Here is a 72,089-nt window from a genome sequence, read left to right as displayed (position 1 = left end):
ACAATAAAAGGCCACTCTATCGCTTGGGACCTGTATTTCGACTGAGATCACAGCCTCTACACCATGAGAGAGGGCGAATGGTGTTTCTCCTGTGGCCGTCCTATGAGTGGTGCGATAAGCCCATAAAACGCTCGTCAGCTGATCCGCCCACTTCTTATCATGCTCTCCCAATCTCTTCTTTATCCCTTTTACGATCGTCCGGTTCGTGATTTCGGTCATTCCGTTGGACTGGGGATAATAAACGGAGGCAAATCTGTCCAGAATGCCCAACTCTTCACAGAAAGTTTTGAACTCGCTACAGTTGAACTGTGTTCCATTATCAGTGATGATGGTATGCGGAACACCGTATCTTCCCACGATGTTGTCTTTGACGAATTCCACCATTCGTTCTGCAGTGATGGAGGAGACAGCTTCAGCTTCTACCCACTTGGTGAAATGATCCACTGCCACTACCACGTACTTCCTCTGTCGGCGAGTTGGAGGGAATGGCCCGACGATGTCTATTCCCCAGAGGGCGAATGGCCGTCCTTCTATGATGGGCCTTTGGAGATGTTTGGCAGTATGTGATTCATTCGCATGAATCTGGCAATTATGACAAGATTCTACCAATTTTTGTGCATCCAGTTCGGCCGTGGGCCAGTAGAAACCTGCTAACCTGGATTTCTTCAAAATGGTGGCGGATGCTTCATGGGCCCCACATGACCCCTCATGTAGCTCCTTGAGGACTTGTTGTCCCTCCTCCGGCAGAATACACTTTAACCAAGGGTGGCTAAAAGATTTTCTATAAAGGCCATCGTTGATCATGGAGAAATAAGTCGCTCTTCTAACTATCCGCCGTGCCTCTTCCTTATCCTCAGGTAAAGTTCCACATAGCAGATATTGGCGAATGGCCGATCTCCAGTCATCTTCTACTGCTGTGAGTAGGGATACTTCCTCTGAGGCGAAGGCTGGAGCTATTTTAACTTCGAAGGGACATTGTGGATCTGTCCAGTTCTCCTCACTGGAGGCCGTTTTGGCTAAATGATCCGCCTCAGTGTTGGACCCCCGGGGTACATGAATCAGTTCCCATTTGGTTTCTTTTGCCTCAAGGTGATCTAGCAATTTTTTGACTTCTGCTACGTATTTGGCCAAAACATCATCTTTCACCTCGTAATTCTTGATTACTTGATTGACCATTAGTTTGGAGTCACTATAGATCACAATCCGCTCGGGAGTGATTTCTTTGAGTAGGCGTAATCCCAATATCAGAGCTTCATATTCAGCAGCATTATTAGTTGCATGAAAATTCAATTTTGCTGCGTACCGTAACTTTATGTATTGGGGACCCTTGATCATAACGCCTATGCCCGCTCCATTCGCCGAGGAGGCACCGTCGGTGTACATTGTCCACTCTTCCATTGGAGGCTTGGGATGATCTATCCCTTCCTCAGTGAATTCTTTCACAAAGTCTGCCAAGACCTGGCTTTTCAAAGCTGACCTGCTTTCATATCTCACATCGAATTCACCAAGGCGGATTGCCCATTCCATCAATCTTCCAGAAGTGTCCGGCTTCTGCAACACCTTTCTCATCGGTATATTCGTTCAAACCACCACAGTATGAGCCTAAAAATATGGCCTAAGGCGGATTGGTGTGGTGACAACAGCCAGCGCCATTTTATCAAGCTTAGAATATCTGGTTTCGGCATCTTTCAGAACCTTGCTCACATAATAAATCAGAAACTACTGGTCGTCTTCCTCTCGTATCATGACCGTGCACACGGCTTTATCCATAACCGATACGTACATGTAGAGGTCCTCTCCTTTCATCGACCGACTCATCATGGGCGGCTCCGTGAGAAACCGTTTGATCCCTTCAAAGTCCTTTTTACAATCCTCGTCCCATTCGAACGCCTTTTGCTTCTTGATAACCTCGTAAAAGGGCTGACATCTGCGCGCTGAACAGGAGATAAACCTGCCCAGGGCTATGATCCGCCCGTTAAGGCGTTGCACTTCTCTGATGTTCCGTGGTGCCTGCATTTCTAGGACAGCCTTAAGCTTGTCAGGATTTGGGCTAACTCCTTTTTCGCTGATCATGAACCCTAAGAATTTTCCATACGTCGCACCAAAAGTACACTTCTCTGGGTTCAGCTTAATATTGTGGCGTCGGAGTACGTCCAGTACCTCCTTTACATCATCCGCATTCCTTTCTATGGTTGTGCTTTTAATGATCATGTCATCCACATAGACTGAGTAGTTATCACCTTTGCTTTCTGCGAATATTTTGTTCATCATCCGCTGATAAGTGGCTCCTGCGTTCTTAAGCCCAAAGGGCATGACTTTGAAGCAATAAGTGGCTTGGTGAGTCACGAACGAGGTTTTGATTCTATCTGAAGGCTCCATGGGAATTTGATGATAACTCGACTTCACGTCTGTAAAGGAGTACATCGCATGTCCGGCAGTTCCATCCACGAGTATGTCAATACATGGCAAAGGGTAGTTGTCTTTGGGACAAGCCTTGTTAAGATCTGTAAAGTCGATACACATGCGGTAAGATCCGCCTGCTTTCTTCACCAGAAGGACGTTCGCCAACCATTGAGTGTAAAGTACCTCCTCAATTGTTGGGGTTTAGTGTCCTATAGTCAATTGTTACGGGATACAAACTTATTGTAAATGAATTGTTCTTTATATCATTTGTTTTAATGAGATATATGTTTTATAACTATATAAAGGAAATCCCTTTTTAGCACTGAATAAAGTCTAATAAAAGGAAATCCGTAAGTTTGTTTAAAGTGATTATAAAGTGTTCATACAAGCATGAACTGAGACAAAACTTTATAATAAATTAATAAACTTAAAACCACCCCAAGTCAAGTGATATATTTAGGATTGATATATCACGGTTGAGACTTGTATGTAACAATGTCTTCTGTCCGACAGAAAGCTGATCTCACAAGCTTCATATATATAGATATCTGGACAGTTACATAGATCCGGTGAAACGTTGTTCATTAGGATTGGGGATCCGATTTGAGATAACAGGATGGGTAGATTCATCCTTGTCAACTGTTCATCTTATTGGTATTACTAGGTATAACTAATCCTCAGACTCAAAAGAATGTTAATTGGTCATCCTGAATTACTGAATGTGAGACTTTGATCCTGCGGCCCCACGATCCTTAACAGAGATGACTCTGGGGTGTGAACTGCAAAGGTTGGGTGTCACAGGAAGTAATGTCAGGGTAGTTATACATTGGGTTGAGCATTTATCACTCCCGATTAATGGGAGATACATCCAAGGATCGCTTGTGGAAGACTCGACTCTAAACCCTTGCAAGGTGATAGCTTAAGAGTAGAAATACAGATTTCACTTAACCTATCTTTTTGAGTTGACTCGGCCAAGAACAAGTAAAACGAACGTCTCGCTATATGTGACTTGACATTACCCATAGTCATAAGATTCAGTTCAAGGATGTAGTTGATAAAGGATCGTATTATACCGTAACTAATACGGAAGGGTTAACGACAGAATCAACCTGTCTTCTTAACGGACTCTAGGGGAATGATTACAGACTTGCCAATAACATACTCAGTACATCATTCCGTTATGCAAGGATTAAATATAATTCTTGAAGAAATTGATTTAATAGTTGCATACGGCCAGAAGTAGTAAGAACCTAATGGATCACACATAAGACTTGGAACCAAAAGAGAGATGGATATGATTAATAGATGGAAGCCCAATTGAGCCCAGTGAGGCCCAAATATATGGAGGGGGGCGAAATTTGTATATAGAGATAAGGAATTGATTTTATTCCATTAATCCTAATTTGATTAGGATTATGAATTAAATTAATTAAGAGATAATTAAATTAGGAGTTTTAATTGGATTAATATACTCCTATTATTATCCAATTAGGTTATTTATTATTATCCTAAATATATTAGATATATAGTGAGATAATAATTAGGAATCCTTTTCCGAATTGGATTCCTATTAAGTAACTTATTCCTATCTAACTAGGGTTTAGATTCAAGCAACTATATATACCCCCTCCCATGTGAATTTCGACTAAGCCTAATCCCTCCCCCTTTAGTGATTTTCGAAATTGCTATTCAGTGAGAGAAAAAGAATTCCCATCCCCTAGTTCGTGGATAAGAATTCATACGGCATTCCATCGATTGATTAATCTTATTCATCCCTCTTTCTCTTTGATCTTGTGTTGGTTAATTAGAGGCAATCTATTTTGGTTGCATCTCATAAGGGTTGATTTCATCTTAACCTCTCCGTGTTAAACTTTGTGGTTGGAATCTCGGAGAAGAATTGTGGGCGCTTCTTTAACAACGGTAGATTGTTCATCGAAAGGTATTCCTTCTTATCCCTCTTTATATGAAATAACGATTAACGGATCCTATGGTTAAAAGGAAATAGGCTAAAATTTTTATATTTCCGCTGCTATACCTTAGCCCTAATTTCCTTCAGTGGTATCAGAGCCATCGTTAAATCCGTTATTTCATATATGAAAATATAGAAGTTTTCAATAGGATTGAATAAATATTTATGGTTAGGATTAATTGACAAATAGTTTTGATTAATTAATTCTAAAGATAAATAGAGTTTTGATTAATTGTTAATTAAAACTGATTATGCTTATGTTCCTAATTATTTCGGTTGATAATCATTATAACAAAATCTATTAGTTTTATAGTTAGGTTGATAAAATTAGTTTTATTAATTCTAAATGATAAAACGGAAATCTATTGTAGTTTTCCCTATTTCTGAAAATCGTAATAAAAAAAAGAAAAAAAAATATATAACGACAGCAGCCTGAGTCGCGCCTCACGGCGCGACTGGCCGCTGTCGCGCGGCTGCTGCCTCGCGGCAGCAACCGCGTGCGGCGCAGGGGCGCCGCTGCTGTAAGGCAGCGGCGTCCCGCGTGCCCTAAGGGCTGCTGCCAATCGGCAGCAGCCCGCTCTCGGGTCCGGCCCGATACCCACTTGATTTTAAATGGTTTAAAATCGTTTTTTTTTTAAATGTATATATATATGTTTCAGAAATTAATAGTTTTCTGTTTTGATTATCGAATAAAAATTCGTTTAAATGTTTGTTTTTACCAATATGTAAATCAAAGTGTTAAATGAATTGAAATCAAAATAATTGGGGCGTGCATAATCAACGTTTTATATGGTTATATTAATCTAAGGATTAATATAAAGATACAAAACGATTAGAAGTAAAATTGGATGAAAGTTAATTTGACGAGTTAATGTGATTAACCTAAATATTACGTAAGCCGGTTATGTAATCAACCAATTAAATTTATTTAATTGAGTCTATGCATGTTTGGAGTTATGGACATATTTGGACCCTCTTTTAGTCTTTTGGTATTTTTGAAATAGGGCCTGCGCGTCCTGCCTTTCTACTATCTATTGTAATTTCTCCTCTCATCTGATTCCCTTCAATTCAATTGAAGTTTTCTTATAGTAGTATAGAAATTAATATGTAATTTCAAGGCGCCATGGAGAAGACGGAGGACCTAAAGAGAAATATATAATAGTTAGTATTTCCTTAGGTTTGGCCTTTTATTTCGTCTCTGGCTCGACGGAATAATTTAGATGATATGTCCATAACGCCAATGTATGTGAATGTATGTATGTCTGATGTATGCTAAAGCAAATCAAGACTAAGTTAGATTATGAGACTTAAATAAAATCCCTCGTTAAAAAGTTAAGTAAATAAGCAAGTTATTAAAATCGGTTGCCCCTCCCTAATATTATAATTCAGCCGGCAGTACTGGGGGCCTTTGGGTTGTTGAGCAAACTCAAGCTCGGGGTCTTATGGTAACACCTGAATTATCGAAAGTTATTCTTTCATGAATATGGGGTAATACTTAAATTAGATTATGATAATTGGATGAGCAAACTCATGTTGTCATAAACTAATGGGCAATATGGTTGGGATTAATGTGAATAACATATTAGTTACTAATGTGGTTAGGAACCCAATAACCTAGGAATCACATTCAAGATGTGATTGATTACATGAATCTACCTAACATATGGGACTAGCTTGTTGAGCAAACTCAAGGCGAAATCTCAGGAGTTAGGATCCTAGCTCACTAAAGGATTTGTGAAATTCTTCGAATTAATATGGAGGGCTATTAATTTGACAAAATAGTGGGAGCAATCTGAAATAAATTAAAAGGCCTATAATTTTAGATTGTTATACTTTAAAGCAAATGAATGACATACGTTTACTCTTTCTCACTCTCAGGTTTTGTTTAAACACACACTCTTAAAATCATGACTAAAACCAATCTGCAAAACATTCTTACCGATAACAAATTGAATGGTTCAAACTTCACCGACTGGTTTCGTAACCTCAAAATTGTTTTGAAGTTCGAAAGGAAAGGGTATGTACTTGATACACCGATACCCCCTTACCCAATGGATGATGCTCCCTACCAAGAGGTTTATGCTTACTTGAAGCGTAAAGCTGATGATGATCAAGTAGGGGACATCATACTTGCATCATTGACACCGGAAGTTAAAAGGCAAATGCATTCAGATATGGATGCCTCTTCCATGGTCAAGCACCTTAAAGAGCTATTTGTGATAGAAACTCTGTAACATCCCCAAAACCCTAACATATGAGTCTTCCCACATTCATATATATTTTCATGATTGAATACATACATTTTAGATTCATCTCATTGTCAGTAGAAGTTTTGTATGCATAATGCGATTATCGTGCGATTAGTAGGCGATTAGTGTGTCGTTAAGATGTAACGATTGGTTAATTGAGTTAGGACTTAAATGAATGAATTAATGAATTCATATGTCCTAAATTGATTAACTTACATTTGTGGAGGGCTGGATTGGAGGTTTGTGAGCAAGCACGAGGTGTCACTCAAGTAAGATAAAGTATGCCTCTTTGTTTTAACAATGATTGATACAACTCATTTCTCCTCATTTCCAGCCACAATTTCGACCAAAACTTCAGCAAACCTTCCTTTGATATACCCTAACATCCTCCAAACAAAACTCTTCCAATTTCTTCCATTTTCAAGCCAAACAAGTCAAGTTAGGAAGCATACTAGGTGATAGACACAAGTTGAAGGTTAGTATGCTGTTTTAGCTTGTTTTCTATGAGTTGGAGATTCTGAAAAAACCTAGGTATGATCATAGGATTTGTTGTGGATGAGTTGTGATTGAGCTTGTTGAGTTTTGGTGTTGTTTTCATTGGTTTTAGGTTGTCCAAATGAAAGATATGTATCAAGTGCCCTAAACAGAAATCTAGGGTACTGCTTTCAGTCATTTTGGAGCCTGTTTTTCATATTGATATTGTTCGAATTTGAAGATACATAAAGAATAACATATGTTCCTATATGTGTTATGAAACCCTCTGTAAAATATGGGTCTTTAATTCCATATATAGAGGAAGAAAACCTAGATGGATCATGACTGCCTCGAAATTGAATGTCATGTGAGGCAGCCATGTTGATGTAGCATTTTGAGGATCTTAGAGTCCGAATTGGAGAAAGTTTCTTTATACAAAAGTGTTCCTAACTACTTGAATTATATGTCTGTAAAAGTATTTGGCAATACATTGTGTTTATTATTAGCTAGGTTGAGTGAATTATGGTAGATGCAAATCTGAATAGTCTGTTTCTTGGCTGGAAACAGGACCGAATCATTTTGCATGCCATATATTGTGTAGAAGTGATATTAAAGTGAATATTGGATATGTTCTACCCATATATGTCTAGTTTCAGTAGGTTCAAGAATCAGGGCATTTGGATTCATATAGAGAAAGTTATGACAGAATGTGTGCAAGTAGGTCATGTGATGATCTAAGACAAAAGGATTAGATTGCATGAACTTTGTGGCATTAGTGTCTTGTAAATCATATAGCATTCCTTAGTTTCTATTTTCATTAAGTTTATGTTAAGTCTAATTGTATCAATGTTATGTGACATTAGGAGGGCAAGGTGCAATTGAACGCACACCCGATCGTGTTGAATAGATCGAACCAAGTGCGACGGTAAGCATATTGCTTATATATGTGTATGAATGCATTGTGCCTTGTGACTTGTTGAGTGTGAGATGTGGTTGAATCTTATGTGAATGATGTGAATCATGTTTGAGTGTTTGTGATACGCTATGATTGATAAGAAAGTGATATGATTGAGTATGTTGCAGTGTTATGAGTAAATACGGCATGTTGAGCTATTGATGAATGGGAACCGCCAAAGAACGTTACAGAGCTTAGGAGTTTTCTTGGGTTAGCTGGTTATTACAGGAGATTTGTAGAGGGTTTTTCTCTGATTGCATGTCCATTAACTAAATTGTTGAGAAAGGGAGTTGTATTCCAGTGGAATGATAAATGTCACCAAAGCTTTGAGGAACTAAAGAAGAGATTGACTTCCGCACCAGTGTTAGTGTTACCTTCTGAAGGTGGTGGCTTTGTTGTTTATACAGATGCCTCGGGACAAGGTTTGGGATGTGTTCTAATGCAAAATGGGAAAGTCATTGCATATGCTTCTAGGCAACTGAGACCTCATGAGATGAATTACCCCACACACGACTTAGAGTTGGCAGCAGTCATCCATGCATTGAAGGTATGGAGACATTACCTATATGGGGAGACATTTCAGATTCTCACTGATCACAAGAGTTTGAAGTACATCTTTACACAGAAGGAGTTGAACCTAAGACAAAGGAGATGGATTGAGCTATTAAAAGATTATGATTGTACAATAGATTACCATCCAGGAAAAGCTAATGTGGTTGCAGATGCTTTGAGTAGAAAGAGTGTTGATATTGTGGCTAGTATGAAGAATTATAGTTTGAATTCACTAGTGGAGATGCGAGCCATGGATGTGCAGTTAGAAGTAAATGAAGTAACAGGTTTGATGGCTACACTACGAGTAAAACCAGATTTGAAAGAAAGGATCCAAGAAGCACAATGGCATGATCCTTATTTACAGAAAATGCGAGATCATGTACAACAAGGTAAAAGACCTGATATTTCTGTGGAAGATGATGGAACTATGATGATAGGTAGTCGATTATGTGTTCCAGATGTAGCAAATTTAAGATCAGAAATTCTACAGGAAGCACATAATTCTCCTTATGCTATGCACCCAGAAATGACAAAGATGTACAGAAATTTGAGACCTTTTTACTGGTGGCCTACAATGAAGAAAGATGTATCTGATTTTTTTTCCAAATGTTTGACATGTCAACAGGTTAAAGCTGAGCATCAAGCTCCCGTGGGAAAACTAAAACCTTTAACCATACCAGAGTGGAAATGGGAGAGGATCACTATGGATTTTGTGATGGGATTACCAAGAACAAGGCGTAGACACGATAGTATATGGGTGATAGTGGATAGACTTACGAAATCTGCTCACTTTCTACCGGTTCAACAGACAGACTCGATGGATAAATTGGCTAGACTTTATGTGGAACAAATAGTGAGGTTGCATGGAGTACCTATATCTATTGTTTCAGATCGTGATCCTAGATTTACATCTAGATTTTGGGGCAGTTTACAGCACTCATTGGGAACAAAATTGCATTTCAGTACAGCCTTTCATCCACAGACAGATGGACAATCGGAAAGAACTATTCAGACCTTAGAGGATATGATGAGAGCTTGTGTTCTTAATTTCCAAGGTGAGTGGGATATACATTTACCTCTTATGGAGTTTGCTTATAATAATGGTTATCATTCAAGTATAGGCATGGCACCTTATGAGGCACTATATGGAAGACCGTGTAGAAGCCCTATATGTTGGGATGTTGAAGGAATGAGACAATTGGAAGGACCTGAGTTAGTCCAGGAAACTGTTGAGAAGATCAATGTCATAAAGAAGTATTTAAAAGCTGCACAGGAACGTCAGAAAGCCTATGTGGATCAGCACCGAAGGGAGATGGAATATAAAGTTGGAGATAAAGTGTTTTTAAAAATATCTCCATGGAAAGGAATAGTTCGTTTTGGCAGAAGAGGGAAGTTGAATCCAAGATACATCGGGCCTTATGAGATCATTGAGAGAGTTGGACCATTGGCTTATAGGTTAGCTCTACCACCAGAATTGTCTTTAATACATGATGTATTTCATGTGTCAGTATTGAGAAGATATAGATCAGACCCAAGTCATATGATTCCTGAACCTGAGATTTCAATAGTGAATACAGACTTAACTATTCGTGAGCAACCTTTAGAGATTTTGGGACGAGAAATGAAACGACTCAGAAACCGTGAAATTCCAATGGTTAAGGTGAGACGGAGTCATAATCAAACACTTGATGAGGCAACTTGGGAGGTAGAAGAAAATATGAGGACACAATATCCTTACCTATTTGAAGCTTCTGGTAAGTGAATTTCGGGGACGAAATTCTTTAAGGGGGGAAGAACTGTAACATCCCCAAAACCCTAACATATGAGTCTTCCCACATTCATATATATTTTCATGATTGAATACATACATTTTAGATTCATCTCATTGTTAGTAGAAGTTTTGTATGCATAATGCGATTATCGTGCGATTAGTAGGCGATTAGTGTGTCGTTAAGATGTAACGATTGGTTAATTGAGTTAGGACTTAAATGAATGAATTAATGAATTCATATGTCCTAAATTGATTAACTTACATTTGTGGAGGGCTGGATTGGAGGTTTGTGAGCAAGCACGAGGTGTCACTCAAGTAAGACAAAGTATGCCTCTTTGTTTTAACAATGATTGATACAACTCATTTCTCCTCATTTCCAGTCACAATTTCGACCAAAACTTCAGCAAACCTTCCTTTGATATACCCTAACATCCTCCAAACAAAACTCTTTCAATTTCTTCCATTTTCAAGCCAAACAAGTCAAGTTAGGAAGCATACTAGGTGATAGACACAAGTTGAAGGTTAGTATGCTGTTTTAGCTTGTTTTCTATGAGTTGGAGATTCTGAAAAAACCTAGGTATGATCATAGGATTTGTTGTGGATGAGTTGTGATTGAGCTTGTTGAGTTTTGGTGTTGTTTTCATTGGTTTTAGGCTGTCCAAATGAAAGATATGTATCAAGTGCCCTAAACAGAAATCTAGGGTACTGCTTTCAGTCATTTTGGAGCCTATTTTTCATATTGATATTGTTCGAATTTGAAGATACATAAAGAATAACATATGTTCCTATATGTGTTATGAAACCCTCTGTAAAATATGGGGCTTTAATTCCATATATAGAGGAAGAAAACCTAGATGGATCATGACTGCCTCGAAATTGAATGTCATGTGAGGCAGCCATATTGATGTAGCATTTTGAGGATCTTAGAGTCCGAATTGGAGAAAGTTTCTTTATACAAAAGTAGTGTTCCTAACTACTTGAAGTATATGTCTGTAAAAGGATTTGGCAATCCATTGTGTTTATTGTGAGCTAGGTTGAGTGAATTATGGTAGATGCAAATCTGAATAGTCTGTTTCTTGGCTGGAAACAGGACCGAATCATTTTGCATGCCATATATTGTGTAGAAGTGATATTAAAGTGAATTTTGGATATGTTCTACCCATATATGTCTAGTTTTAGTAGGTTCAAGAATCAGGGCATTTTGATTCATATAGAGAAAGTTATGACAGAATGTGTGCAAGTAGGTCATGTGATGATCTAAGACAAAAGGATTAGATTGCATGAACTTTGTGGCATTAGTGTCTTGTAAATCATATAGCATTCCTTAGTTTCTATTTTCATTACGTTTATGTTAAGTCTAATTGTATCAATGTTATGTGACATTAGGAGGGCAATGTGCAATTGAACGCACACCCGATCGTGTTGAATAGATCGAACCAAGTGCGACGGTAAGCATATTGCTTATATATGTGTATGAATGCATTGTGCCTTGTGACTTGTTGAGTGTGAGATGTGGTTGAATCTTATGTGAATGATGTGAATCATGTTTGAGTGTTTGTGATACGCTATGATTGATAAGAAAGTGATATGATTGAGTATGTTGCAGTGTTATGAGTAAATACGGCATGTTGAGCCTTGTGCACATACTGGAACTGGATAATGGTTGGATTATAAATGAATATGAGCTTGCTTAGATGGATATGTGAAATGGTCCAAGTTGAGAGTGCTATCCGAATATTGTGAGCCGGAAGCACATGTGTTGAGATATATGAGTACGTGAGTTGAGTGTAACTCCTCCGTAGCACAGATGATTGTATTCCGAATTTAGTGAGCCGGAATACAGATTGGGCCCAAGGACCATTTTATATATATTGTCTAAGTATAGCAAGGCCTTTCTAAAATCAGTATTACTATTCTAAATGAATAAATTCTAACTTGGTACTGATGACCTATTTTGGTTTGTGCTCTTTACATTACTTGTATATACATATATGTGTAATATGTTTATTGAGTAGGCAGCTCACCCCTAGCCAACAGATTTTACAGGTTAGGTGGAGTTCTTCTTGCTTAAGGTCGCACCAGCAGTGTCAGTCCATTCTCATCTAGGCATTTTGGAGTCTTGTGAATGTACTTTTGTTTTGTAAATCCTCTGTGTAGGATAATGACTTAAACGTGTATTGTAAATTATAAATGCTTTCTCTTATGTATAATATGTAAAATTTATATGAGATTGAAGTTTATATGATTGAGAATTGAAAACATGTCTATGACTGATATTGTGTGAGATATCATGTGATCCAAATGAGGGGGTTACAAACTCGGTGCGAGCGCTTCGAAATAACCAAAGAGTTATCTAAAAGCAAGATGCAGGAGGGCACATCTGTGATGGTACATTGTGCCAAGATGATCAGCCTCATAACCAAGTTTTCTAGTATTGGAGATGTGATGGACTATGAACTAAGTGAAAACTTACTTCTACAGTCCCTCCCTGAGAGCTACTCACAGTTCCTCATGAACTATCAGATGAGTGGCTTGCAAACCACTCTTGTAGAGCTTGCATATATGCTCGAGTCAGTCGAGCCCATTATAAAAGAAAACGAGGAAATGTTGGCCCTTGCTATTGAAGGATCGAGAAAAAGGAAAGGGGTCGCTCCCGATCCAAACCAACTTGATAAATGCATGGGGGCTGTGCTCACCGAAACAAAGGGAAAGGAACCAAAGAAGCCCAAAGGAAAGTGTCACTATTGTGGTGATTTCGTGCATTGGAGGAGGAACTGTCTGGAGTACCTAACCTTCCACAAGAAGGCAAATAATGGTGCTTCATCGTCTGGTATGTTCTATATTGAAATAAATACGGTTTCATTGTCTGAATCTTGGGTACTTGATACCGGATGTGGATCTCATATTTGTACAAATATGCAGGAGCTAAAACAGACTAAGGAACTAAAGAAAGGAAGCATAAACTTGCGAGTGGGAAATGGAGCATGAGTTGCCGCCCTCGCAATTGGAGATTATGTTTTACTTTTGCCCTCTGGGCTTGTAATAGAATTAAGGAATTGTTTATATGTTCCTGAGATGTCTCGTAACATTATTTCTATTAGCCGTCTCGTTGACGACAGTTTTCATATTTCAATAAAGAACAATAGTTGCAATTTTTATAAAGATTCGATCTTTTATTTTTCAGGAATATCACAAAATGGGATTTATGTGTTAGATGATAAAACTCCTGTTTTTGCAATTGATACCAAAAGACATAAGATAGATAATTCAACTTACTTGTGGCATTGTCGTTTAGGCCATATAAACAAGAGACGCATGCTAAAGCTACATTCAGATGGGCTTATAGATCCAATCGATTCTGAATCATTGGAAACATGCGAATCATGTTTAAAAGGTAAAATGACAAAGACACCCTTTAGCAATAAAGGTGAGCGTGTATCAGACACTCTAGGACTCATTCATTCAGATGTATGTGGTCCTATGTCAGTCCAAGCAAGAGGAGGATTCAGATACTTCATTAGCTTCATAGATGATCATACTCGCTATGGTTATATCTACTTGATGAGACACAAATCAGAAGCCTTTGACAAGTTCAAATGCTTCAAGAATGAAGTGGAAAATCAATTAGGAAAGAAAATAAAAACACTTCGATCTGATCGAGGTGGCGAATATCTTTCTGATGATTTTCTGAATTATCTAACTGAATGTGGGATATGCTCACAATGGACACCTCCCTATACGCCACAACACAATGGTGTATCCGAGAGGAGAAACCGTACCCTATTAGATATGGTACGATCTATGATGAGCATGGCCTTACTTCTAAAGACGTTCTGGGGCTATGCCTTAGAAACTGCCCTCTTCACCCTGAACCGAGTACCAACTAAATCCGCTGTTTCCACACCATATGAATTGTTCGTTGGTAAGAAACTCGTGTTCTCGTTCATGAGAGTATGGGGTTGTTCAACATATGTCAAACGCGTTGCGTCCGACAAATTAGATTCTAAATCTGATAAATGTTTCTTCATTGGATATCCCAGGGAAACCATAGGGTATTACTTCTATCATCCAGATGATCAGAAAGTAATAGTATCCAAACACGCAACCTTCTTAGAGAAAGAGTTTCTCGAAGAAACACAAAAGGGAAGCGTGATTGAACTCGACGAAGTTCAAGAGGAAGAAACAACGACTGAAACAACAGAAGCGGTTGAGGTACCTGAAGAAGTCCCATTAGATGAGACTCCAGTGGCACCTATTCGTAGATCACGAAGAGTTCGTGAACTCCCAGTTAGATATGGGTTTCTAGTGGGAGATGATGACGAGGTTCCCGTGTTAGACGACGAACCCAAAAACTACGAAGAGGCTCTTACTAGTCCAGATTCTAAAGCATGGCTTGAGGCCATGGATTCTGAAATGGATTCCATGTATACTAACCAAGTTTGGACTTTGGTTGATCCACCCGAAGGGATAAAACCCATTGGGTGCAGGTGGATCTTCAAAAAGAAGACTACATGGATGGAAAGGTTAGCACCTACAAGGCTAGGTTGGTAGCGAAGGGATATCGTCAGAAACAAGGTGTTGATTATGACGAAACCTTCTCTCCTGTTGCTATGTCCAAATCAATCAGAATCATGCTTGCAATTGCCGCTCATTTTGATTATGAGATTTGGCAAATGGATGTGAAAACAGCTTTCCTAAATGGAAATCTGCTTGAGGATGTATACATGATGCAGCCTGAAGGTTTCATATCAAAGGATGCAAATAAAGTTTGCAAACTTCAGAGATCCATTTATGGACTCAAGCAAGCATCTAGAAGCTGGAACAAGCATTTTGACGAAACCATAAAACAATTTGGTTTCGAACAAAATTGCGAAGAAGCTTGCATTTACAAGAAAGCAAGTGGGAGCTCTATAGCATTTCTCATACTATATGTGGATGATATACTGTTAATGGGAAATGACATTGCTCTATTACAATCGGTGAAAGTTTGGTTATCTGGTAACTTCTCAATGAAAGACCTTGGTGAAGCAGCCTATATACTTGGTATAAAGATCTACAAAGATAGATCGTGTAGACTGCTTGGTCTTTCACAAGCTACATACATTGAAAAGGTGCTAAATCGGTTTAGCATGCTTGAATCGAAACGAGGTAACTTACCCATGGTACATGGAGTAAAGTTAAACAATCATCAATGTCCTAAAACTGATGATGACAAACGACGCATGGCTGTAGTCCCGTATGCCAGCGCGATCGGTTCGATTATGTATGCTATGCTATGCACTAGACCTGACGTAGCGTTCGCGTAATCTGTAACGAGTCGTTACCAAGGGAATCCGGGAGACGAGCATTGGATTGCCGTCAAGAACATTCTTAAGTACTTGAGAAGGACTAAAGATATGTTCCTAGTGTACGGAGAAGGAGATCTGAAAATACAAGGATTTTCAGACGCTAGTCATCTCACAGATGAGAATGATTTTAAATCCTAATCAGGATAGCTGTTTATCCTAAATAGGGGCGCGGTCAGTTGGAAAAGTTCCAAGCAGGGAAGCGTAGCTTTCTCTACGACCGAGTCAGAGTACATCACTGCTGCGGAAGCGGCAAAGGAAGCAGTTTGGATTAGAAAGTTCATTACAGAACTAGGTGTGGTGCCTGACATTGTCAATCCCATTACTCTGTACTGTGATAACAATGGAGCCATTGCGCAAGCAAAGGAACCACGGTCTCATAATGCATCCAAGCACTACCTAAAGCGATACCACATCATAAGAGAGATTGTGGCTAGAGGAGATGTGAGAATAGAAAGAGTACCTATAGAGGACAACGTTGCAGATCCGTTGACAAAGCCTTTAACCCAGAAAGTACATGATCGTCATTTAACTTCTACTGGGATAAGTTTTAGAAACAATTGGCTTTAGTCCAAGTGGGAGTATGTTGGGGTTTAGTGTCCTATAGTCAATTGTTGCGGGATACAAACTTATTGTAAATGAATTGTTCTTTATATCATTTGTTTTAATGAGATATATGTTTTACAACTATATAAAGGAAATCCCTTTTTAGCACTGAATAAAGTCTAATAAAAGGAAATCCGTAAGTTTGTTTAAAGTGATTATAAAGTGTTCATACAAGCATGAAGTGAGACAAAACTTTATAATAAACTAATAAACTTAAAACCACCCCAAGTCAAGTGATATGTTTAGGATTGATATATCACGGTTGAGACTTGTATGTAACAATGTCTTCTGTCCGACAGAAAGCTGATCTCACAAGCTTCATATATATAGATATCTGGACAGTTACATAGATCCGGTGAAACGTTGTTCATTAGGATTGGGGATCCGATTTGAGATAACAGGATGGGTAGATTCATCCTTGTCAACTGTTCATCTCATTGGTATTACTAGGTATAACTAATCCTCAGACTCAAAAGAATGTTAATTGGTCATCCTGAATTACTGAATGTGAGACTTTGATCCTGCGGCCCCACGATCCTTAACAGAGATGACTCTGGGGTGTGAACTGCAAAGGTTGGGTGTCACAGGAAGTAATGTCAGGGTAGTTATACATTGGGTTGAGCATTTATCACTCCCGATTAATGGGAGATACATCCAAGGATCGCTTGTGGAAGACTCGACTCTAAACCCTTGCAAGGTGATAGCTTAAGAGTAGAAATACAGATTTCACTTAACCTATCTTTTTGAGTTGACTCGGCCAAGAACAAGTAAAACGAACGTCTCACTATATGTGACTTGACATTACCCATAGTCATAAGATTCAGTTCAAGGATGTAGTTGATAAAGGATCGTATTATACCGTAACTAATACGGAAGGGTTAACGACAGAATCAACCTGTCTTCTTAACGGACTCTAGGGGAATGATTACAGACTTGCCAATAACATACTCAGTACATCATTCCGTTATGCAAGGATTAAATATAATTCTTGAAGAAATTGATTTAATAGTTGCATACGGCCAGAAGTAGTAAGAACCTAATGGATCACACATAAGACTTGGAACCAAAAGAGAGATGGATATGATTAATAGATGGAAGCCCAATTGAGCCCAGTGAGGCCCAAATATATGGAGGGGGGCGAAATTTGTATATAGAGATAAGGAATTGATTTTATTCCATTAATCCTAATTTGATTAGGATTATGAATTAAATTAATTAAGAGATAATTAAATTAGGAGTTTTAATTGGATTAATATACTCCTATTATTATCCAATTAGGTTATTTATTATTATCCTAAATATATTAGATATATAGTGAGATAATAATTAGGAATCCTTTTCCGAATTGGATTCCTATTAAGTAACCTATTCCTATCTAACTAGGGTTTAGATTCAAGCAACTATATATACCCCCTCCCATGTGAATTTCGACTAAGCCTAATCCCTCCCCCTTTAGTGATTTTCGAAATTGCTATTCAGTGAGAGAAAAAGAATTCCCATCCCCTAGTTCGTGGATAAGAATTCATACGGCATTCCATCGATTGATTAATCTTATTCATCCCTCTTTCTCTTTGATCTTGTGTTGGTTAATTAGAGGCAATCTATTTTGGTTGCATCTCATAAGGGTTGATTTCATCTTAACCTCTCCGTGTTAAACTTTGTGGTTGGAATCTCGGAGAAGAATTGTGGGCGCTTCTTTAACAACGGTAGATTGTTCATCGAAAGGTATTCCTTCTTATCCCTCTTTATATGAAATAACGATTAACGGATCCTATGGTTAAAAGGAAATAGGCTAAAATTTTTATATTTCCGCTGCTATACCTTAGCCCTAATTTCCTTCATCAATGGCGTCCGCCCGTTGAAGCTTGGTGATCTCCTCCTCTATCACCTTTTGTCTTTCAAGCCCATGGTTCCTTCGCTTCTGAGCTACGGGAATTGCATCTTTGTCAATGTTGAGCTTGTGAGTGATCACGTCTGGACTGATCCCGGGGAGAATCTCATCCTTCCATGCGAAGACATCCTCCGCTTCACGGAGTACCTTGGTGATTGCGTCTTTAATTTCGCCTTTGAGCCCTTTAGCCATTCGCACCTGCTTTTCATCCGCCATAAGGTACATTTCTGTCCCGCCCAAGGCCATTGTGACGAGCTCCTCCTCCTCCTCTTCTTTAGATTGGGGGCGAATCATTAGTGATGCCGAATATGTCTCTTGGGCCACCTTTTGGCTACCTCTGACCATTACACCTCCCTTGGCCGTGGGGATGTAAAGCGTTAAGTAGCGTATGGAGATAAGGGCTGCTACTTCGGAGATAAAGGGCCGTTCGAGGATGATATTGTAAGCTAACTGACCATCCAAGATAGAAAATTCCAAATCACCTTTCCAGACCTGATCATCGTCTGTAAGCTCGCAATCCAAAGTGACTTGGCCTTTTGTTTGGATAGTGTGTCCCGTCACTCCTAGGATATCAACCACAGTTGGCTCTACTTGGACTGGATCAATCATGAGTTTGGCGAAAGCTCCTCTGGTGATGACATTGCACGAACTCCCAGTATCAATCATCACTCTTTTTATCTCCCAGCCTTCCACCATCATAGTGACGACCAATGCATCCGCATGGGGAGAGATTTCAGGACCTACATCGGCAAAGGGGTGATTTAACGATGTTCTGTCAAGAGCGGTGGTCTTTGCCTTTTTCAGCATTGGTTGGTATCCAGGTCCGCCTGCTATGACATTAATGGTACCCTTTCCTTTCTTCTTTGGGTCCTCTTTGGATCTATCACCATCTCCTTTCTTGCCATCACTTTGGATGAACCGATCCAATTTGCCTCTCTCAATGAGACGCTCGATTTCCCGAGCTAACTCCCAACATGCATCGGTGTCATGGCCATTTTTCCTATGATATTTACAATAATTTTTAGGATTTTTACCAGTATTGGTGTACTCCCCCCCTTTTGGTTCGGGGTATGAAATGCTCCGTTTGTGTTGACTGTTCTCGATCCACATAAGGACTTCACTTTTAGAAGCGTTGAGAGGTGTGAAAGAGGTGACAAATGTTGATTTGTTCTTAGAACCTCTTTGCCTGCTTCTAGAGGAAGAATCCTGATGCTTGTCTTTGTCTCTATCTCGATGGCGAGATTCGCCCTTGTCCCTTTTAGGCGATGACAGTGATCCTCGGCGAATGTCATCCACCTCGATAAAGTCTTTACAACGCTCCATCAATTCTGCCATGCTGGTGGGTTTCTTTCGAATTAGATCTTCTTGCAAGCTCTTACAAGTGGTGTTTCTCACAAAACATTCCACTGCTACGAAGATATCCACATCAACAATTTGTATGCACAATTGGTTAAAAGTGTCCACGTACTCCCGAAGGGATTCGTTCGCCTTCTGCTTTAACTCAAAAAGCTTCCCTGATTTAACCACTGGAGGAATACAGTCGACGAATTTAGCGTAAAATTCCCTGCTCAATTGATCAAAACTGTTTATCGAGCCCGTAGGTAGAGACTAAAAACACCCATAGGCTGGACCCCCTAGCGTGGTGACAAACATTTTGTAGAGCACCGGCTTGGTGGCACGATTGAGTTTAAGCAGTATTCGGTATTTTCTGACGTAAGCTTCCGGATTGTCAACACCTGTGTATATAGCGAGATTAGGTATTTTAAAAGCTCTATCTGTTTCCTCCGCCTCAATCCAAGCTGCGAAAGGCGAATCTCTATTGGCGAACGGATTATGCCTGGCATTTTCCTCATTCATACGGAGTACCAGAGCTCTAACTCTATCATCAAAATTCTCCGGATCCGCCATTGGGCGACCCCTTCGTGGAGATCTGCTTGGAGAGGAAGAAGAGCTTGACCCAGATGATGGATCTGATGGCGAACGCCCTCCTCCGCTTCCGCGTCCGCCTCCTCCTCCGCTACTACCTCCTCCGCCCCCCCCCCCCCCACCACCTAGGGGAGCTTGCCCACTACCCCCTCCATGGCTTCCCGACGGGATGTGACCAACAGTTCCTGAGGGTGGCGGCGGTGGTGGTCCACTCAAATGGGGTGTCTCCCTTGGCCTTTTACTCCGTCTACGACCAGTAGATGGGGGCGATCGGCCACGACGGGAGGATTTCGGTCGTCGAGGCGAAGGTGATTTAGATCGCCTACCTTTCTCCTTTCTATGTTTTTTATGTGTTCGCCCTTCGGATCCGCCAAGGGAGAGATTTGTCCGTGGGCGCCTCGGGATTTTGGACCCACCCAGATTTAACCCAGGATCCGTAGATCCGCCCAGAAGGGTTGAATCGTTTCTTTGACTTCCTTCTGCGCCATTAGGGAATAACTCCTGATTGATTTGACGTTCTCCACCTGCTGCCGTGGTAGTTACCATAGAATCCGTGTTGTGAGCTTGGAGAAATGAAGAACTTTGGGCGCCCGGCCCAAAGTTTAATAAGGGCCAAGATGATACAGCCGATGTGGACGCCATGCTCCAATACAGAGGAAGGGTCATAAATGACCGCAGGCGATTCCCCGTCTCGGGCCCAAACCGTTCTCCGATTGCTTGTGCACACATGTTGATGAAAGCATCTGGGTTCATACTACTTTCGACGTGCGTTGCAGGAGTAGTTGAATCTGTGCGGCCAGCACTAGATGGTGTAACTAATGGTGTTTCAATCCCTGAAGAGGGATTCTGATCTCCAGTTGTCATAGTTTTTTAATGTGAACGAAAAACCCTTTGTTCGATTAAGGATTCCACCTTCACCGCACCAATTGATAACAAGCAGAGAAATTCTGATCAACTTCCGTCCCTGTGGGGGCGTCGTTGGGTTCGACAGGGGGAAGCTCCGATGCCAAAGTCAATAAGGTGAATCAAGGGAACAAACTGAATTGACAAAGGATGTGAGAATGTGTACCTTGATAGCCTAGGGATGTAGGCTATATATAGCTAGGAAGTCGTAACCTTCAGCAACTAGAAAGTCTCCATTAATGCTCCATAAATGGCGGTTACAGGTTATCTTTAACCTGGCGGTTAGCTAATTGATAGCTCATTAATGGTCTTTATGGCCGAGTCGGCGGTTAGCCGTTACTGTGGTGAATCAGGTGAAGGAGGAGATTCGCCTCATAGGTTCTCCAGCGGATCCCTTCAAGCTGGATCAAGGAGATCCGCCCGCCGGATCTTCTTTGGGGATCTGTACACGGCGTTTCTCCAGGTGAATATCCCTTTCGGTCCTTGGGATAATATCTCAATGTTATCAGGGTAATACTAAGAAAAAACCTACAAATAATGAGCCTAATAAGGAGGAAGATCCCAGTAATCCTCAAAGTCCCTCAGACGAGAAGCCCGCTCCGCAGATAAGGTCTCATCGGCAACTCGAAGTCTCTCCTCGGCGGCAAGACGCCCCGCAGTCTCCACTCGCACCCTCTCCTCTGCAGCAAGACGCCCCTCAGTCTCCGCTCGTATCACCCCAGACCAATGATCATTCCTCTCCCGATAGACCTGGCCGACCCTGGCATCGGCCTCCCACAGCGACTCGCTCCGTCTCAGCTCGTGTGCATGGAGATCGCTCTGTAAAAAGAAAAAAAAAACAGATATAAAAAAAAGAAGAAATACAGACAAAAATAGAAGTCATACATACATATGTGCATACATTCCACTACACTAAAATAAAATAAGGATACTTACCAGATGGCTGGCGCAACGCAAGCTGAGTCGATCTCTGAGGTAACCAGATAGCCCCACATAGTCGGTGCACGTATCCCTCGAAGTCTGGAGGGTGTCTGAGGGATCAAACGGTATCCTCGATGTGAAAGCAGGAGGAGCCATCTCAACACCGGCATAGGCCACTCCAGACTCGTCATAGCAAACTGTCAAGAAGTCCCTCCCGAAGTCGGGGATAGGTATGCCTAAAGGGGGCCACTCCGGTCGAGCAGCGCTAGAGGACTCGCCGGCACAATGTGATGGCTCGCTCGCAGACGTCTGAGCCCGGGCCCCATCAAAAAAATCTGACGTGTGGGCAATCCTCTAAGAACCCTCCTGCAAGCAAAGGCACAATAAATACCACTAACTATCTCGTAAATAAAAATAAATAGGTCAAACCACTCACCGGAACCTCCTTTCGACCAAAGACTGCAGCGACAGCCTCTGCTGAAAACACGTCTGCCACGGGGTCCACCTCCATCGCAACCTCAGGGGCATCTATCGGGGTCAATAGTGTCGATAAATAGAGAGTGCGGCTCCCTGCATGGTCCCATACATCTCTAGGGGCAAAGCAGCGGGTCAAATCACGGCAAATGTCTGATAAGGGCATGGTCCGCACCGCAAACATGGAGGCGGGGATCTCGCCCGGTGTCCAATGTGAGGCACTAACCCCGGTGATGCCCCGGTCACCCAAGTACCATGCCCGCACGCAGGGGCCGGTAAGTACGCACTGCTGCCCCTGGATGCGGGTGACGTATGCGTAATCGGGACCGAAGTCGAGGTCATCCCACCTAAACCGAATCTGAAAACAAAAGAGAAAAGTCAGGTCTGATCAAACGAAAATCTAGCATAGTTAGATGTTCACCTCCCCCAAAGTCCGTGAGTCGATCCACGCTAAGAATCGCGTCACCGTCCGCCTCTTCTCGGTGCCTAGACTGAAATCACTCCACCGAGCCATAAGTGGAGGCCTAACCACCCGCGGTCTACGCCGACGCTCGCATGGGAGAATCTACCTCTCATAGGCCCAAACCTGCTCGCAGAAACAAAGGTTACTAACAGAAATCGCGAAAAGAGTGAGGAAACAAGTTGAGGATGAACGACGTACCATGAGAGCTAAGGTATAGCCACCGAAGTCCTTGCACTTCCGGCAAGTCAGGTCCAAGAACTTGTACAGAAAAGCCAAGCTGGCTCCTGCCCAATCATAAGATGACACTGCATCCAAATCACGAAAGGCCTGGATGAGACCCGCGTGTATCGTCCCTCTCTTGGTGCGGAAGACCGTCTCGCCCAAAGCATACAGAAGAAAGTTGCGAACAGCCTGATCGGTGTCGTCCAGCCCGCAGGAGTCCCTGCGACTCAATAGTCCTGATGTGGTGATAAACTTCACCGGGGTGGACCCGACCCCTGTATAGACTCTTGGTCCGATCAAAGCAGCTAGCTCATCGCGGTCGACCCGGGGACGCACCATATCAAAGAAGAGGGGAACCGAGGTACCACTCCCCCGCAACCCGATCAACAGGGAGAAGTCACGAGGCGAGATCGTCATCTCCCCAAACGAAAAGTGGAAGGTGTGGGTCGAGTCTACCCATCTCTCACACAAGGCGCGCAGGCCGAAACGATCACATACTCCGTTGACGCGTGGTAGCGCCAGGATAAAGGGCTCGAAGCCCAACTCTCAGACCCGGGCTTTGGCCGTCGGGCTAAGCATGGCATGCCAGAGGTGGACACCCTCGGTGGTCCCAGAAATCTCAAGGACCTGGAAGAAACAAGACGGGTAAGGAAAGGGGCCTAGCTAAAATCATTACTCCTCGAGAACCTCGCTTCGACACATAAAAGTTTGTTAACCTAGTTGTTCTTTCGGTCATGCTTAGGTCTAACTTAGAACTACCAGTCTGTTAGGGTCGTTACCCCGTGAGGTGTCATTCATAGGATCATTTGTATAGAATTTAATTAATTCGTTATTCTTTGGTGTTCCACTCTCCCGCGTGTTCGGAAGGAGCATAATCTAATTCTAACTTAGGTTAAGAGTGTTTAACTTAGTCATTTTTGCATGATTCATGTTTTTACTATTCACGTGCATATTTTGCGTTTTTTACTATTCACGTGCATATTTTGCGTTTTTTACTATTCACGTTTTTACTATTCACGTTTTTTACTATTCACGTGTGCTATTCACGTTTTTACTGTTGGCATGCATTGTTCGTATTTTTACTATTCACATGCATATAATTCACATTCTTTCAAAAGATAAATAAAGTGTTGCTTGCGGGCGAAGAAATTCGTGTTGTCTAGCTAAAGTCTTCTAAAGCAACTTAGAGGTTAGCATGCAAATCATGTTCAACGTAGGGTTACTAAAGCCTAGGAGTCTAGTCAAAAGACGAAAGGGTAGGAGAGTACTTACCTTGTTAGAGTGAGTCCGACTCAGATGTGAAGCATGATCCTGGAAAGGGGCCACTGTAGTCAGGTTCTCAAAACCCGCATCCATGCCCTTCGTGCCGTCGTATTTATCCAAATCCATCACGAGAATAATCCAAATCAGAAGTTAGAGAGAGAGAGAGAAGAGAGAGAAGGTGTGGGGTTGAAATGAAACCCCACCACCTTATATAAGAAAAGGGAATGACATTCCCGTAAATAGTGAAAAAGGTACGATGTGACATAAAGGTAAAAAATAAATAATTAATTACCAGGTGCACAAACCTCCGATTTGCAGTCCGTTTCAGCCTGCATTTCTGCCAGGCGGTGACCGATAACATCAAGATATGACTCCAGACGACAGCCAAATTTTACAGAATAGTGGCGCCAGTCAAAAATACAGACAACAGTCAACAGAAAAACAATTGTTAGTCTAAAGCATTCCAGACAAAAAGATAAGGACGCTCCTATCAAATAACTCAAATACCCGAGATGATAGCTCCAGTAAAAATACGAACGACAGCGCTTTAGAATTCAGAATTGTTACAGAGAACCTTTTGCTATTGAGCCATTTTACCCGCGGTCGTGGACCAGGGTTGCTTTTGAGCCATTTTACCCGCAGTCGTGGACTAGGGTTGCTTCTGAGCCATTTTACCCGCGGTCGTGGACCAGGGTTTTTTTGAGCCATCTTACCCGCGGTCGTGGACCAGGGTTGCTTTTGAGCCATTTTACCTGCGGTCGTGGACCAGGGTTGCTTTTGAGCCATTTTACCCGTGGTCGTGGACCAGGGTTGCTTTTGAGCCATTTTACCCACGGTCGTGGACCAGGGTTGCTTTTGAGCCATTTTACCCATGGTCGTGGACCAGGGTTGCTTTTGAGTCATTTTACCCGCGGTCGTAGACCGGGGTCGCTTTTGAGCCATTTTACCCGCGGTCGTGGACCAGGGTTGCTTTTGAGCCATTTTTACCCGCAGTCAATTTAGGCTAGGGTCCTTAAGAAGAACATCCGCCAACAGCCGATTCAAAGGCAATGACGGAGAGGATCGAAGACGATGCTGGAGCGCGCCGCGTAGAGGTCAGGTATTCTTCCTCCTACTCTTTACGTGTCTTTTACTTTAATATATTTACATTGCATGTGTTGCGTTAGCAAAAAACGTTTTCAAAACACACACATCACTGTCAAAATAGGAAAGTAGGGGCAACTGTAGACACCGAGTCGGAGGACCTGTGACGAAAACCTGTAACAAGACGGTCGAAGCGGTTGATTCCGGAAGTTTTAAAACAAAAATTTATAATAAAAAAAGGAAGAAGTTAGTGGGAGTCGCGATTGTCGAGTGGACGGCTCGCGAGTGCTCAGCGACATGGTGTGAACGCCTAGCGGCAGCCGACGCGCGTCCGACGACAGTTGGACGCGTGCCCGGCAGCACGGGGCGCACGCGCCCGATGGCCGTTGGGCGAGCGCCCAACGACGTGGGGCAAACGCTCAACGTAGGTGGGGCACGCTCGACGTCCGCTGGACGTGCACGCCCGGCAGCGCGGGGTGCACGCTCGACGTCCGATGGGCGCGCACGCTCGGCAGCGCGGACCGCACACGCGACGTCCGCTGGGCGGGCACGCCCAGCAGCATGGAGCGCACGCTGTCACGGGGCCCGTCCGAAGGCCTAGCCAATGCCCCGTGTGGCGCCGAGGTTTCCCCGACACTCGGCCAGCCAACACCATCCGAAGGGGTCTATCCCCTTTTAACCGAAGGCATCCCGTCAATTCATATATCCGTAATCCGTCCCGGGGGGGTTTATCGTGGGTAAGCCTCCACGTATAAAGAACTCGTACTATGGGCCCACCCAAAGTGTCCGCCGGGATTCCACCCGAACGGAGACATCCGCCTCCCTTCCCGAAGGCCGGATGCCCGACTCTCCTAGTCCCTAGTGGACTAGGGTGGATCACTTAAACCAGTCCCGACAACTGGCCCAGGGGTTGGTGGAGATCCGACGCCTGATACCCTGTCCCCCCCTATAGTGTGTCTTATACCAACTCGGGTCATACTGTCGCAGGACATACATAAGCCCCATACACCACAAATATTCCAAAGGTACGTCTAGAGGTTCCCGTTTGTTCTAATCTTTTAGGGAGATTCCTTATAGGATATAATAAGCCTATAGCCTTTGGATCATGCGGGGAAAGTTGCCCCATTTGGGAGAATTGGCGTGGACATACTCCACGGGCCCGATCTTCCTGCCGCTGCCGCAATTCCCCGCCGATGGCCAGATTTTCCACAATTCTGCCGCAAACCTTCTGCGATGCCTTTGTTGTGCCCATATTAACACCTTGGTCCAAGCCACGGGCTGAGATTTGCCTACGGCCAAATCTCCGCCCGTGATACTCTCCCCCACTTGGATTATCAACGACCTCGTTGATGGATTCGAAAGGTAAACTTCACTTTGCCCAGAACAACAACCAAGCTTCTGCAATAATCGACCGCTGCTTCATTATCCACATTAAACTCTGCTTGCTTCGAGTTCTCCGACCTTCACCTTTTGAAAACTTGACCCAATTCCAACCACCATTCCGCGACTTGCCAAATCATCGACTGACGAAATACTCTAGCCACTGCACTTGGAAGATTACACTTCCACAATAACAGAAACAAAAAAGAAGAAAAATGTGAAAAATTTCTTCTAGTGTTTCTAATATCATTTATCCGAGTATTCCATATCTTATACGATTATATATTTATATTCACGGTCCATATAGGGATTATGCTTATATTATACTTATATCCATGGCCCTTACGAGTCCATTCCCCCTCCCCCACTTGAGGTATCGCTGCCCTCAGCAATAGGGGAGAAAAGGGTTTGGAACACCGATGACAAACCTGAATACCAACTTGGTCCAACAACAAATTCTCATGCGAATATCAATTAGCCACGATTGAACTGAATGCCCAACCATTGAATCAATTTCCAACTGACATCACAATTCCCAACTGCCGATCCACTTCTCCATAGCCATCAGACTTAAGACATGCTCCTGATTGTTACTTTATCGCATTCTCGATGATTGTCGACGAATACAGCTTCACGATCGCTTTGCTAACAGCATCTTGCAAAACAAACACTAGCGCGCCATATTATTTTGAAAAAGTTTTGTGAATGTTGGTATTTCCATACACGATTAACGTGGGAACTACCCGAATGAAAGTATGATCACCAACATCCACAAAACTTCCATAATTAAGGAAATAATTAATATCAAATTAATATCAAAATTACCACCCTTGGTTCTGCCTCCAATTGTCATCATTTTGGGCTACCGATTCGAGGTCGAACTTGAAACCCAACATTAAATCCCCCAGCATTGATAGCCAAAATTAAAACCCTGCATTAAAAACCCTGGGGTTTTTCCATCGATGGTCTTACACTCTGCCTCCGTCAAATCTTTGATTAAGCTCGTTCTCACGATCATTGCCTTCATAGGATCTGATAGGATTGCCTGGTCGTCTCACGTTTCCGCTCATTAGTAGACTGCCTCTTATCTGGTTGGGGATGTTCCCAGTTTGCTAAAACTTTTGCTTGTTAACTTCTTAATAATCGGACTCATTGGCTCAATGTGCTCGCCCGTCTCAAGCTTCATAGAGTTCAAAGTACCTGCATAAAACACGTTTTGGTACAACAATATGTCTTGCATTCAATATATTCTTACACTAAAACCATTTTCTGCACGGAACTACGTCCTACACGAAACACATTCCGTCAGCATATCTTGATTATTGTTGAGACTCCTCGCATTTGTCAAGCTCGTTGGGGCTTCCAATACACAAAACCACGTTCATTTTGTTGTTGAGGCTCCACCATTTCTATCCGACGCGATGATTCGTCACCCCATTCCGCTTCCTTCCATTTGTTGAGTCTGAATGAACGCACGATCCTGGGTTAGACTTTGCTTTGGCTCCGCCCACCAAAAGGCTTCCTCTTGTGGTTTCCTCAAAGCTCAAATCATTACTTTAATACTTGCACCAAAACACACGTCCGGTTCGTACATGAGATGTTTTGGGCGTCCCCTCCACAGAGCTCACTACAAACTCGGACAAGATCTACGAATTATCTCGGGCGTCCCCTCGATACATTCATAGTCGCACAACAAGGGTACCCCCGACCCTGATTCCAAAAAGGCCTCTGCCTATATATATTCACCAGTTGGCCCCCGCCAACAATTTACTCGAGTGATCACGGCCAATTTCATAATATTTCCACATTTCCAACTGGGCCCCGATGCATAGAAATCCACATATTCCTTTATAGGACCACCTTGGGTCAACCGAGTTTACGCAACATGATTTCACGACCTTCTTAGGTCAAATAAGGCCCTACGAGGCCACTGAATATCCCACTCGAATATTCTACCCGATTCCCACGGTCACTTTCGAAGTCTATCTTTCGTAATGATAGACGAGGCAATAATGCCCATTTGACATACATATATTCCGTATTAGCGTCAATTTTCACCGTATGGATAGTTTCCGATTTATCCGTAACTCATTAACGAGTTTTTCCGATTACCCGAGAAGGCACAAGCAATTTTCCATTGAATCCTGGTAGGCCGGAATTCGGACTATCCAACATCCTACTTCGTCAAACCAGGACCCAACAGTCCATTCTTGCGACACTTCGTCTCAACCCGATTTCCAAAATTTCACATTCCGACAATCCGCTTACGGACTCTCCCCCACTTAAAGGGGTGGTATCTCGTATCATTTTCCAATTCCCGTTGGTCATTTCCGCATTCCGACAAATTGGGTAAAAGTTTCACAAGATAGCCCTGTCAATCCACGGGCTTTACATTAATCCGAAAAGCATCTCAAAATAATTTCGTTTAAAAGCATCGTAAAAATATTGTCCGTCAACTCATTGGGGAAGTTCAATATCGCTCGACTACTTCGCAAATAAATCGCTTAGTTAGTTCGATCGCCTATCCGACAAAGGGCTTCCTTAGTTAAGGCCTTATTGCCCACTTTGTAAAGCCTTTGCTAGGTTTAGGCTCTAATACCACTTGTCACGGGGCCCGTCCGAAGGCCTAGCCAATGTCCCGTGTGGCGCCGAGGTTTCCCCGACACTCGGCCAGCCAACACCATCCGAATAGGTCTATCCCCTTTTAACCGAAGGCATCCCGTCAATTCATATATCCGTAATCCGTCCCAGGGGGTTTATCGTGGGTAAGCCTCTATGTATAAAGAACTCGCACTATGGGCCCACCCAAAGTGTCCGCCGGGATTCCACCCGAACGGAGACATCCGCCTCCCTTCCCGAAGGCCGGATGCCCGACTCTCCTAGTCCCTAGTGGACTAGGGTGGATCACTTAAACCAGTCCCGACAACTAGCCCAGGGGTTGGCGGAGATCCGACGCCTGAGACCCTATCCCCCCTATAGTGTGCCTTATACCAACTCGGGTCATACTGTCGCAGGACATACATAAGCCCCATACACCACAAATATTCCAAAGGTACGTCTAGAGGTTCCCGTTTGTTCTAATCTTTTAGGGAGATTCCTTATAGGATATAAGCCTATAGCCTTTGGATCATGCGGGGAAAGTTGCCCCATTTGGGAGAATTGGCGTGGACATACTCCACGGGTCCGATCTTCCTGCCGCTGCCGCAATTCCCTACCGATGGCCAGATTTTCCACAATTCTGCCGCAAACCTTCTGCGATGCCTTTGTTGTGCCCATATTAACACCTTGGTGCAAGCCACGGGCTGAGATTTGCCTACGGCCAAATCTCCGCCCGTGACATGCGCTCGACGACCGTTGGGCGCGCGCGCCTGACAGCGCGGGGCTCACGCCCGACGGCCGCTGGGCGAGCGCGTCCGGCAGCCGCTGGGCGAGCGCCCAGCGACGTTGGGCGGACGCCCAACATCAGTTGGGCGCGCGCCCAACTGAGGTTGGGCGTACGCCCAATGATAGTTGGGCGTTCGCCCAACCATGTTGGCCGTTCGCCCAACCATGTTGGGCGTCCGCCCAACGAAAGTTGGGCGTCCGCCCAGCGAAAGTTGGGCGTTCGCCCAAAGCTTCCGGGATCCGTTGCCTATTTAAGGCACGGATCCCCATGCATCTGGAGGAAGAATTTTTGGAGCTTTCTCACTCTAGACATTTTTAGAGAGAGAAAGTCAATTTTTTGGAGAAAATATTTTTTTCCCAAAAAAATCCAAATTTTCAAAAGTTGAATATTTTATCGAAAACACAAAAATACCGGAAAATCACAACTCGTGGAATCAACCGACTTCGACTATCAGATACCGAACTTGAGGTATTATCCGAGGACTAGACTCATTTTATTTTATTTAATTCCTTTTCTTCATTTATTTTTATGTTATAGTTTTTATTTAGTCATTTGTTTATCACGTTTTTTATTGTTATCCCGTATTTATTTAAATTTCGTCACGCGTTAAATAAATGTTCGGTTTTGTTTTGAAATAAACCTCGTTTTAATATCCCAATACGAATCGTGATCCGATTCAAAGGTAGTTCGGGTATTAAAAACGTTGTAATTATAAGTTTTAAAAATATTTCAAAATAACGTTTTAAAATAAAAACGTCGGTTTAGGAGTCTCCGTTATAGGCTATGATCCAATTTGGGTAGCTCGGAGATCCAAAACGATAGAGTAGATCTAATTTAAGGTATTTGAATAAATCTGGAAAGTTTTGGACTGCTGCTGTAATTCTGTCTTTTCTGTCACTAACAGCAGATTGGCGACGGATTTTCCGTCGGTAATCTGCTGAAAACCGAAAATCACCCCTTAAATCCATTTTTTTCTCATTTTTTATGCTTAATCTCTTATATACATGTATGTAATTATGCAATATATTGGTCAAAATCATTTTCAAGTTCTATAACTATTAATTATTTATTATGTAGCTATTTATTCCATGTTAGAATTTAATTGGTTTGGATTTAATGTTTTAAAGTAGTATATATGTATATATATGTAGTTTGGGCTCATTTGAGCTATATTAGCTATTATTTAGGATGGAAGTTATTTTCTTTGTATATTCATTATGTAAAACTAATTTGAGATGGATATTATTTTCCATCTATGGGTTTTGCCCATTATTTTCATGTGTTTTTGGTGGGATAAAAAAAATGTGTTATACAGTAAAACCTCTATAAATTAATAATGTTGGGACCATGGAATTTTATTAATTTAGAAAGATATTAATTAATCGATAAATTAATAATTATTAATTTATAGAGTGATTTTAAATTTTTGAAAAATAAATTTTAAATTATTAATTGTTTCAAACATTGCAAAATTCGTACAGGGGATGAATGTGTCACAACGAATTTAGAGTAAGCAATCACAGAAGAAGACATTCATGAACTTGAGGGAATGATTGGTCAGCTTGGTTACCGCAATCAAATGAATGTCAATCAAATATTGGATTATCCAGGTGAAAACAATGAATGCTCACAAGTCCAAAGTTTAGAAGAAATTGTATCGAGCGTTATGCAAAATTCAATTGAGGATGAAGCTGAAGATGATTTGGTACCTTTAAAACCAGTCATAAGAAAGGAAGCAATTATAGCATCATCCACTCTTTACAATTTTTTGTTAAAATTTGACAAGGATACACCGGAACTTTTGAATGCACTGAGAATAGTTAGAGATGAAATTCAACTAGATTTAAATATCAAGAAAAAACAAAATACTATATATTCATATTTTGTTGAACTATATATATTTCGCATATGTATTTGAGAAATTATTAATTTATAGAGGTAATAATACAATGTATTTATAAGGGGTTGTTCCAGAAAATTATTATCTTATTAATTTATTAAAATTGATCATTTTTTGAACTGGCCCAAGTCGGGACCAGAAGAAATTATTATTTTAAAGAGTTTATTAATTTATCGAGTATTAATTTATAGAGGTTTTACTGTACTTAGTATTTTGTGTCATCATTGTTATATCTATACCTAGTATCTTTTACTTATCTTTTAAACTATATCCTTATTTTTAGATAAAATGTATATATGTATATATGTATATTCATCTCTTTTTTTTTTGACTTTAATGTACATATTTTAAGTTTGTTTTATTTGGTGAATTTTGGGGGATTCAAAGGGTTCATTCTTGTGCATACATTCAAGTAACAATTGAGTGGAAAAAGGGGAAAATAAACCATAAAAAGAGTTTAATTTGTTAATTTAAACTTAAGTTTTCTAGAAATTCCTAAAGTGTAAATAAAAGGTTTTTCATCATTTCAAACGATTTCCTAAAACATCACGTTTTAAAACCTTAATTCGTTCCAACGACGGATTAAGTGAACCTTGTAATTAAAATCGTTTTCATTGTAAATAATGAAGTTTTGAATCGTTTTCCTAACTAAACAGTTTTATACAAAATGAATGAACTTGTATGCTTAATCACGTTTTTGGTTAAAACTTCTTGTTCAAACGTTTTCAAACGCTCGAGTCGTTCCAACGGCGATTCGAGTCAATGTCATGTAAATTAACGGGGTTTTGAAACGTACCTAAATCGTTACAACGACGATTAAGGTACGAACCATGTAAATAAACTCATTTTTCGGGGAGTGAGATTAGCTTAGAGTTAGTGTATAGTCTAAAGCATAAAATCACACTGTGAATAAATCAATTCTCTCTTCTCCCCCTCTCTCTCATGTATACTTTAAATTTATGCAAAATGGGTGATTCTTTACTAAAATGGCTTTCAATAACATGCTCAAAACGGGTTTCAAAGCGAGAAAGAAAAGGTTTCAAATGAATTTTAAACTTAAAGAAATATGCGATTAGTCCGTTATCGCCTAACACGCTGAGTAGGAGGCCGGTGGTTCATAACCGGGCGATGTCGGGGTGCCTAGTAGCCTTTCTCCGGAAAGGAGCTAGCCTTCTCGGCTCGTACCTAAGTTTCCCGAACCCTCACCGGTCTCCCGTAAGGGATCGGTGTTCATTTTCCCATTCGTGGGTGGCGACTCTTCCATACTCCGAGCTCCGGTCCTGCCGAGCAGCTTGATTCCACGATTGGTTGCTTTCGGTGCCAATCACCGCTTACGTCGCCATGAGGTGTCCACCCCCCGGTCCGCCTGGGAGATTAGGCCGCAACACCTCGTCTAACACCAATCATCCCTCGTTGTGATTGTTGCTCTTGTATTCAAGATAAATGGATCACTATGATTGATGCTTTTGTATTCAAGATAAACGGATCACTATGATTGATGCTTTTGTATCCAACCTTCACAAAAAAAAATAAGTAATTTTACAAAAATAATGAAAGAAACGCTTCGTATAGAGAGAATCTACGAAGTCTGCGAACAGAAAATCACCTGAAAAATGATGAGTTTGCTTCGCAAAACGTGATTATGTGAAGCCTACGAAGAGAAAAACAAAATGAAAAGGGATGATTTTGCTTCTCATGCTTCTCATAATCGCTTTCTACTAAGCAAAATCATCATTTTTCAGGTGATTTTCTGTTCGCAGACTTTGCAAAATGTGATGAAAAATCATTTTGCAAAGTAATTTCTGGAAAAAAGATGAAGATGAAACGGTAGAAACCTACCTTATTTCCGTCTTTTTCTATTGAAATCGACAATAAACATATGATAAACGCAGAAGAACGTCGTGCATTCGATTCACACAAGAAGAAAGAAACCAAGAGACGAACATGAAATAGGAAGATGAAGAATCATCCTTCATAAAAACAAAGAGATGAAGAAGAGACATGATGATGACGAACATGGAAGTGATTCTGCAAAAGATAAAGCAAGGCGGAAGATGCACCGATGCACATGATAGGGAAAATGAAAGGTTGAAACTGATAGAAAAGAAGGGGGAAGATAAAGAGGTTTGGGGTATTTTGGAAAAATCACAAATATATAGTTTAGATATGTAGCATGTAATATGTAAATGTGTCTCCCATTTGACCAAATTGTATAATTTTCTCTATTGAAAATTGTGATGTTTACATATCTCATATGGATTATCCGCCTGATCAATTTATAGTAGCTGTCAAGGATAACTATCGTAATCATGAGAATTTATCATAATGAGTCATTGGACATGTGTCAGCTTTCAGTTGGCTTTGCAACCTTTAGATTGTAATGATGTTAGGTGGTGCATCCTGCCATATAGCAAGCGTGCTGCCAGGTGTCATCACTTTATTGGATCTAAGGCCTTCAGACCATTTTGATGGCAGGCGGCGCGTTCTGACATGTACCTGTTGTCTTTTGTGTAACCGTTTCTCTTGATCCAACAACTCTCTTTCTTTTACCGTACAGATATTAGGACGGACAAAGGATATCAATCCACGAGGTTGAAAAATACCATTCATATCTTTAAGGAGTATTCCTTACTTCAAATCAGACTGCTCTTATGAATTTCCTGATCCGAAGGACGACATTGATTCACGTGTAAGGGATTTCTTTATGGAATGTTTTCTATTTCAAATCGATCAACTTTTATGAATTTTTCTAATCCTTATTTATCCACGTGTACTTTATGGAATATTCATTGGATTATTATATGTGTGTCCCCCCTTCCCCCCAATCCATCTTCGAGCTCTGTTACTAATTGATCATTTATTTTATTTTTATTTTTCTATACTTTAACCAATCCCTAATTGATACATTACTATCTCTCCTCAACCTCTCATTTCTCTCTCTTTCGATAACAAAAAAATCAACATATTCCGGAGTGAAAGAAATCAAACGAATTCCAATAGCTAAAACTAGTTTTAAATATAATAAAATGAATAATATTCTGTTAACTGAACTAGATGTTGATAGTTAATTAATTTTGCAAATATATAAATTTAATGTGTAACAACAGTATATTTCAAAGTTTGAAAGACCCAAGAATAGTCGAAACCTTAGCATTACGGACCAATTTGATTTGGATGGCGGAACAAGGATTCGGCAAGGTAAAGTTCGAGACAGACACTAACTAAGTTCATGGCTGATTCGACCAATTTTGACAAAATCAATCTTTCATAGTTTGGCCTTTTAATTCAAAATTGTCCTAGTTTACTATAATATAATTTAAACTTCGTTGTATCTTTTATTCCTCGTGTAGCCTACTTAATGGCCCGACATGCAAGTTCTAAGACTAATGATTTTATTACCAATATCATATCATGTCAGATTGGCTTAGTGATGTAATTATTAAGGAAGTTTCTCCTCATTTGTAATAAGATTATATTCTTAAACAAATAATAATGAGCTTTAAGTAATTATTGTGCTTTTGCATTTAATTTATCATATATATTTAAGAAATATGATAACATGTATATAAAAAGGCGCAAAAAATACCCTTAACATTTATAGTCAAAAGCAAATTTACTCTTAACATTTAAAATAGTGTGATTTGCCTCTAAAGTTGGCAAACAAAAGCAATTTTACTTATAACGTTTGCAAGTTGGTTCAATTACACATATTATTATAAAATACATATATTTTGTTTCTTAGTTTGCACTAATCGCATATCATTTCATTTAAAAGAATCATATTTTCTGTGATTTAATAATAGAATATAATATAATATTTATAATTTCGGGAAAATATTTTTTTGTCCAACTCGTACAATATACAATATATTCATTTATTTTTTTTATTCTTTTCACGTCTAATCATATGTTTATGATCCGTTACTAATGACTGATAAAAAAGACTCACATATAAAGTATAGAGGATATGATTCACGACCTAGAAGATAGTTTGATGAATTATTTCTCAAATTGACCTGACTTGATACTGTTGGGGTAAAATTATTCTTGACTCCTAATATTATGGGCGAAATTGCACCATTTTAGACATTAAGGATAAAATTGCTTCTGATTGTAAACGTTTGGAGTATTTTACACTTTGTCGAAAAAAAAAAATATTATTATTTCTAACCAAAAAAGAAATATTATTATTCAAAATACTATCCAACAGGATAATTTTATTTCATTTTTATTGTTTCCAACAGGATAATTATAAGAAAAAACTAAATTAAGGACAAAATGTGAAGAGATAATTAGCACCACTACCACATGTAAAAGTACTAGTTTTATCATCATAAGCATAACTATAAGCTTGAGGACATCGCTGCTTAAAAATCTTCGAATATCTCGTCGGAAAACATTTATCCGGCGAACCATAATTTCCGGTGCAACAGTATTGCGGTTGATTCAACGCTAAACAAGCACTCTTGCAAGCAATCACACCACTTCTTCCCTTCACAGCCAACTCCGGCGGGCAAACAGAGTTTATATTCGCCGGACAACTTACGCTCTTACAACCGGCGCCGCCTTGTGGTGTGACCGAAAGGGGCAAATTAAAGCCGTCGACGAGGCTAATATCGTAAAAGTCTTTTCCACCGGAATTCGGAGCTAAAGTGAATTCAATAAGGGAAGCAGGCGGGATTCCGCCGGCGCCATTGCACTGAATGTGACCGGATCCGCAGTCGGCGGTGGCGCAGGTGAATTTATACGATGAGTCCATGGTGCACTGGGTTCGGGCCCAAATCCGACCGCTCCAAGAAGGATTGGCAGTTAGATTTCCCGATGCTTTTGAAGGTAATTCAAATCCGGTAAGTGAAATTGGAGGGCCGGTGCCGGTTAGAATTGCCGGCCATACTTTGTAAGGACAGTTGTTTCGGAAGGTGAATATGGCTCCATGAACACCTACAAGTACCAAAAATAAAGGTTATTTAAATTAACAACTATTTAAAACAATGAGTAATTTATTTATAAAAAAAATTAATAATTTTAATTAACTAATAAATATATTAATTTTAACGGATTGGACACGGCATTCCTATTATTCCGTTAAATTCTGATTTCTCCCTCCACGTACAATTGATAAAACTTAACGAAGTAATATCAATAACGTGTCTCGTTCTGTTATTAATATTTAAATTAATATTTTTTTAAACGTTAAATTTATATCAATATTATTTTATACGTAGAACCTAAATTGATATTTTCTTAAAAACCATGAATTACCGTACCTAAACAATAGAAGGTGGCCCAAAGAAGAGCAAAAATTCCTCTAGTCGATATCATCGCCATTCCGCTAATTGATTGTTTTGATTGCTTTCTGTGAAAATAATTTTGATTTATGTGTATGAAATGTGAAGAGTGCTATTTATAAGGATTTTTACTCACTTTTACATTATTATTTGGATTTATTTGGATTTTACTTTTCAAATTAATTAACTTTAGCGTTCTTTCGTCAATAAAACTTTGATTTTATTGGATACCGGTGATTTTCCGGAAAAAAAAGCAATATATCTCAAAATCTAATGAGATTTCCCCTTAAATATACATTTAATGTGTTGATACCGAAATTTTTACTTTTTTTTATATATATAAATGTCATATTATTATTCCATTAGAGTAAAAAGTACATACACAACATAGAAATTAAGAGGAATGAGACATCACATCCATATAGGTTATAGTCAGTACAAGATCCACAAAGGAAACGAAAGAGACTACAAAAAGCAATAAAACAAAAAAGTACATATACAATAAAAATAGAAATCGTATCCTTTTTGTAAGCCGATTCCCATTGAAAAAAACGTTGTAACCCATACTTCATCATTTAGTCTATTCCCGACATTCGGATCCGAGTCCTTTTTTTTTTTTTGCAACCACGTAGATTTATAGATCTACAAACAAGATGAACCTTTTCTGATCTTGCTAAGATCGAAGAAAGAATAAATGAAAAAAATATAGCTAACAAGTATAAATCTGACGGAAAAAAAAGTTCAATAAGGAATATCAACTTCAGTAGATCTGAACTTAAAAACTAAAACTAAACATAAATGGGAGGATTCATTCTTACTCTTCTAAGAGTAAACCTGATTAGAAAGCAAGATCGGAATCGTTGAACGGTAGTGACAATGGTTGAAAGCTGAAAAAAATAAGGATATTTAAAAGAAAATAACAAGTGTAGAAGTTAGAGAGAAGCTAGAGCTTTTCTCACTAGCTTTTGTTCAAGCTAGAAATTTTTTTACTCCTTGACAAAAAAAAAATCACAAATATATAAATAGATATGAAAAAAATCACTTAATATTATAAATATATATGAATAAACATGAAAAAATATTAAAAATTATATTATGAGATGTTTTCTAGAACTTCATTCGATGACTTGAAATAAGAATAAAAGCTGGTTAGAGAGAGGCAAACGTCCTAAATCTACTGGCACGCTTAAGTTATCAAGCATTGAAAACAATAAAAATATTGGAAAGGGATACAAAACTAGATCAAATCGGAGACTCGTTTACATATTTAGACCAAATTACCAAATCCATTATCTATCTATACTATTTTTTGGTGACTTTTCCAAAATACCCTTTATATATATAACACTCAGAAATTTCTTACTCTTTCTTTTTTCTCTCTTCCGTTTTACTTCGTAGTTTTTGCAAAATACGAAGCCTGCGAAGATAATATGTATTAAGATCATTAAATTCACTTCGTATTTTTCGCAATCTGCGAAGCCTGCAAAGGTAAATACTAATTAAGAACATGAAATTTACTTCGCATTTTTCGCAATCTGCAAATGTAATACTACTTCGCAGAATGACTTTTTTTCGCAGTTTTCACAATATGCGTCAGTAAAAGTCATGTTCTTAAGCAGTATCATATACGCAGGCTTCGTAAATTGCGAAAAATGCGAAGTGGTATATAACATTCAAATCATAACAACAATAGTGCAATAATTCTAACACTAAAATCATAATATTATCAAAAATTACAACAAGATTGCAACAATAATTATAACATTAAAATCATAACATTATCAAAATTTACAACAAGATTGCAACACTAATTCAAACCCTAAACCCCGGGAATTTGCTTCCAGGCTTTATAGAAGCAAGAAAATTGGCGGTGCCATACATAATCAATGGTCTTTGAGATGATAATGGTGATTTTTATTTTCTTTTCAAGAAAAATCGGCAGGTTCACCATCCCAATCATCCCTCGCTGTGATTGTTGCTCTTGTATTTAAGATAAACGTATCACTATGATTGATGATTTTGTATTCAAGATAAACAGATCACTATGATTGATGCTTTTGTATCCAACCTTCACAAAAAAATAAGTAATTTTACAAAAATAATGAAAGAAACGATTCGTATAGAGAGAATCTGCGAAGTCTGCGAACAGAAAATCACCTGAAAAATAATGAGTTTGCTTCGCAAAACGCGATTATGTGAAGCCTACGAAGAGAAAAACAAGATGAAAAAGGATGATTTTGCTTCTCAGGCTTCGCATAATCGCTTTCTGCGAAGCAAAATCATCATTTTTCAGGTGATTTTCTGTTCGCAGACTTTTGCAAAATGTGACGAAAACTCATTTTGCTAAGTAATTTCTGGAAAAAGATGATGAAACGGTAGAAACCTACCTTATTTTCGTATTTTTCCATTGAAATCGACAATAAACATATGATAAACACAAAAGAACGTCGAATAGCCATGCATTCGATTTGCACAAGAAAAAAGAAACCAAGAGACGAGCATGAAACAGGAAGATGAAGAACCATCCTTCACAAAAACAAAGAGAGGAAGAAGAGACATGATGATGACGAACATGGAAATGATTCTGCAAAATATAAAGCAAGGCGGAAGATGCACCGATACACATGATAGGAAAAATGAAAGGTTGAAACTGATAGAAAAGAAGGGGGGAAGATAAAAAGGTTTGGGGTATTTTGGAAAAATCATATAGTTTAGATATGTAGCAGGTAATATGCAAATGTGGCTCCCATTTGACCCAATTGTGTAATTTTCTCTTTTGAAAATTGTGATGTTTACATATCTCATATGGATTATCCGCCTTATCTATTTATAGTAGCTGTCAAGGATAACTATCGTAGTCATGAGAATATATCATAATGAGTCATTGGACATGTGTCAGCTTTCAGTTGACTTTGCAACCTTTAGATTGTAATGACGTCAGATGGTGCACCATGCCATATAGCAAGAATGCTGCCAGGTGTCATCACTTTATTGGACCTAAGGCCTTCGAACCATTATGATGGCAGACGGCGCGTTCTGACATGTACCCATTGTCTTTTGTGTAACCGTTTCTCTTGATCCAACAACTCTCTTTCTTTTACCATACAGATATTAGGACGGACAAAGGATATCAATCCACGAGGTCGAAAGATACCATTCATATCTTTAAAGAATATTCCTTACTTCAAATCAGACTGCTCTTATGAATCTTCCTGGTCCGAAGGACGACATTGATTCACGTGTAAGGGATTTCTTTATGGAATATTTTCTATTTCAGATCGATCAACTTTTATGAATTTTTCTAATCCTTATTTATCCACATGTATTTTATGGAATATTCATTGGATTATTATATGTCTCGCCCCATCCATCTTCGAGCTCTATTCCTAATTGATCATTTATTTTATTTTTATTTTTCTATACTTTAACCAATCCCTAATTGATACATTACTATCTCTCCTCAACCTCTCATTTCTCTCTCTTTCGATAACAAAAAAAATTAACATATTCCGGAGTGAAAGAAATCAAACGAATTCCAATAGCTAAAACTAGTTTTAAATATAATAAAATGAATAATATTCTGTTAACTGAACTAGATGTTGATAGTTAATTAATTTTGCAAATATATAAACTTAATGTGCAACATCAGTATATTTCAAAGTTTGAAAGACCCAAGAATAGTCGAAACCTTAGCATTACGGACCAGTTTGATTTGGATGGCGGAATAAGGATTCGGCAAGGTCAAGTTCGAGACAAACACTAACTAAGTTCATGGCTGATTCGGCCAATTCTGACAAAATCAATCTTTCATAGTTTGACCTTTTAATTCAAAATTGTCCTAATTTACTATAATATAATTTAAACTTTGTTGTATTTTTCATTCCTCGTGTAGCCTACTTAATGGCCCGGCACGAAAGTTCTAAGACTAATGAATTTATTACCAATATTATGTCAGATTGGCTTAGTGATGTAAGGCTCTGTTCTTTATCGCTGAAAAAAACTGAACTGAACTGAATTGAACTGAATTGAACTGAACTGAACTGAACTGAACTGAATACTGCTGAATACTGAACTGAATTTAACTGAATACTACTGAATACTGAACTTAACTGAATGTTACTGAACTTAACTGAATGCTACCGAACTTAACCGAACTTAACAATAATGATGATATTAGACTTTAAAATAATTTTCATGATAATATTGGACATTAATGAACTTATAATAATAATAATGGTTCTAATAAATTTAATAATATCAATAATAAATAAATATATTATTAAAGATAAAACTAAATTGAATATCAAATAAAAGCCCGGAATGATAAAATCTTGGCTCGATAAACGCCTATGAAATTAAATAAAAATAAGTCTAATTTAAATTAAAAATACAAATTACATACAAACACAAATTTATATATAATTTAAAGCCTATGAAATTAAATACAAATCTTCGTATGAATACAAACTCTTAACTTCTTATTTTAATTAAGGGTTAAAGTGCAAAAATAACGTTTTGGGTCAGAAGTAATTTTACCTCTAACGTCTAAAATGGTGGAATTTTATCCCTAACATTGATAAATTGGATAAATTTGAGAAATAATTCATAATATGGATGCAATTCCTAATTTTTAAATATGGATGCATACTTTAGTTTAATTTTTTTATTAAACCATATATACTTTAATAAACTATCATTTCTTGACTTTTATCTAATTTATAGATAATAGATAATGATAAACTATAAATAATAATAATAATAAATAATGATAAATTATAGATAAATAATAATAATAATAATAAATTATATATAAATAATTATAATATAATAAATAATGATAAATTACTGAATACTGAATACTGAAACTGAATGCTGAAACTGGATACTGAAACTGAATGCTGAACTGAACTGAATTGAATTGAACTGAACTGAACTGAACTGAACTGATTGTTACTGAAATTAAGTGATAAAGAACAGGACCTAATTATTAAGGAAGTTTCTCCTCATTTGCAATAAGATTATATTCAATGAGCTTTAAGTAATTATTGTGCTTTTGCATTTAATTTACCATATATATTCAAGAAATACGATAACATGTATATAAAGAAATAGAGATAAGGTGTAAAAATACCTTTAACATCTATAGTCAGAAGTAAATTTACTCTTAACATTTAAAATAGTGTGATTTGTCTTTAAATTGGCAAACAAAAGCAATTTTACTTATAACGTTTGCAAGTTGGTTCAATATCACACATTATTATAAAATACATATATTTTATTCCTTATTCTGCACTAATTGCATATCATTTTATCTAAAAGAATCATATTTTCTGTGATTTAATAATAGAATAGAATATTAATATTTATAATTTCGGGAAAATATTTTTTTTGTCCAACTCGTACAATAGACAATATATTCATTTTTTTATTTTTTTCATACCTAATCATATGTTTATGATCCGTTACTAATGAGTGATAAAATGACTCATATATAAAGTATGGAGGATATGATTAATGACCCAGAAAATAGTTTGATGAATTATTTCTCAAATTGACCCAACTTGACACCGTTGGGGTAAAATTGCTCTTTAATGTCAATGTTATGGATAAAATTGCATTATTTTAGACATTAAAAATAAAATTACTTCTAACAGTAAATATTTGAGGTATTTTTACACTTTATCGCAAAGAAATATTATTATTTATAACTCAAAAAAAGAGATATTATTATTCAAAATACTATCCAACAGGATAATTTTATTTCATTTTTATTGTTTCCAACAGGATAATTAAAATCATAATAATTGATAATTATAAGAAAAAACTAAAATCTAAGGACAAAATGTGAAGAGATAATTAGCACCACTACCACATGTAAAAGTACTAGTTTTATCATCATAAGCATAACTATAAGCTTGAGGACATCGCTGCTGAAAAATCTTCGAATATCTCGTCGGAAAACATTTATCCGGCGAACCATAATTTCCGGTGCAACAGTATTGCGGTTGATTCAACGCTAAACAAGCACTTTTGCAAGCAATCACACCACTTCCTCCTTTCACCGCCAACTCCGGTGGGCAAACAGAGTTTATATTCGCCGGACAACTTACGCTCTTACAACCGGCGCCGCCTTGTGGTGTGATGGAAAGGGGCAAATTAAAGCCGTCCACGAGGCTAATATCGTAAAAATATTTTCCACCGGAATTCGGAGCTAAAGTGAATTCGATAAGGGAGGCAGGCGGGATAGCGCCGGCGCCATTGCACTGAATGCGACCGGAACCGCAGTCGGCGGTGGCGCAGATGACTTTATACGATGAATCCAGAGTGCAGTGGGTTCGAGCCCAAATCCGACCGCTCCAAGAAGGTTTGGCAGTTAGATTCACCGATGCTTTTGAAGCTAATCCAAATCCGGTAAGTGAAATTGGGGGGCCGCTGCCGGTTAGAATTGCCGGCCATACTTTGTAAGGACAGTTGTTCCGGATGGTGAATATGGCTCCATGAACACCTACAAGTACAAAAAATAAAGGCTATTTAATTAAAGTTTAATGCATATTTACCTAAATTTTTAAGTAGGTTTACTCTTTTTATTATCCATTTGGATTTTTTTACCCTTATAATTTTGATTAAAAACTGAAAATTCTCTGTCCAAAATCACAAATCCGAACAATAATAATTAAAATTATGAAAATAATTGATGTGTGACAACCCGAACCCCGGAAATGGATGATTACAAGTCGAAAACATTAAAATTTATCTTTTTTATCAACGAAATCATGAAATAATGTATATTTTTTATGACGATTTTAAATTTTTCGTTGTAAAAAATTGAACGATTTAGTATTTTTCGTCACTAAAAATTTTACGATTTTGCATCGGCCAAAATTTGGTCTGGATAGATGCCACATCCGCCCCGCCCATTGGCTGGGCGGATGCCGCATCTGCATAGGCCAAATTTTGACCGATTCTCTCTAATATCCAAATTTTCAGTTTTGACATTTTTTTATAAAAATGGTAAAATTGTCCAAATGGGGATATTGATAAATAATTTGAAGTAGTAAATAGTAATACCCATTTTTAAAATAACTTATCACATATACGTATAGTTGGTTTTAAAAACCTATCATATACTTATAGTTGACTCGTTCGGACCTCTTTTATACAAAATCGTTAATCTATATATATATATATAGCTAAAACTATTTATTTGGTAAAACAGAATCCAATTATTAAAAATTGACAGAGAGATAGATTAAGGAGAAATTGTTTACTTAAACAAGAGATGGTAGCCCAGAAAAGAGCAAACATTCCTCTAATCGATATCATCGCCATTCCAACAATTGATTGTTTTGGTTGTTTTGATTTATGTGTATGAAATGTGAAGATGATGCTATATATAAGGATTTTTACTGATATTTACAAATCCGTATACATTATTATTTGGATTTTCTTTTGTGAACATTATTATTTGGATTTAATCTATAAATGAAATAGATTTTTTTGGATTTTACTTTTTAACGTTATCCTTTATTAATAAAACTTTGACTTTATTGGCTAATATTTGGACACCGTGATTTTCCAGAAAATGTAATATATTATCAAACATAAATTAATATTCGATAAATTAATAATTTTTTTAAAATAATAATTTTTTCTGGTCCCGATTTGAGTTAGTTCAGTAAATTAATACTCGATAAATTAATATCTCTATAAATTAATAAAATTTCGGAAAAATTACAAAACTGGGTCAAATGGGATGTCCATTTACATATTTAACCTATTTACTCAACCTACTACATATCTAGACTGATTTTGTATGACTTTCTCATAATACCCTCAATATTTACGCGCGTCTGTCTCCATCCCGTCTGACTTCGCATATTCGACCATATGCGAAGCCTGCGAAGCTAATGTTTGGATTTACTTAATGAATTTAGTTCGCATATGTGAAGCCTGCGAAGCTGAAGTTTGTTTTGCTTGATGAATTTAGTTCGCATATGCGAATGCTGGATATGTTTTGAAGCTAATTCGCGAAGTGGTATATAACAAAAAACGGCAAACAACAACGGATTCTAACATTAAAATCATAACATTATCAAAATTTACAACAAGATTGCCACAATAACAACATTCAAATCATAACATTATCAAAATTTACAACAAGATTGCCACAATGAACTCTACTAACTAATCATTTCAAAGTGAACATAACTAATCCGGTACCAATCTTCAAACGGATGAGTAATCTTGGTGTGCACCATGTGACACATCCATCCCAAAAGGTCTGGACTTCCATTTCTCATCCCAGAAGCTCTGGACTTCCAGACCTTTTGGGATGGACGTGTCCCACGGTGCACACTAAGATTACTCATCCGATTTAAAATTGGTACCAGATTAGTTAGGTTCACTTTGAAGATTGGCACCATGGGATGGACGTGTCCCATGGTGCACCCCAAGATTGACACAACCTCTCCTAACCAACCACTTTAGGAGTGAATGTGTCAATCTTGGAGAAGTTCATCCCTATACAGGAAGGAAAATCATCTCCCCTGCAGCCCAGTACGCCGCCTTCCAGAAAGGGATGTTACGTATTCAACCATCTACAGAAAAAATTAATCGTGTTAGGCAGGGAAAAAGACGATTTTGGCTTCGCGAAATGAAGATTACCGAAGCATGCGAATGTAAATGTGCAGGGAAAGAGGTGATTTTACTTCGCATATCGATGCTTTCGCGAAGTCTGCGAGGTCTGAAACGTGACTATCTACGTCGCATATCGATGCTTTCGCGAAGTCTGCGAGGTCTGAAACGTGAGGATCTATTCGCAGACTTCGCGAACTAATCGATTCGCGAGGTAGATCCATACATTTCAGACTCTTTCTCTTCGCATATCTTCACGAAATCATCGATTAACGAAGTAAATCGTCACTTTCCAAGCTCGTTCTCTTCGCAAAGCTTCGCGAAACCATCGATTGCGAAGTGAATTCATGAAAAAACGCAGAAAAAAAACAGATACTTACATTTTTCGCCCCTTTCACCCCCGAAAGTGACAATAACAATATGATAACATGGGAAGAACGAAGGAAATAACGTAGAAAAACCATTTCTTTAATGGTAACAAGAAGAAAAGAAACCAAGCAACGAACAGAAAGATGAAAAACTATGGCTTCGTTTTCTAGGGTTAGGAAGTTGCAGAATCAAGAGATGAAAAGAGGAAAAAGAGAAATTCATTGTGATTTTGACTAAATGGTGCAGATTTCGTGCAATTTAAAGGAAGAAAGGAAGATCAAAAGTCTTGAAATTATTAATGCAAGAGCAACTTTTCGCATAACCAAGGAAATAGGGGGAGCGGCGGTTCGCGAGTGGTGGAAGTGGGAAGGTTAGGGGTATTATGGGAAAGTCACACAAAATCAGTCTAGATATATAGTAGGTTGAGTAAATGGGTTAAATATGTAAATGGGCCTCCCATTTGACCCAGTTTTGTAATTTTTTCTAAAATTTCATAGTCTCAACAGTATTAATTTATAGAGGTTTTACTGTATAATGAGATTTGCATCTAAAAATACTACGCCAACAACGATTTTTACTCTTAACGTTTAAAATAATACAATTTTTACGTTAATATTGATAGCAAATACTCTTAAAATTGGTGTAAGAATTATCCGCATATACTAATTCGGATTTGGGTTTTATCTAATTGTGTTTTTTTAGATAATTAGGAATCATAATTGAGTTAATCATATCCGTTGAAGAAACAAACTTGGAGCCGGGTTGGATGAGCTATCTGTGGCAGGAGTGGTCCCTTAAAAACACTCTGGCGATCAAGTCTATATATAGGATGTTTAAGAGAGAGAAAGAGTATGGACTAAAGAGAAAAAGTTACCTCTAAGCTGCCTCCTTAGGGATATTTATAGGTTTTGGGACAAGGTGGGGTGCTAAATGACCTCAAATGCCCCTAAGATCTGAAGGTCGCAAACGTCCGAACCCGATGGATGGTCCGATGTCGAAGGATGAGGTCGATGTTGGGGCCTGGGATTGACTGCTCACATACTTCATTACTATCTAATTTAGTAACTATTTTATAAATTATAATACTAATTGACTGTCTAATTTTTATGTAACAATAACATATATAAATGGGCCTAGGTTAGACATAAAAATACATAGGAATTAACAGACCAAATTTTCTCTCCCTCTCTCTCTAAAATTGGCGCCTCTCTTTCTCTCTACAAAGAGACTTCATTCTTAGATCATGTATTAACCGTTCTTCCTCCCGAATAACTTTGACGTAGAAACAATGTGACCGGTAACACAAGTTCATGGTTGGAGTTCTTTCATTGCCTACTCAAAATTAATTTGCAGTTCAAAAGGTAATCTGATAACCCGTGTTTGAACTCGTATGATTAATTGAGTAGAAATCCTTCATTGGTATCAGAGCTCTATGGTTTGTAAAATAGATATAAAATTACAACTAAATCATGCTATCAAACTTAATTTTAAATACGTCATTTTTTATATATCACAAATAAAGAATGATTTTATGCTATTATTTAAAAATTTAAAATCCCAATTCATAAATCTTAAACTTTGAAAAAATATATTATAGACCCATAGTAGTTTAGAAATATTATTCTTGAAAATATATTAAAAATAATAATTTAGTTAGTTTAATATAATTAAAATTATTATTTAACGTAGTTGTAGATAATTTTTAAAAGAAGTAAATTTCTATATAAATTTTCCTCTATTTTAAAACCAACATGATATGATATATATGTATTAAGCCATTTTTGTTTCTTTCGGACCAGTTTGCTAAATAGTTTTTTTTGGATAAAATTAGAGATTTGTATCATTTTTAGAGGTTTTGATTAATAAAATCTTTAATTGTGGTGTTTGGTGAAGAAGAGTTCAAACTTATTGGGTTAAAAGGCTAATTCTGAAAAGGCGGGTTTATTAATTTTTTCAATTAGCTTATTGTTCCATCTGGTTTTAAGGATATTTTTACCCTAATTACTACAATTTAATCCTAAATAAAAGTTTTATAATGTTATTGTTTAGGGACAATTACAAAACTAGCACCTTTTAAGGTGTTAGTTTTCTTTTCTAACTCATTTTGAAAAACTCACCAAAACTAACACATTTTATTAACAAAATTTCAACCTTGCCCTCATCTCTAACCTTATTGTAACGTTGTCTTCCCTCATTCTCTCTCTTTTTCTCGCGCGCTCTCTCTCTCTCTCTCTCTCTCTAAAGAACAAATCAATTTACAGACTACGAACAACAATCAATCTAACCCACAGTTTGTGCTTCAAGATTTTATACAATCCTGTAAGTTTTTCATTTGTTTTTGGTTTTATTTAAGCTTCGTCAATTCATGGATAAGATGTAGCATTTTGTTTCTCTAAAACCCATTATATATTGTTTATGTTGCCTTTCCATGGTATTCCTGGTCGTGCGAAACCTAAAAATAGTGACATTGTCGTAGGAAGATGCATTTGGGTTGAAACATCAATCTGCGATTTTTTTCCAGAAAGGGTTGATATCGTCGATATCTTATAAATATCGACATACATATCTGCGTCGATAGCTGATGAATATCGACATATATCGATCTACGTTAAACGGATTTTCTAAGGGCTAAATCATAAGGTTCAAACACAAAACACAGATAAGAACAATATTTTTATATTCTAACAAAGAAAAAAAGTACATAAAAATCAAAAAATGAACAAAAGCACAATAAAACATAACAGACAAACACAAAACACATAAACAAAAGAGACACAAACACAAAACACAAAATAACAACGGTACATAAACATTAAAAAAACAAAAATTACATAAACTAAACATTCAGATATTCAGGACCCAAAAGGGCGTCAGCGAAGTCCATCTTGGACTTCTCTAACTGCTTTTTGAGGCGCCTAATGGTCCTCCTCAGTCGCCTGTTTTTTTCCTGAACTGACTCCAGATGGTCAGTCATGGCTTCAGCAGCGAAAGACATGGTTCTCGTCATGCCCTGCATGAATCGGATTATTTCGTCCGTGTCCCCTGCACGGAACGAATCGCTGAACGAAGCTATTAGCGCTTCGAACTCAGGAAGAGGAGGTGGTGGCGGTGGCGCTTCCATTTTTGCTGCTTCTAGAGTGTTTAAGAGTTTAATAGAATGAATAAATAGTTTATGAACAGACAAAGCATCTATTTATAGGAGTAAGAACCGTAATGTTCATGGGGAATCTCAACAGACTATATCATATTTAATTGATAGAGTGATATTCGAAGAAGAGTGAAAGTCAAAGTGATCATTACCTGCATTTAATGCTCACTAACAGATCATTCTAGAAAAACGACTATTGATCTTCCGTCGATATATGTTTAATATCGACAGATATCACGAGAATGCATCGTAGATATATGTCAGACATCGACGTAGGAGTTAGTCTTACGTGGCGATATGGGCCGATAGGTGTCGATATTTATGTTGTGTCGACATATATCGACGTATCTTATAGTGATATTCGATGAAGAGTGAAAGTCAAAGTGATCATTACCTGCATTTAATGCTCATTAACAGATCATTCTAGAAAAACGTCTATTGATCTTCCGTCGATATATGTCGATATATGATCAATATCGACGGAGGAGTTAGTCTTATGTGCCGATAGGTGTCGATATTTATGTTGTATCGACATATATCGACGTATCTTATAGTTTGAAATGTGTATACCATGATATGTTTCGGTATCTTTCTTTGTTAAGTTACAAATAATATATAATTTACTTATGTTTTTATGATAATGCAGAAATATGTCCACCCCGAACACTTGTCTGTGTATGCTTTCGTGGGATGGAGAATGGAAAAAAGAGGGGCCCATGGACACAATGACATACGTTGGTGGTCAATCGAAGGTGCTCCATTTTTCAACGTCAACTGATTATCAAACTTTGAGAGATAGGATTCACGCTTCGTTGAACGTTGATTCAACCTATTTTGACATACAAATGGCAATGCACACAACATACGGTCCAAATAAACTTTTTGGAAGATTAGCAGACATAGTGGATGATAGTGATATTGTTGGATTCGTTGAGTTTTGTCGATGGAATAAACCCGATGTGATGCCATTATATGTTTCTATGACTCCTCGAACAAGTGTTGCAGAAGTAAGGCGGCCAATTGTTGCTGAAGTACGGCGACCAAGTTTTGCGGAAGTAAGACGACCAAGTGTTGCCGAAGTAAGACGACCAAGTGTTGCGGAAGTAAGACGACCAATTGTTGCTGAAGTATGGCCACAAAATGTTGCTGAAGTAGAGGCAACCAGAATAAGTTCTTGTGTTCCCAACATAGCAATTGAGACTCGTGTTCCGGCAAAACATGTAATGAATCCATATACCCAATCTCCTCTTGGGCTAGACGATATTACATTGGATCACAATTGTGGGTATGAGAATGTAGTGAACGGGGCTGAATAAGGATATAGTAATGGCTGTGATAATGATGATTATGGATATGATAACGATTACAATGGATATGACAATGATGATCACGTATATGATAACGATGATCGCCAAAGATCCGTTTCAGAACCATCGATTGACAATGTTCAACCAAGTTTGAACGAGATTGATGATCAAGCAATAATGAGAAGGAGAACGGATCCATTTCGGTATGTTCCACAAGTACCAGAGGAGACAGACATTTTGATGAAAACTACAGAATCTTCAGGGGATGGTGTTTTGAAGGCGCACGATATGTTCAAAAGCAAACGAGAACTGCAAGATGCACTTGGGAGATATTCAATTGATAATATGTTCGAATGGAAGGTGCACAGATCAACTAAGTCTTTATTTGAGGTCCGATGCAAACATGTTGACACATGCAAGTGGCGGGCTAGAGGTGGAGTCATACTAGGTTCAGATATGTTCATGCTCCGACGAATTGACAGTATGGACAGCCACACTTGCGATAGGGGTGGACAACTATTGCCGCATCATAGGCAAGCGAGGAAACGAATCGCAGGTATCATGCTTAGTGAGAAGTTAGATACGGAGAATCGGGTGTACCGTCCAAGTCACATCATTTGGGAGATTGAAAAATTATTTTCAATCAACCTATTCTATATGCAAGCTTGGAGAGCAAGATGTTGGGCGGTAGATAGCATAAGTGGTTCACCTGAAGAATCGTACATGTTGTTACCTGACTATTGTGAGACATTGAAATTCGTACATGTTATTTTCATCATTATTAGTCTCAGATTCACTGTCATCCTCTACATCAGCATATCCTCCTTCATATGTACCCAATCCCTCATGTCCCTCCTTTTCCATGCCTTCATCCTCTTGCTCCTCTTGCCCCTTTTCCACCTCTTTCCCCTTTGCAACCTCTTGCCCCTTTTCCTCCTCTTTCCCCTTCTCCTCCTCTTTCCCCTTCTCTTCCTCTTGCCCTTTTTCCAAATCGGTAAACACTTGTTCATAATTACACGGCAGTGAAGGGAAAATAGGCAAACGTTTGGCAGCGAAATATAAAAATTTTAACCTTTTTCCATTAACCCAAGATCCGTTAATCGTTATTTCATATAAAGAGGGATAGAAGGAAATACCTTTTGATGTTCTATCTACCGTTGCAATCGAAGTGGCCACAACTCTTACTTCGAGTTCCCGAGCACAAGACAAAAACACAATTCAAAACCAAGTTAGAATTCAACCGTATGAAAGCAATCAAGAATAGATTGCCTCTAATTAATCAACACAGGATCAAGGAATAGAGAAAGAGATTGATAATCAATTGAAGCGGTGAATAATCTTGTCCTCAACAAGGGGACTCGAAATTCTTCTCTTCGGTAGACACTGTGTTGGCCGAAATTTACACATAGGGGGGTATATATACTCTCTTGTATCTAAACCCTAGTTAGATAGAATTAGGTTACTGAATAAGAATTTAATTCAGAATATAATTCTTATTTATTATCTATAATTATATCCAAATATAAAGATAATAATAATAACCTTTTAGGATAATAATAATAGGAGCAATTTAATCTCATTAAACCTCCTAACTTATTTATCCTTTAATTAATTTAATTCACAATCATAATCTAATTAGGATTGCTTAAAATCAAATTAATTTCTTTATGTAATTTATACATAAAAAATCGCCCCCCTTGCTTACTGGGCCTTAGTGGACTCAGTTGGGCTTCCATCAATTAATTAACATCTGTTTCTCTTTTGGGCTCCAAGTCTTATGTGTGACCCATTAGGTTCTTATTGCTTCTAGCCGTATGCAACTATTAAATTAATTTTCTCGGAATTATAATTAATCTTTGCATAACGGAATGAGTACGCGAAATGTGATTAGCAAATCCGAAACATTCCCCCAGAGCTATAAGAAGACATGTTGATTCTATCGTTGACCTTTCCGTATTAGTTACAGTATAATTCGATCCTTTATCAACTACATCCTTGAACTGAATCTTATGACTATGGATAATGTCAAGTCACATATAGCGAGACGTTCGTTTTACTTGTACAGGCCGAGTTAACTCCAATTAGATAGGTTAAGTGAAATCTGCATTTTAAGTCTTAAGCTATCACCTTGCAAGGATTTAGAGTCAAGTCTTCCACAAGCGATCCTTGGACGTATCTCCCATTTACCGGGAGTGACAAATGCTCAATCCAATGTATAACTATCCTGCAATTACTTCCTGTGATACCCAACGTCTGCCGTTCACACCCCAGAGTCATCTCTGTTATGGATCGTGTTACAACAGGATCAAAGCATCACATTCCATAATCCAGAATCACTAATTAACATTCCTTTGAGTCTGAGGATTACTTATACCTATTAATACCAATGAGATGAACAGGTGACAAGGATAAATCTACCCATCCTGTTATCTCAAGTCGGGTCCCCAATCCTAATGAACTCCCTTTCATTGGATCCATGTAACTGTCCAAATATCTGCATATCTGAAGCTTGTGAGATCAGCTTTCTGTCTCGACAGAAGACATTGTTACATGCAAGTCTCAACAGTGATATGTCAATCCTATTTCTAAACATATTACTTGACTTGGGGTAGTTTTAAGTTTATTAGTTTATTATAAAGTTTCATCTCACTTCATGCTTGTATGAACACTTTATAATCACTTTAAACAAACTTAGGGATTTCCTTTTATTAGACTTATTTAGTTCTTAAAAGAGGTTACCTTTATATATAGTTATGAAACCATATCTTATTAAAACAAATGATGTAAAGAACACTTCATTTACATTAAGTTTATATCCTAGAACAATTGTCTATAGGACACTAAACCCCAACATACTCCCACTTGGACTAAAGCCAATTGTTTCTACAACTTATCCTAGTAGAACTTAGATGACGATCATGTACTTTCTGGGCTAAGGGCTTTGTCAACGGATCTGCAACGTTATCCTCAGTAGGTACTCTTTCTATTCTCACATCTCATCTTGCCACAATCTCTCTTACAATATGGTATCGCTTCAGGTAATGCTTGGATGCATTATGAGACCGTGGTTCCTTTGCTTGTGCAATGGCTCCATTGTTATCACAGTACATTGTAATGGGATTTACAATGTTAGGCACCACACCAAGTTCAGTAATGAACTTCTTAATCCAAACCGCTTCCTTTGCTGCTTCCGCAGCAGCGATGTACTCTGACTCGGTCGTAGAGAAAGCTACGCTTCCCTGCTTGGAACTCTTCCAACTGACCGCGCCCCCATTCAAGATAAAAAAGGTATCCTGATTGGGATCTAAAATCGTTCTCATCTGTGAGATGACTGGTGTCTGAAAATCCTTCTATTTTCAGATCCCCTTCTCCGTACACTAGGAACATGTCTTTAGTCCTTCTCAAGTACTTAAGAATGTTCTTGATGGCATTCCAATGCTCGTCTCCCGGATTACCTTGATAACGACTCGTTATACTTAACGCGAACGCTACGTCAGGTCTAGTGCATAGCATAGCATACATAATCGAACCGATTGCGCTGGCGTACGGGATTACAGCCATGCGTTTTTTTATCATCTTCGGTTTTAGGACATTGATGATTGCTTAACTTTACTCCATGTACCATGGGTAAGTTACCTCGTTTCGATTCAAGCATGCTAAACCGCTTTAGCACCTTTTCAATGTATGTAGCCTGTGAAAGACCAAACAGTCTTCTTGATCTATCTCTGTAGATCTTTATACCAAGTATATAAGCTGCTTCACCAAGGTCTTTCATGGAAAAATTACCTGATAACCATACTTTCACCGACTGTAGTAGAGCTATATCATTTCCCATTAATAATATATCGTCCACATATAATATTAGAAATGCAACTGAGCTCCCACTTGCTTTCTTGTAAATGCAAGCTTCTTCACAATTTTGTTCGAAACCAAATTGTTTTATGGTTTCGTCAAAACGCTTGTTCCAGCTTTTAGATGATTCCTTGAGTCCATAAATGGATCTCTGTAGTTTGCAAACCTTGTTTGCATCCTTTGATATGAAACCTTCAGGTTGCATCATATATACATCCTCAAGCAGGTTTCCATTTAGGAAAGATGTTTTCACATCCATTTGCCAAATCTCGTAATCGTAGTGAACGGCAATAGCGAGCATTATTCTGATTGATTTGGACATAGCCACAGGAGAGAAAATTTCATCATAATCAATTCCTTGTTTTTGACGATATCCTTTCGCTACTAACCTAGCTTTGTAGGTGCTAACCTTTCCATCCATGTCAGTCTTCTTTTTGAAGATTGTTAAGCCCAAAATATACCTAAAATATCATCAATAATTACATCAATATTGCTATGAATTTATGCTATTTATACCTATTTAGAATGCTTTTACTCTCGAATATGTTTCTTTCATGCAAGGTACATAAATATTTGGTAAAATCCAAATAGGAGTAAAAAGAGCTCAAAAATAGAAGAAAAGCCCTACAAAAGAAGTCGAAGACGACGAAAATTAATAACGCCAAGTCGAGTACACGAACGAGAGCAGAAATTCAGAAAAAGCTCCGTGCCGCGACCGCGGCGCCCCTCTTTCACGGTCGCGACACGCGCCTTCAGCCACTTCTTCCCTTCGTCCGAAGCTCAACTTGATGCTTCCCCATTCACGGTAGTGAATTTGATAAATATCGGTACAAGCAGGAGATTTGGAAGCCATTTTGCACACTTTCGTTTTCAACAAAACACGACTGTTCGAGTGGATAAAGATGTCCTTCCGCAGCGGACACGATCCTTCACAACGGACACGACATTTCAATCAAGACTCTTCAACATCTATAAATAAAGAGTTGATGGAGAGTTGAAGAGAATAATGATATATGTGATATGTATAGAAGAAAGAATTAGTGTAGAATTTATGCAGAAATTCCGAATCAAGTGATTCAGAGATTAGAAGTTCATTTCTATTCAAAGCAATATGTTGTACACACATTGTTTACAAATTAATAACAAAATTCAGTAACGTTTAGACATTGTTCCAGTTTAGTTTTCATTTTGGTAGAGGCCGACCGTATCCCTATTACGAAGTTACAGCGAGAAGATTGAGGAGAGGATTCGCCCCTGAGCCTGACAAACTCTAACGAAACCCAAGGAAAGGATTTATCAACCCATTCACTTGCACGCCGTCAAAGAATTCAATGCTCCATGTTCTCTGTAAACTTGTATCAATTTACATTTCATCTAATAAAGTCTGTTCTATTCAATAGATCGTTATGCAGCACTTATGGTAACCAATCCACTAAAGTGACTGCTGGTGTTTTCATTAAAACGTATTTAATTCAAATCTTTACAAGGAAACTTTGTTGAACACTTAGGCAAATTATCATCTCGAAAGAGTTTTAATTTGATTAAGGGCAACTATCCCGAAAGGGTTTTGTCGCGTTCAAAGCCAATTAATTAGAGGTTCCGTCATTTATTTCATCTTTATAATTCGTACAAAGTTTAAAGTTGTTTCTTTGCTTAATGCAAACGAATACATTAGTTTACTTTTCTAAAAAGTACTAAACGCTCCTGTTTTGCAAATTCATTCTTAAATCAGAATATTTTCTAACGTTTTCATACTCTAATCTAATTCTCATTCTAGCAATTTCAAAACCAAAACCGATTAAACGATTTTTCCATATTATAACCCTTTAAAAGTAAAATTCAACCGATTATAAATAAGTTTTGTTAAAAAACGTTCCCTGTGGGATCGATATCTTTTATTACTACAAGCGTATACCGTGCACTTGCGGAAATCGCTCAACAAGTTTTTGGCGCCGTTGCCGAGGAACGCCAAAATTTTTGACAAAATTTTAAATTTTTCGTGTTTTATTACGAATCTAGGTTTATTCATATTTATTCAAACTTTTATATTTTATTTATTTTCAATTACTAATATATTTGCTTTTCAAAAATTCTGTTTTGTAGGTAGTTTCGATTCGTGAAAAATTTCAAGTTCATGCGCAGTTCTCGAAGTTCGGGCACGTCACCAGACCCTTTTGATCCAGAAATTGAAAAGACCCTTAAAAAGAACAAGAGAGAAAAGAAAAACAAAAACAAAACCCCAATAAAAACTAAAATTACCGAGCCAGAAGTAATGGCGACACTTATGGATTACGCTAGGCCAGGAGTGGCCGGTGTAACAAATAGTATAGTTAGACCCCAGATTAATGCAAATCAATTTGAAATTAAGCCAGCGTTGCTTAATATGTTGCAAAATAATGTAACATTTTACGGGTTACCTAACGAAAATCCTAATACCCATTTGACAAATTTCTTAGAAATTTGTGACACTTTTAAAATACCAAATGTGACTGCAGAAGCAATCAATCTTCGCCTTTTTCCTTTTACTTTGAAGGATCGAGCCAAAGAATGGTTAACTTCTATGCCAGCCGCATCAATTGAGACTTGGGAGCAATTAGCCCAAGCATTTTTATCAAAATTTTTCCCTTTAGCAAAAACCGCAAGAGTCATTAAAGAGTTAACGTCTTTTTCTCAAAATGATAATGAAACTCTTTATGAGGCTTGGGAACGTTTTAAAGAACTTCAACGTTTATGCCCACACCACCAATTGCCCGCTGAACTTTTAATGCAAACATTTTATAATGGACTAAATCCTTCAACTAGAGGTTCATTGGACGCTATGTCTGGAGGGTTATTCATGAAGAAAACATCTGCCCAAGCAAGAGAACTTTTGGAGGAAATGGCAATCAACAGCAGTATGTGGCCCGCGGAACGTGGACACCTACCATCAGCGAAACCATCATCCTCAATAACATCATCTGTTAAAGGTATAGTGAATCTTGATCCAGTAGCGATGTTGCAAGCCCAATTTTCTGCCTTGTCGCACAAAATTGATAGGTTTATGGCACCATGTGATCCTAATGGTCAACCAATCCAAACGGATGTGGATTACGAAGGTATGAGTGAAATTGAACAGGTAAACTTTGTCCAAGGGCAAAACCAAACTAATAATCCTTATTCCAATACATATAATCATGGATGGAGAAATCATCCTAACTTTAACTGGAGAGATAACAACAACAATAATGTTAATGCTAATCAAAATCATACTACTAATTATCAAAATCAATCAAGAGATTCGATTAGCACTTTATCTTCTAAAATCGACAAGTTCATTGATGCTATGAGCGGAAAAATAAGTAATCACGACGATGGTTTTAAACGGATCGAGAATAAATTCGATCAGCTTATTAAAAACCAATCATCTAGCATCCATAATTTGGAGATTCAAATTGGACAACTCGCTAAATCAATTCCATCCCGCAAAGAGGGAAGCCTTCCAAGCCATACGGAAGAAAATCCGAAAGAGCATGTTAAGGCTATCACTCTTCGTTCAGGGAAAAATTACTTAGGTCCGGAAATGCCCGGAAATTCGACTTTACCTGGAACTGATTTACCAAAACCCAAAGAAGATACTTTAAAACAAAAAGATGCACCGATTGACTCTAGTACAAAAACTTTTGTACCTAAACCACCTTTTCCACACAAAGTCCGCAATAAGGACTACGACAAACAACTTTTAACATTTTTAGACAAACTTAAGAATTTGCATATTAATTTAACGTTTATGGATGCAATTACGCAAATTCCCAATTACGGTAAATTCCTCAAAGATTTAATTTCAAAAAAAATCAGTTGGGAAGGAATTTCATCCATTTCACTAACTGAAGATTGCAGTTCGATTGTGTCAAGCAATTTGCCCACTAAACTCAAAGATCCCGGATGTTTTACCATTCCGTGTAAATTGGGCGATATAGAATTTCCCAGTTGTCTCTGTGATTTAGGAGCAAGCATTAACTTGATGCCATTATCTATTTTTAATAAATTAGGATTAGAAGAAGACATCAAACGTACCAATATGGTTTTGCAATTAGCAGATCAAACCACTAAAAGACCATACGGTATAATTGAGGATGTTTTAGTTAAAGTTGACAAATTTATTTTTCCTACCGATTTCGTTATTTTAGATTTTGCTTATGATGTAAATTGTCCGCTAATCTTTGGTAGACCGTTCATGAACACGGGACGTGCTCTAGTTGATGTGTCGGAAGGGAAAGTAGTTTTACGAATAGGAGATGATAAGATTGAGTTTGACATGAATCAAGCGATGAAATATCCTATGGAAGATTTCGCTTGTATGAAACTCGATTTAATTGAAGAATGTGTAAATGATATTGTTCAGAAAGAAGAAATAATAGAACCTATAATGAGTGAGGAACCAGAAGATAAGGACCCAGAACCTTTGATTCGAGAAGATGGACCAGTTCCGCCTTCGATTGTAGTTCCACCTGAATTAGAACTTAAGGAATTACCAAGTCATTTGAGGTACGCTTTCTTAGGCGAAGGCGACTCTCTACCTATAATTATCTCTAACAAATTAACACAAGTTCAAGAAGAAAAATCGAAACAAGTTGTTAGAAATAGGATAGGAAGCATGGGTTGGCAAATTTCTGACCTAAAAGGTATTAATCCGAGTATTGTAATGCATAAGATTCACTTAGAAGAAGATAAACCACCTAAAGCGGATAGGCAAAGACGCCTAAATCCGAACATGAAGGAAGTGGTAAAAAATGAGATTACTAAACTTCTAGACAATGGAATCATCTATCCTATTTCAGATAGTGAATGGGTTAGTCCAATCCATTGTGTACCTAAAAAGGGAGGCATAATAGTTGTAAGGAATGAAGAAGGTGAATTAATACCCACACGAACCACCACTGGTTGGAGGGTTTGTATAGATTATAAAAATCTAAATAAAGCAACTAGGAAAGATCATTTTCCTCTTCCTTTCATTGATCAAATGATCGAAAGGATAGCTGGTCATGCTTTCTACTGCTTTTTAGATGGTTACTCCGGATTCTTTCAAATATACATTTACCCGGATGACCAAGATAAAACAACCTTCACATGTCCTTACGGAACATTTGCATATAGAAGAATGCCCTTTGGTTTATGTAACGCACCTGCAACATTCCAACGTTGTATGACTGCGATCTTTAATGATTTCATTGAAGATATCATGGAAGTTTTTATGGACGATTTTTCAGTTTATGGAGATTCTTTTGATTCTTGCCTAGAAAACTTGGATAAAGTTTTGTCTAGGTGTGAAGAAACAAATTTGGTATTAAACTGGGAAAAATGTCACTTCATGGTTGACGAAGGAATTGTTTTAGGTCACAAAATATCTGAAAAAGGATTAGAAGTAGATAGAGCAAAAACTTCAGTAATAGAGAAATTACCCCCTCCAACTACTGTTAAGGGAGTAAGATCATTCTTAGGACATGCTGGTTTTTACAGAAGATTTATTAAGAATTTCTCTGTAATTTCCAAACCACTTACTAATTTACTCATGAAAGATTCAACCTTTGATTTTAATGAAGAATGCGTTAAAGCTTTTGAAACATTGAAAACTGCTTTAGTCAGTGCACCTATTATTGCTAAACCCGATTGGGATTTACCCTTTGAAATCATGTGCGATGCAAGTGATTTAGCTGTCGGATGTGTTTTAGGTCAAAGGAAAGATAAGAAACTTCATGTCATTTATTATGCAAGTCACACACTGTCTGGTGCACAATTAAACTACACCACAACAGAAAAAGAAATGTTAGCCGTAGTTTTTGCATGTGACAAGTTTAGGTCATATTTATTAGGTTCAAAAGTTATTATTTATACCGATCATGCAGCATTAAGATATTTATTTGCTAAAAAAGATGCAAAACCACGTCTAATTAGATGGGTTTTATTATTGCAACAATTTGATATAGAAATCAAAGACAAAAAGGGAGTAGAAAACTTTGTCGCCGATCATCTATCGAGACTTGAAGATGAGAACGGTCCCATAGGTGAAACTGTCGGTATACGAGATGATTTCCCTGATGAACATCTCTATCAAATAAAAAGTGTCATGTCACCTTGGTATGCAGATATTGCTAATTATCTTGCAGCCAATATTGTCCCGGAAGGATTAGATTTCCAACAAAAGAAGAAATTCTTCTTCGATATTAAACAATATTTTTGGGAGGATCCTTTTCTGTTCAAAACTTGTGGTGATGGGATAATTAGGAGATGCGTTGGTGAAAACGAGTACGAATCCATAATGTCAGAATGTCATTCTAGCTCTTATGGAGGACATAATGGAGTTAACAAAACAGCTGCTAGAATATTTGAAAGCGGTTTCTTTTGGCCTACGATGTTTAAAGATGTCCGTTCATTTATTACTCGTTGTGATAAGTGCCAAAGAACAGGAAATCTAGGAAGGAAAGATGAGATGCCCCTCACAACAATATTAGAAGTTGAAATCTTCGATATGTGGGGAATAGATTTTATGGGACCCTTTCCCCCTTCTAATGGTAAAACTTACATATTAGTTGTCGTTGATTATGTATCAAAATGGGTTGAAGCAATTGCAACCCCGACGAATGATTCTAAAGTTGTCATTAATTTTCTTGACGATATATTTTGTAGATTTGGTTGTCCAAGAATTATCGTTAGTGATGGAGGTACTCATTTTATAAACAAGAGTTTTGAAACTCTTATGAAAAAATATGGAGTACGCCACCGCGTATCAACGCCATACCATCCTCAGTCAAATGGTCAGGCGAAGATATCAAATAGAGAACTCAAATGGATTCTCGAAAAAACAGTTTCATCCACAAGAAAAGATTGGTCTTCTAAACTCAATAATGCGTTATGGGCGTACCGTACTGCATTTAAAACACCAATAGGAATGACTCCTTACCGCTTAGTATATGGTAAGACATGTCATTTGCCAGTCGAATTAGAACATAAAGCCTATTGGGCTATTAGAGAACTTAATTTCGATTTACATCAAGCAGGTAAGAAACGTTTGCTCAATTTGAATGAGTTAGATGAGTTACGTCATCTATCTTATGAAAATGCAAAGATTTATAAAGAAAAAGTGAAGAAATGGCACGATGCCAAAATTAAAGTCAAACACTTTAATGTTGGGGATAAAGTGCTTTTATTTCATTCACGACTTCGTTTATTTCCAGGAAAACTTAAGTCCAGATGGTTAGGATCATATTTAGTCGTCAAAACATTCGATTATGGTTCTTTGGAACGGGAAGGTCCTAACGGAGTTCGATTCAAAGTTAATGGTAATCGATGTAAAATCTATTACGAAAATATTTCACAAATTGAAATTCCGTTCGTAACAAGATTATCTGACGTATAAATTACTCAGTTTTTCTTGCACAATTTATTTTGTTTTTCTTATGTTTTTGTTTATTTTATTTTATTTTATTTTATTTTCAAAATGCCATTTTTATGATTAGATGATTTTATGTGGTGATTTAAATACATAAAATATTTATATTTCATGATTTTAGGTTTTTAGGAAATTAAGATGAATTTGAAGTTTCAGGCAATTCTCTGCCGAGAATTTAGAATTCCCTGCCGAGAATCCCTTCATTTAAGAATGTCACAAACAGGTTCGTATTTCTCTGTTCTTACCGAGAATATTTAAATTCTCTACCGTGAATCAGGAAGTGGCTTTGATGCCTAATTTCCACAAGGAAATCAGCGTGTCGCGACCGCGGCTTTGCCATTCGCGGTCGCGGCACGCGTATTTCCTGCACTATTAGGCCTGAAACACTCTCACCCTTTCGACGAACCTCTTGGCAATTGAAACATTAAGTTTCTTCATTCCAGAAAGGTACAAATTATACCTTTTCATGGTTCAAACAACACCTCTTTTCATCCTAAACTCTTATAAATTAATCATTGAGGATGCAGGTTCTGTTACATTTCATTTTTCATCTTTGTCAGAACTCTGATTTTTTCTTCACAAACACCGTTCTTCGCTAAAAGTAACATACACTTTGCACTATGCCTACCAAATACAAAACCAACCCAAAAAGGCGCCATGCTGCCTCAATCAACAAACGCCCTGACCTATCCAAGCGATATGGGGCGTTTTTTCCTATTTTCAACCATGATGAAGGTAGGCGTTATTGGAATCTCCGTTACACATTCTTCACCGGAATGTTGTATATGGATGAATTCCTTCACAACCAACTTGGAATCAGTGATGACATGCATCGCTACATGGAACGCCTAGGGTGGACCAAATTTGCCAAAATGCGTTTTCCAATCATAGGTGATTGGATTATAGAATTTTTCTGTACCGTTCGTTTCACTAATAAACGACGAGTACGTCTCAGTTTTCGTCGAGACGGTGAAATCTTCACTTTCGGCTATCCCGAGTTGCATGCTTGGTTTGATTTTCCCCCAAGGAATACAATCAAACGTCATCCTGGGCGAGATATGACATCCTCGGACATTTGGAGAATGCTCACAGGATTCTGGCGATTCAATTCAAAACTCGCCTATAATCACTCTTTTCGCTCCAACTCCATGCTGTATCTACATAAATTTCTATGCCACAGTTTGTTCGGGTGCATATTCAGTAGTGTGGTCCGTGACACAGATTTGTATGTTCTTGGAGATATATTCCAGGGCAATGCAGTGGATTCTTCCAAAATTCTGATGGAAGGTCTTGTCGTCGCTTCTCGATCCAAAGATAAGAAGATTGGGTTCGGCAATATAATCTGTGGGATAATTCTCGGTTCAAAGGGTACAATTGATGTTCCCTGGAGTGAAGATGAATTCTTCCCGACAATTGACTATGAATTTCTCGAGCACGAAGGACTTGTGAAACGTGTCTTTCGGGCAGGGCCTACATTTTTGTCTGCACCGGAACGTGAAACTTTCGTGCAGTTTCAAATTGATCGTATTAAGGCCAGAGATATCCCAATAGATAGGGATGAATATGTAGAATAGTTTACGTTTTTCATTGTTGTTTTTGTATATATATTTTGTTTTGTTTTTGACTATTGGTTTGTTTTTTTCATTATTTGTACATATGTTTATATAATAAAAATCTTATTTAGTTCAATTCTTAATTTTATTAACCTTATTGATTTGATCCAATATCTATACTTAACATATTTTATACGGGTCATCTCTATATATTCTTACTCAAATTTAAGATTACACAACATTCACATGAACTAATACGTTTATTTTTATTATGATTCCACACGTTTATCTAGATTTAATTTTATTTATAACTCAATTTATTTTCAATAAATTAAGTTATGATTTAATCAAATCAATTCATGTATTAAATATGTATTAACATGCACTTATAATGCATTTAATATGGTTCTTTTAACTTATATGCATAAATAACCATTTAAGTTTCATTAATTCCTTATAAACCACTTTATTACTCTTTAATTTTATTTATTAAGGTTACACCTTTGGTTTTCCTTGGCATTAATGACATTTATTTAAGTTTTTAAAGTGCAGGAACATTTCATTTTTAAATTCAGGAACCATTCCACAACAAATAAATGCACAAACCATGACATAAGGCACCTAAATAGGCATATTTACCCATTCTCTAACGAGAATTTATTAATTCTCGGTATGAGCAGAGTTTTTGGCATAATTTCAGGGCGGAATCGCCTGAAATTCGCGTGCCGCGGCCGCGGCTTTTCCATTCGCGGTCGCGACACGCGCTAAACTTGCCCTATCCATTCCGATTTTGCTACCTATTTTTGCCTATTACTATTCCTATTCTACCTATTCACCTACCTCTACATCCCTATATAAACCTACCTCTTACACAAACCTCACATCACCTCTATTTTTACCCAATCCCTTACTCTACCTCTTCCCCAAAAATCTACTTTTCCCTCTTCCCAATTTATTCACTCCAATTTCTATCCTATTTCCTATTTTCAATCACTTCCATTTTACAAACCCCAACCTCATCTTCAAGCTTTGGTCTTTCTCTCCACTTCTTCATCTTCTTCTTCTTCTTCTCCAACCCTAAAAACCCTAAACACCATCACCATGGTTAGGACAAAGCGTGTTGGTAACAAACCCGCCGTTACGGAAGCTAATCGCCTTCGGGTTCAATGCGGAGCTTATTTTGACATCTATTCGGAGGAAGAAGCCTCTCGTTTCAAACATTTTTCACAAGCCGACCGCCAATTTGTGGATATGCACTTCTTAGACTTCCATTCGATAAGAGTATTAAATTTCTCTACTCGAATTGATGCCTTTATTGAAGCTTTGGGTTGGCAAGAGTTCGTTAATATGCGTTTCCCGCGTATTAATGAGTATGTTGTGGAATTTTTGGTCACTCTGTCCATGAACAAGAAGAAAACTTCAATTTCTTTTAGGAATAATGGTATCCCTTACACCATTGATTATGAAGCAATGGGAAACATGTTTGGCTTCCCTACTTCTGATTTTTACGATAAGCCTAAGGATTTTGATAATGATGCTGTTTGGCAAACTTTCTCGGATCAAGATTATTTTAATTCCAAAAACACTTCAAGCAAGTTGATTAAGGACAATTGTGTGTTCTATTTTCACAAATTTTTGAGTTTCTCCTTGTTTGGTCGTGTTGAGAGTTCAAAGGTCCAAGTTCGGGATTTGTATGTTTTGGATAGTTTGCTTAAAGGTTTGAGGATTGATAGTATTGGTATCATGTTTGACAATTTGTTCCGTGCTTCGAGGGCTACTACAATTCAAATCCCTCTTTGTAATTTTATCACCGGTCTTGTGTTGGGAGCACGGGGTGAATTGGCCGACTATGACATGTCTACCTACCGTGGGTATGTTCCGCTTTTGGACATCTCGGCTCTTGAGCGAGCTCACTTATTGCTTCCGCAAGGTCCCCCCGTCTTTATTTCGTATGCCTCCCGTATAGCCCACCTTCGTGGCACTATGGGTGGTGGCGCTTCAAGTTCTCAATTTGTAGGTACCGAAGGCGGCGGAGATGCGGAAGGAGAGGAGGATGCACCACCGGCTCAAGCACAACCCCAAGCACCTCATGCGGAGGATGATTCGGTAGATTTGAGGAGGATTTTGAACCAAATTAATTCCAACAATTGCTCCATGAATCTATGCATTGATGATTTGGTTGAAAACAATATGGTGATGAATGACAACCTCAACCTTTTGAGGTGTGAGCATAGATCGACTCAGCATCGGATGCTTTCCTTTTTCCGACGCCGCAATGTGGAGACGTCGCCAACACCTCCGGATTCACCACCTCACGCTTAGGTTGTTTTCCTTTCATTTTATTTTTATCTTGTTATAATTTAGTACACTTTTCATTTTCTTATGTTTGGTACAATTTTTAATTTTATGTTGAATGATTAATTTGCTCAATTTCAATCTTTGTTTCGTATTTTATGTTTTCTCCATTATTTTTGCACCAATGAGGACATGGTCCACTTTAAGTGTGGGAGGAGACATACATATATCAATTTCTACATAAATACGAAATACGAATACATTCAACAAAGATATTATTTTGCAAAACAAAATAATAAATGCAACGAATGATATTCATGCAAATGCAACACATATATATATATTGCAAAACATTTTTCACAATAACTTAACATTTTTATAAGTTAATATGATTATTTGTTTAGGTTATCATTATCAATAGAAATAATATTTCTATACGGGTAATATTTCAAAAAATTTCACAAATCTCCGATACGATTTTTAGTATAAAAATTGTCTCGAGTGAATATAATTAAGTTAATAAATTCTTTATTTCAATCTCTATTTTATATCATGCAATTCATGATTCAATAAATCTTATTTTAAATTTTCAATTAGGTTTATAGGCATTAAATTGAACTAACAATTTTAGCTCGGTTTGATTTCATCTTACATTAACACCAATTGGAGTTTTTAAGGAAACTTTAGCCATAATACATGTTGAATTTTAAGTCAATATAGGATGAATGTGCTATCTTTCTTTTTCCCAAATTACAATTTTATAATTCATGTTAATTAATTGATTAGTTGAATTCTTAACTTTTGGCCACGATTGAGATCAACCTTATCACAATCGAGGTATGAAAGGGAAGAAAATTAAGTACCGTTTACTTTTGGCCACGGTTGCGACCACCCTTATCACAATCGAGGTATGGAAGGAACGTTTAAATAATAAAAACAAGCGTGTATAAGTTTAAAGTAACGATTGCGTCCACCCATGACATGGTCGGTACCTCTTAAGCAAACACAAAAAGAAAAAAAGTAATAATAAAATACGTATAAGGTTACGGTTGAAACCACCCTTATTTCGGGCGTAACCAAGCAAATAAAAACAAGTACTTATTCATTTTAATATATCTTATATATTAGTTTAGGTTTGGGAAAGGAAATTTAGTGCTTTGAAATGCCTTGAGATGAAAGACTCAATAACATGCGTGCTTATATCGTCCCGAATGCTTCAATTCAAAATCGGAAATACAAGACGAATGATATATCGTATATTATACTCAGTTAGTTTAATGTTTTGCGTATACATTTGCCATGCGAAGTTAGTCTTTTCGGCTTAACTAATTTAAAAGGTAATACCAAGATATATGTTTTATTTTCATAAAGAGATTAGTTAGAGAATAAATTCAGTGAAATTTTTCTCGGGACTAGCAAAAGATTAAGTGTGGAGATTTGTTAAGCCCAAAATATACCTAAAATATCATCAATAATTACATCAATATTGCTACGAATTTATGCTATTTATACCTATTTAGAATGCTTTTACTCTCGAATATGTTTCTTTCATGCAAGGTACATAAATATTTGGTAAAATCCAAATAGGAGTAAAAAGAGCTCAAAAATAGAAGAAAATCCCTACAAAAGAAGTTGAAGACGACGAAAATTAATAACGCCAAGTTGAGGACACGAATGAGAGCAGAAATTCAGAAAAAGCTCCGTGCCGCGACCGCGGCCCCCCTCTTTCACGGTCACGACACGCGCCTTCAGCCACTTCTTCCCTTCGTCCGAAGCTCAACTTGATGCTTCCCCATTCACGGTAGTGAATTTGATAAATCTCGGTACAAGCAGGAGATTTGGAAGCCATTTTGCACACTTTCGTTTTCAACAAAACACGACTGTTCGAGTGGATAAAGACGTCCTTCCACAGCGGACACGATCCTTCACAACGGACATGACATTTCAATCAAGACTCTTCCACATCTATAAATAAAGAGTTGATAGAGAGTTGAAGAGAATAATGATATATGTGATATGTATAGAAGAAAGAATTAGTGTAGAATTTATGCAGAAATTTCGAATCAAGTGATTCAGAGATTAGAAGTTCATTTCTGTTCAAAGCAATATGTTGTACACACATTGTTTACAAATTAATAACAAAATTCAGTAACGTTTAGACATTGTTCCAGTTTAGTTTTCATTTTGGTAGAGGCCGGCCGTATCCCTATTACGAAGTTACAGCGAGAATATTGAGGAGAGGATTCGCCCCTGAGCCTGACAAACTCTAACGAAACCCAAGGAAAGGATTGATCAACCCATTCACTTGCACGCCGTCGAATAATTCAATGCTCCATGTTCTCTGTAAACTTGTATCAATTTACATTTCATCTAATAAAGTCCGTTCTATTCGATAGATCGTTATGCAGCACTTATGGTAACCAATCCACTAAAGTGACTGCTGGTGTTTTCATTAAAACGTATTTAATTCAAATCTTTACAAGGAAACTTTGTTGAACACTTAGGCAAATTATCATCTCGAAAGAGTTTTAATTTGATTAAGGGCAACTATCCCGAAAGGGTTTTGTCGCGTTCAAAGCCAATTAATTAGAGGTTCCGTCATTTATTTCATCTTTATAATTCGTACAAAGTTTAAAGTTGTTTCTTTGCTTAATGCAAACGAATACATTAGTTTACTTTTCTAAAAAGTACTAAACGCTCCTGTTTTGCAAATTCATTCTTAAATCAGAATATTTTCTAACGTTTTCATACTCTAATCTAATTCTCATTCTAGCAATTTCAAAACCAAAACCGATTAAACGATTTTTCCATATTATAAACCTTTAAAAGTAAAATTCAACCGATTATAAATAAGTTTTGTTAAAAAACGTTCCCTGTGGGATCAATATCTTTTATTACTACAAGCGTATACCGTGCACTTGCGGAAATCGCTCAACAAAGATCCACTTGCACCCAATGGGTTTTATCCCTTCGGGTGGATCAACCAAAGTCCACACTTGGTTGGTGTACATGGAATCCATTTCAGAATCCATGGCCTCGAGCCATGCTTTAGAATCTGGACTGGTAAGAGCCTCTTCGTAGTTCTCGGGTTCGTCGTCTAACACGGGAACCTCATCATCATCTCCCACTAGAAAAACATATCTAATTGGGAGTTCACGAACTCTTTGTGATCTACGAATGGGTGGCACTTGAGTCTCATCCAATGGGACTGCTTCGGGTTCCTCAACCGCCTCTGTTGTTTCAATCGGTGTTTCTTCTTCTTGAACTTCATCAAGTTCAATCATGCTTCCCTTTTCTGTTTCTTCGAGAAACTCTTTCTCTAAGAAGGTTGCGTGCTTGGATACTATTACTTTCTGATCATCTGGATGATAGAAGTAATACCCTACAGTTTCCTTAGGATATCCAATGAAGAAACATTTATCAGATTTAGAATCTAGCTTGTCTGACGCTATGCGTTTGACAAATGCTGAACAACCCCATACTCTCATGAATGAGAATGTGGGTTTCCTACCAACGAACAATTCATATGGTGTGGAACTAGCGGATTTAGTTGGTACTCGATTTAGGGTGAAGAGGGCAGTTTCTAAGGCATAGCCCCAGAATGTCTTTGGAAGTAATGCTATGCTCATTATAGATCGTACCATATCTAGTAAGGTACAGTTCCTCCTTTCGGATACACCATTGTGTTGTGGTGTATAGGGAGGTGTCCATTGTGAGCATATCCCACATTCAGTTAGATAATTCAGAAAATCATCTGAAAGATATTCGCCACCTCGATCAGATCGAAGTATCTTTATTTTCTTTCCTAATTAATTTTCTACTTCATTCTTGAAGCATTTGAATTTCTCAAAAACTTCGGGCTTGTGCTTCATCAAGTAAACATAACCATATCTAGTATGGTCGTCTATGAAGCTTATGAAGTATCTGAATCTTCCTCTTGCTTGGACCGACATAGGACCGCATACATCTGAATGTATTAATCCTAGAGTGTCTGATACACGCTCACCTTTATTGCTAAAGGGTGTCTTTGTCATTTTACCTTTTAAACATGCTTCGCATGTTTCCAATGATTCAGAATCAATTGAATCTATAAGCCCATCTCGATGTAGCTTAAGCATGCGTCTTTTGTTTATATGGCCTAAACGACAATGCCACAAGTAAGTCAAATTATCTAGCTTATGTCTTTTGGTATCAATTGCGAATACATAAATTTTGTCATCTAGCACATAAATCCCATTTTGTGATATTCCTGAAAAATAGAAAATCCCATCTCTATAAAACTCGCAACGTTTGTCTTTTATTGAAATATGAAAACCGTCGTCAATAAAACGGCTAATAGAAATAATGTTTCTGGACATTTCTGGAACATACAAACAGTTCCCTAATTCTATTACAAGCCTAGAGGGCAAACTTAAAGCATAATCTCCAACAGCGAGGGCGGCAACTCTTGCTCCATTTCCCACTCGCAAGTTTATGCTTCCTTTCTTCAATTCCTTAGTCCGATTTAGTTCCTGCATATTTGTACAAATATGAGATCCACATCCGGTATCAAGTACCCAAGATTCAGATTGTGAAATTGTATTTATTTCAATATAAAACATACCAGACGTTGAAGCACCGTCTTTTCCCTTCTTGAGGGAGGCTAGGTACTCCTTGCAGTTCCTCCTCCAATGCCCGTCTTTACCACAGAAGTGGCACTCTCCTTTGGGCTTCTTCACTTCCTTTCCCTTTGCTCTAGTGGGCATGGCCCTCTTGCCTTTCTTGGGATGTTTAGGATTGGGAAAATTCCCTTTCCTCTTCTTTGATCCCTCCATGACAAGAGCCGGTATTGCCTTGTCTTTCTTCATATTGGGCTCAACTATCTTGAGCATGTTTGCAAGCTCTTCCAGAGAGGTTTGCAAGTCATTCATCTGGTAGTTCATGATGAACTGTGAATAACTCTCTAGGAGGGATTGAAGAATTAAGTCTATGCTTAGTTCGTTATCCATCGCGAATCCAATAATAGAAAGCTTGGTAATATAGCCAATCATCTTGACACAATGTGTCATTACAGATGTGCCCTCTTGCATCCTGCAACGATATAGCAATTTTGATATCTCGTAGCGTTCGCACCGAGTTTGTTTCCCAAACAACTCTTTTAGGTGCACGATGATGGAATAGGCATCCATTTCCTCATGTTGCCTCTGCAATTCCGGTGTCATCGATGCAAGTATGATCCATCCCGCATGATCGTCATCAGCCTTATGCTTCTGGTAAATGTTAAGCCCAAAATATACCTAATATATCAATTACATCAATATTGCTACGAATTTGTGCTATTTATAACTATTTAGAATACTTTTACTCTCGAATATGTTTCTTTCTTATAAGGTACGTAAATATTTGGTAATAATCCAAATAGGAACGAAAAGAGCTTAAAAACAGAATAAAAACCCTACAAAAAGAGTCAAAAACAACGAAGATCAATTACACCTAAACGAGGACAAAGACGAAGTCAGAAACAGAAGAAAATATCACATTCTCGGTTGAGGAAACAAGATTCTCGGTAGAGAATTTACAAAAGCCGCGACCGAGAATCTCAAATTCTCGGTCGCGACACGCATTTTTCAGCAGCTCCTTCCCTTCGTTTGAAGACCAAATAAATGCTCCCCCATTCTCGACCGAGAATTAAATATTCTCGGTAAGTGCAGAAATTCCTCCAAGTACAATGAACACATGTTTAATTCAAAGAAACGCGTTCGTTCGGGTGGATAGAAACGTCTCTTCACAGCAGACACGACTCTCCACAACAGACACGACACTTCAATCACGACGCTTCAACATCTATAAATAAAGAGTTGATTTGAGAGTTGAGAAGAATATATTGAGAGAGATAGAAGAAAGAGATTAGTATAAAATTAAAGCAGAAATTCCGAGTCAAGTGATTCAGAATTTAGATTTCATTTCTGTAAAAAGCAATATGATGTACACACATTGTTTATTCAATAATTACAAACACAGTAGCGTTTAGATTTGTTCATATTAGTTTACATTTTGGTAGAGGCCGACCGCATCCCTATTATGAAGTTACAACGAGAAGATT

The 72,089-nt window shown here is 38.1% G+C and overlaps 2 protein-coding genes and 1 non-coding gene across 3 annotated transcripts; all 3 read right to left on the bottom strand.

The window, feature by feature from the left end:
* Positions 1-36,339: 36,339 nt before the first annotated feature.
* LOC136209262 (thaumatin-like protein 1) lies at positions 36,340-37,494 on the bottom strand. The gene is made up of 2 exons (XM_066000686.1): positions 37,403-37,494; positions 36,340-37,076 (listed from the first exon to the last, which is right to left on the bottom strand). The coding sequence occupies exons 1-2, from the start codon at positions 37,461-37,463 to the stop codon at positions 36,403-36,405; spliced, it is 735 nt and encodes a 244-aa protein (XP_065856758.1). The 5' UTR covers positions 37,464-37,494; the 3' UTR covers positions 36,340-36,402.
* Positions 37,495-43,145: 5,651 nt separating this feature from the next.
* LOC136209483 (thaumatin-like protein 1) lies at positions 43,146-44,773 on the bottom strand. Its single transcript, XM_066000956.1, has 2 exons — positions 44,692-44,773; positions 43,146-43,928 (listed from the first exon to the last, which is right to left on the bottom strand). The coding sequence occupies exons 1-2, from the start codon at positions 44,750-44,752 to the stop codon at positions 43,255-43,257; spliced, it is 735 nt and encodes a 244-aa protein (XP_065857028.1). The 5' UTR covers positions 44,753-44,773; the 3' UTR covers positions 43,146-43,254.
* Positions 44,774-57,374: 12,601 nt separating this feature from the next.
* LOC136210083 (small nucleolar RNA R71) lies at positions 57,375-57,481 on the bottom strand. Its single transcript, XR_010677791.1, has one exon. It is a non-coding gene; the product is annotated as a small nucleolar RNA R71 (small nucleolar RNA).
* Between the last annotated feature and the right edge of the window lie 14,608 nt (positions 57,482-72,089).

This window comes from Euphorbia lathyris, chromosome 10 (assembly GCF_963576675.1).
Source record: "Euphorbia lathyris chromosome 10, ddEupLath1.1, whole genome shotgun sequence".
Taxonomy (NCBI): domain Eukaryota; kingdom Viridiplantae; phylum Streptophyta; class Magnoliopsida; order Malpighiales; family Euphorbiaceae; genus Euphorbia; species Euphorbia lathyris.
Note: the sequence above shows the minus strand (reverse complement) of the source record. Positions and strands in the feature narration are given on the sequence as shown.

Bases quoted from the DNA above. Each gene is read 5' to 3' on its own strand.
- LOC136209262 (XM_066000686.1), bottom strand. From the start codon at position 37,463: ATGGCGATGATATCGACTAGAGGAATTTTTGCTCTTCTTTGGGCCACC. The intron at 37,077-37,402 runs GTACGGTAATTC...TGGTACTTGTAG, and splicing joins GGCCACCTTCTATTGTTTAG to GTGTTCATGGAGCCATATTC.
- LOC136209483 (XM_066000956.1), bottom strand. From the start codon at position 44,752: ATGGCGATGATATCGATTAGAGGAATGTTTGCTCTTTTCTGGGCTACC. The intron at 43,929-44,691 runs GTAAACAATTTC...TTGTACTTGTAG, and splicing joins GGCTACCATCTCTTGTTTAA to GTGTTCATGGAGCCATATTC.